This window comes from Fulmarus glacialis, unplaced genomic scaffold (assembly GCF_000690835.1).
Source record: "Fulmarus glacialis isolate BGI_N327 unplaced genomic scaffold, ASM69083v1 scaffold5930, whole genome shotgun sequence".
NCBI lineage: Eukaryota > Metazoa > Chordata > Aves > Procellariiformes > Procellariidae > Fulmarus > Fulmarus glacialis.
The window spans coordinates 6,451-73,974 of record NW_009186983.1 but is presented as its reverse complement, the minus strand read 5'-3'; the positions used below and the strand labels follow the sequence as shown (position 1 = coordinate 73,974).

At 39.3% G+C, this 67,524-nt stretch overlaps 2 protein-coding genes across 2 annotated transcripts in view; one reads left to right on the top strand and one right to left on the bottom strand.

Annotated features, from left to right (window-relative positions):
• Positions 1-6,942: 6,942 nt before the first annotated feature.
• SLC1A2 (solute carrier family 1 (glial high affinity glutamate transporter), member 2) lies at positions 6,943-35,928 on the top strand. Its single transcript, XM_009573302.1, has 10 exons — positions 6,943-7,072; positions 8,757-8,909; positions 9,551-9,801; positions 13,239-13,407; positions 16,419-16,545; positions 19,361-19,594; positions 23,294-23,488; positions 26,184-26,318; positions 32,384-32,615; positions 35,854-35,928. The coding sequence occupies exons 1-10, from the start codon at positions 6,943-6,945 to the stop codon at positions 35,926-35,928; spliced, it is 1,701 nt and encodes a 566-aa protein (XP_009571597.1).
• An 18,127-nt stretch (positions 35,929-54,055) lies between these two features.
• Positions 54,056-67,524, bottom strand: part of LOC104073503 (CD44 antigen-like) — an 18,252-nt gene continuing 4,783 nt past the window's right edge. The window contains exons 4-9 of the mRNA XM_009573312.1: positions 66,326-66,517; positions 64,342-64,602; positions 63,264-63,449; positions 59,886-60,008; positions 58,466-58,544; positions 54,056-54,525 (exon numbers count right to left, since the gene is read on the bottom strand). Of these exons, the coding sequence (XP_009571607.1) occupies positions 54,309-54,525; positions 58,466-58,544; positions 59,886-60,008; positions 63,264-63,449; positions 64,342-64,602; positions 66,326-66,517 (1,058 nt within the window). The 3' untranslated portion in view covers positions 54,056-54,308. The remainder of the gene's footprint in view (positions 54,526-58,465; positions 58,545-59,885; positions 60,009-63,263; positions 63,450-64,341; positions 64,603-66,325; positions 66,518-67,524) is intronic.

The window sequence follows — 67,524 nt, the reverse complement described above, 5'->3', positions numbered from 1 at the left end:
GTTTTTACCCAGTGAAGAGTGTACCTGTCCCAGCCACGAGCAGCCAGTTTCTGCAGGAGAATGCTGTGGGAAACGGTGTCAAAGGCTTTACTAAAGTCCAGGTAAACAACATCCACAGCCTTTTGCTCACCCACTAAGCGGGTCACCTTGTCATAGAAGGAGATCAGGTTAGTCAGGCAGGACCTGCCTTTCATAAACCCATGCTGACTAGGCCTGATCACCAGTTGTTCTGATCTGATTATGATTAAACTCACTCGTATGAATATGTTCAACTCACAGAATATATACTGAATGCTAACTCAGAGGAAACAATATGGTTGTAAAATGATCCAGGGAGAAAAGTTCTTCTCCCACTGCAAAAAGGCAGGTCATTGTTGCTTGTAATACCAGTCCCTAGGCCAAATCAGGCTCCATGGTAAATGACTAAATCTCCAGTCAGAATTCATTAATGTCTTATAAATAACATGAAAAAACCTACATAATGCAGTTAAAATTCAATAGAAGGGCTTAGTGGCAGCAAGAGGCTTAAAATAAACCCTTGGTTAATGCAGACTAAAGCATATGTTACTCTTGTTTGTAGTAGTTTTGTGTGTTCGTTTTTGCTTTTTTTTTGTTTTTGTGAAGAGGCTGAGACCTGACCAGAATATTTTATTGATGTCAAATAAAATGTTTAACTGGACATCACAGCAGAAGTGATGCCAAAGCTAATGTATACTTCGCACAATAAAAGTATTTTAGCTGTTTCCCCTGTATGGCCTGTCATATTGTGGCTGTATATGATGAGCTTTACCAGCTCTACTGTGGTTTGAAAAATATATCTAATCTAAGAAAGTAAACCCCCCCCCGCTACAGCCACGGTGGAACAATATAGTCCCAGATTGTCTCCCAAAAGAAGCTCAGCAGCTGTTGTCTTCATATAATTAATTTAAGCATCAGACAACTCTATTTCAACTCAAACTAGGAGTTTCTTGGTTAGCTGATGCTTGAGCCCTAATTTCACAAGAATTGTGGCAGACAGTCCAGACTCCTCACATCCAGCTAGTGAAATCCCTCTTGTCCTGGTGATGTTCCATAAGTTTTTCTAGTCACTCGTCTTTTATCTAGCAACCAGAGTAGACCCTTTCCTACATATGGGATAGGAGTAAGCTGATCGTGTGGGGTGGAGCAGATCCATACTCTCTCTCCCTGTCATGAACACAGCATGTGATCCTGAATCATCGGTGTTACACCGTCTCTCCAGGGAAAGGGGAAGAGATACAACCCTGATCCTTGGTGCTAACAAATATCCTTCAGGACAGATTAAGCTCTCATTTACTCCTATGCAATTCCACTGATTGCTAGGACAAGCTGTGTCAGTGAGGATTCACCACAATTACTGTGCACCAAACTTCATGATACCATTTTTGCCATGACTTTTCAGCTGTGACTACATTTGAACCACCTGAGTATTAGGTGGTTGGCAAGAAGACATTTGCAGCTTGTTCACTTTTTATTCTGAGGTCAAGAAAGCTAATTCAACTTTCTACTCCCCCCAACTTTTTTTTTTTTTCCTTAAGATGATCAGTCTTCCTAGGAACAACTAAACAAGTACTGACATTTATGCCTGCTGTTTACTCATTGCTTCAGAAGAGAGCAGTGTTCGGTTTGACAGCAAACATCTAGCTCAAGAGATGTTCTTAAACCCTGAACTGAAACTTAAGCCAGTCTGTCCAAAGTTGTTTTCTCAATAACTCTTGCTACCTAGATTGAAGTAATTGCTACAAAACATAAACTGGTGCTTTATTCATGGTATTCCAGGAAGAAAAGGGTTTCCCTAAATCCTTCCTAAATATTTTGCTGGAACCCTGAGTCTCTACTAAATAACCCTTAATAAACCTCCAAGAGCTATTTTGCCAGGTCCCAAAAATATGATTATCCTTATTCTGTTGTCCTACTCTAAAATATCCATTCACTATGCTAACAAGAACCTCTCCTTTAAACAGCTCACCATCCCCCAAAACTAAAGACCAAATTAATCTCCAGACAGTACTGACCAAAGCAGTCTTTTATACTGAGAATTACCTGCTTGATTAATTGACACAGCTGAAATACCTTATACAGATTAAACACAGTCTTTGCTAATTTACCCTGTCCTCTAGGTTTATGCCAAGCTGGGTAAGTATTTGGGAGATGCAGAGTTCTTGCCCTATAACTGACTAAAAATAAAAGGGCTTTGTCACTCAAGCACTGTGTAAATTGCTAACCCTTAACTTCTGTGAGGAAAAGAGTTATATTTGGTAACCAAGGAGAAGGAGCAGTTTCTCCAACCTTTTAGGCTTAGAAACTTCAGTGGGAATACGAGAAAGAAAGAAGCAGTTGAAAAGAAATACAACAGCAGACTTTCCCAGAGAGGCGTAAAATAAAACCTAAGAAAAATGCTTAGAGGAAATAGAAACAAAAAATTCCAGTGACCTTGGTGTTTTAATAAATTGTTTTCCTGCATTTTGACACCATTATACATAGCAACCAGCAAGAGAAACACACTACAGCTTAAAAATTGCAGCTAAATAGATTATCTCATATAGCACTGTATATCTCAAATGCAAAACTAAGTGTAAATATTTAGATAATCTAAAATCAAGTGCTTATGGACAGTTTTTTTTCTTGTACCTTGTGCATTCTGTAGGGATGAGGGATAGTGGAAAGAGCAAGTAGCTAACTTCTTGATTATTCAGGCAAGAGGTTGCTTCTTTGCTTAAAAGGCAGTAAAATTGCAGTTTAATTCTGATACTCATTTCTATTAATGCCCTTACATATCACCTTGTCAGAGTAGAGGGTGTTTGAAGTCGGGGAAAATAAAGATTGTGTTCACTTTGAGACACTTCTGTACTCTCTCAAGGTGAATAAAAATCAAATCTCCTGGGCTCAAAGGAGTTCCTCTCGTTTTCTAGGGATAAGTGCTGCCTCAAAAGGGAGAAGGATAGGTGACACTGGGCTAGGCAGAAGATCATACTCAATCATTCATACGTCTAGCTCTTGGTATGTGCTGTTTCATGTGACTACACATTTTCCAATATTTGGTTCATTTTTTTATAAGTCCTGTCAATGTTTTCAAGTGCCTGTAGTTGGCAGAAAATATTATCTTCTTTGGAGGTCTCAGTTCTTACAGTTCTCTGTAGGCCTATTTTGGAGCTTAGCTGTTTGGCTGCTTATCACTATGACATATGAAAATAATGAGCAGAATTAATCTATATTATCATGTTCTGGCTTCAGTGAAGTTAGACTAAAAGAGGTTTTGGTCTGTTGGGTTTCAGACGAGCATTCAGAATGCTCTGTTTGTTTGAATAGCCAATAGTTCAGTGCAGTGGAACAATGATTTATTTAATCAAGGTAATCATTTGCATGTTTGAAAGATCACAGCTGCTAAAATGCATTCTGCACTGTTTTGTGATACTTACCTATGTACGGAGGTACCATTAAAATAGAAATTATATTAGCGGTGTTCAGTTGCATAGGAGGGGCTCATGTTGTTAGTACACTTCTCGCTTTCCATTTGAGTCCCAGCACTGCCCAGGAGTTGGGGTGCAGTCAAGCTCCACTCTGTTATGCATTAATTTTTTCCTTCAGCAAGAAAATCTGAAGCACAAGAAAGCCTTATACATATTTAAGCCCCTTCCCTGCATGCTTTAACGTGGCACTGTAGCCTTCGTGGTATGGAGAAAGCTGTGCATGTGAGCATGCACTAATGTCAGTGACAGACAGCAGAGGAGTAGGACAGATCCAGGGGGATCCAGTCCGTAAGGGCCCAGATTCTGCCCTAACTTACATCTGTGCATCTTCCATTGACTTCAATAGGAACTTCTTGCAGTTATGTCATTATGTGACTGCAGGTTTCAGGTGCAAAAAGTTCTGCATTCTTCTGAAGCTAAATATCGTTTACAAGATGCAAATAGAGGCACAAAAACAGCACAAGGAGGATGACTCGGTCCATAAGATAAAAGTTCATTTCCATTATTCAGAGGTCAAACAGATTTTCATCTTCTAGTAATTGGATAGAAAATTTCTGGTGCAAAATACTGATTTTGTCATGTGCTGCATAAGAAGCTTCTCTTATCCTATAAAAACCTAGAAGGTTTTTATTTCATTATTGTTTCCCCTCCTCTCCCCGCCGCAACATACTCAAAAGCCTGGAACAATACTTTGTCTCTGGTCTGGTGATAAAAATCTCATTGCTAAGAGCAGTGCTAACAGTGCAAATGCTTAGATTATTATCCTTTGTGGTACCATTTTTCATGTGATGGTTTTCATCTGTCAACACTTTTTGTAACAGATCTGCATGGTTAGCATATTTTAGTATTGGGTCTTTTTCTTTAAAAAACCCATACCAATCAGAATTTCAGTCCATCTGAAGGCTCACTTACAATCTTGAAGAGCCAGAGAGTGTAAAATCCGTATTTTGCACTTGAGGGAAACATACAATACACTATTAAGTTTCTGGAAATTTAGGAATGTCCTTAAAGAGCTTTGTGTCCTTATTTTCTTCTCTTCTCAGCGGATATTTGGATATCTACATTTTACATGGCTGAACTTTTGAAGAAGATGGTTGCTGTCATGTAAAAGCTCTGTGTTGTTTGACCACCTCAAGCAGGACTGGCTTCGGTTCACTTGGGGTATAATCCTGAAGTAGTCACTGTAGCTGTGGGAGTAGGTCCACCATCCCCTCCCTTCATGAACCTTTGTATGCTGACCAGACTTGGAGTGGAAGGGGAATCTGGCCACCAAACACCATGCAGTCACTTAGAAATGGATGGGAATAGAAATACGGCTTGAATACAAGAGCAGGACCGGAGCAATGGTGTGAGAGGAATGATATGCTTCCATTGTCTGTGAATTAGAGAAGAGGCCCACAGCTGAGGAAGCAGATATTTGTGAGGTGGCTTTCCTTTGGATGGTATGAAGCTATAGGCATGGCATCAGGTGGAAAAGGGTCCAGGAAACCAGACTAAACCTAGCCCAAAGCAAAATCCTAGAAAGGCATATAACATCATCAAGTGCTTCTGTTTACTGATCCATTCCAGTTCTACCTAATTATTTGGTAATGGAAGAACCTCTAAGGTTTTCTTTTGAATTACTTTCAGCTGTCCATATTTCAAAGTTTCAAAGGAATATTTAATCAACCTGTAGTGAATAATAGGTCTAAACAAGTTATACATTCATGTTTAGAGTGCAAGTGAAACTAGATGTAATCCCCAGTTGCAAAGTTTGGATCCCAAGTTCCTTGCTTTTGTGACACACTTCCACCATTGATTCCATGGCTTTGAGGCCCGTGTGCATGAAAACTGCAGACACTGTCTCATCTTTCTCATAATTCCTCAAATAACTGCTATGCACATTATCCCCTGGCTAATCCTTATGTATCTCTGATACTTCCATTCATAATTCTTCAAGAAGTAGCCATGCCTCACTTTTAAGCTGTCAGAATGTGCACTGATATTCTTGTTTGTTATTCCACCATCAGCAGTGCGTTTCGTCGCAACCACCATTGTAAAATATTTTAAAAGGTACAAAATAAAAATTACAACACTTGGAGGGTTTTTTCCTCCTTAAAAAAAAGAGTATCCTCTAATGCATTTTCTGCTAGTGCTGCTTTTTTAACAAACAAATGTATTGGAAAGAAATGCCTTTTCACTTTAAAAGGGGAAATCATGGAACTATTTGCATCAAAATGACTGAATTCTTATTACGGGTCTAATTGTAACTTTCTGTTGAGAAACTTTTTGAAGACAACAAGCTATACTATATATAACAAAAAAAAGTTTTGTTTCCCTGGAAACGGTTTAGTACTGAGAACATCGAAACTTTATATATCTTTTCAGACCTGTTTTAGGTCTGTAGACCTCAGTCTACTGTTGTAGAGGAAGTTTTGGTTTCCTTTTTCTAAAGTCTTGTCCTAATCTGGCATAAGACCAGATCTCAAAATATATATTTTCTTGATAATAAAAAATTTGTTCTTTACCCATTTCTCATATTTAAGTAGAGCCTTAACTTCTAGGGAAACTTTAAGTAAAGCCTTAACTTTTAGGGAAACTGTGTGTTTTATTTGTAGTAGTATTTTTAGTATTTTTTTCAAGTACATTTTAATATTTCGTATATAAAAATTGAGTCTATTGCTAATGATTTCCCAAGCATTGAGAAAGTTGGAGGCATGGCTTTCGAAGTCCTGCACTCATGTGCATATCACATACTCAAATATAAACCAGAGGTAGTCAAAAAACTTTTTCCTCTAAACACTGCCAATTCAATGAAACCAAAGGTTTTCTTGGGGAATGCGTAGTTTTGTGACTAATTTTCAGTGGCAGTTGTTCAAGTCTCATTAGAACCACGTTGAAAAAGATTCTTTTGACCTCAGCATTCTGATTATATTACAATAAAATGTTAATGTTGAAATGAAATGTTTTGGGAAGATTAAGCAAAATATTGTGGAATGCTTTATTTTGCAAATAAATCCTCATTTTTAAAGTCTTTTCCTGAATTGGAATTAAATAAGTTACTAAAATCTGCATTTTCCTGCTAATAGAAACTTGTTCTTCAGCCATCTCTCCTACTTAAGTAGACAGCCATCTTTGGGAAACTGAATTTTCCCGCTCAAGACCAATAGTTTAGTCCATGAAACAGTTGGGATGATGTGTCCAGTGAATTAATTTTGTTTACATCTCCACCGCTTGAGAGATAACCACAAAAAATACCTTAAAGGCTGCACCTTTAGAGGGACAAACCATTGCCGTTTCAGAGAATTCTTCAGAGCACTAAATATACAGTGTTTGTGAAATGTGTGAAGCAATGGAAAATGCATCAGATTCCCCAGTTATATATGATGGAAGTAATCCAGACTTTCCTCTCACTTTTGGCATCTTGTGCTATAACTTTTACTTGATTTTAATTTTTTATTCTAGTGCCAACAATATGCCTAAGCAAGTAGAAGTGCGGATGCATGAAAGTCATTTAAGTCCAGTGGAGCACAGATCCAGGAACATATGTGTGCAGTTCTGCCAGTCGCTCCACAGGAATCTGCTCCTGACTCTTACTGTATTCGGTAAGCTACATCTGCCAGTCTGGACATTCTGTGTGTATCTGTATTTGTTCATGTAGTACCACAGACCCTGTCTATGGTCATCAGCTGTTCCAGCTGAACAGCCAGAGAGTAAATAGGACGCCCATAGGCATTGTTGCTTTAGTTCAGGTGTGCAGGGTATTACTGACACAACACGGGGCAAATCCACACCACTGAGATACATTCTATGTCTGGTTTTGAATGGAGTGTGATCCAAGTCCCAAGGCCAGTCAGGTCGATGTCATTCAGTAGAACTAAATGCACTACACATTTTTTCGCTCAGTTATTTGAAAAAAGACAAAAACTCTTCAAAATTTCCTTTCCTTCATCTTTTATCTCTCAGTTCATGCTCCACTGCTTTTAAGGTTTGTCCCCCTCTCTGTAGCTGTAAGCCAGTGCTCCGTGATCTCATCCTGAATATTGCCTCTGGCTTTAGCAGCTTCCAAATATGGAACAGTTTGACACTTTATTGTGGTTCACTGGCTCTTTGCCTGTTTCTTTTTCACTGAATGCCTAACAGCCAAACGCAGCAAATTCATAGGCGTACTCTATTTTGTTATTGTTTGAGCTGCAAATTTCACATCCATATTTTTCAGCCTCAAAACCCATACTGCTGAAGTGTTTAGACATTATTTGCTTTGAATCATCTTTAGAAGGTGCCTGATGCGGTTCCAGAAAAAATTTTAAATACACATATATTTTCCATTGTATCAAACTGATACTTCAAAGAGTCATAGTTGCTGCAAATCACAACTCAGGCTTTGCTGTCAAGTTTTATTACACTTGAGACTTGGGCTTGGAATCAGGAAAACAAAGGCATCCTGGATGTAAACATAAAATACCCATTCACAAAGACCACGTTATGAAAGTAAACATGGCCTTTTTTTCCCTAGACTATGCTTTAACAGCCTCAATCCTGAGAGAGGGGTTTAGGTGTTATCACTGTACAGATCTAAATAAGTGATGAAGCGATTGTTTGTGATTTGAGAACATTAGCACAAAGAAAAGAGAAGGATGCAGACCATCAAAGGGAAGGAGTAATAAATGAGTACTAAGAATCAAGTTTTCTTCAATGATATGTGCAGTATTCCAGATCAGGAACTCCCTTCCAAAACCCCCCAAATTAAACTTGAATCTGTTTTCCTCACAAGACTATTCTAGCTTTTCTGCAGGGTTTTTCTTAGGCTGTAAAATAGCTACTCATGCTGACCTTGTTTTCAAGTGGTACCATTCTTATGTTGAGAGCTAGATGTCATACTCCAAAGAGCTGGGTCCTAACCCTGGCTCTTCCGTCGGTTCCGTATGGCCTTATGAAAATCACTTCACCTCTTGGTGCCTCAATTTTGCTAGCTGTAGAACGATGATATGAATTATATTTGACTATCCTTCAATGTATTGCAAGGCCTACACAATATTAGTAAACGTCAATAACATTGTGGTTCGCAGCAAATTTGCATTTGCAGAAGCAGAATAGTACATTAGGTGTAAGCTCAGCTGGCAGAAGATTCTACATCAGGACCACTTCTCTTTATCATGAGAATTTGTCTCTGTACCAAAAATCAGCTGCCTTGTGTAACCATTTTTTTCTAGGCTGTTCTTCTGGTTAATCAATGCACATTCAGTTATATTTATGTTATCTGCCTGCTCTCTTTTATTCTTGGTCCAGGTGTCATCCTGGGTGCACTGTGTGGGGGTCTTCTTCGTCTAGCAACACCTATTGACCCTGACATCATCATGTTAATAGCCTTCCCAGGAGATATACTTATGAGGATGCTAAAAATGCTGATCCTCCCTTTAATTATCTCCAGTTTAATCACAGGTAAGATCTATTAGCCATAAATACTTTAAGATGCTTGCTACAGATATCACCTGGTTTGCTTTTTGTAATGTAGGGAGAATAATAGTGTGATCTGGTCAGGGATTTTGCAGTTGCAGTGTGTATTTCGGAGTTAATCTCCGATTAACTTCATTGGCTTTAATACATAGATGCTCCAGTGAATTTATTTGCCAACACATGCACACATACTACCTTCTTGAACATCAGAAATTTCTTAATATGCTGTTTCACCTAATTCCTGAATTGGACCTTGCAAATAAGATGGCACGACACTAGCAAACCTAGCCTTCTTAAAGCTGTGGTGTCAGCCAGACCATGGCCAGTTTGCAGCAATCAAGGGCAAAAGATGGTATGATATTTTCCCTATTTTTCAATGCCTCCTCTGTGATTAGATGGAATTTTAAATGGTTCTCTTCAAATGAGTAACAGCAGACATTATTCATATAAGAACTGGAGGGAGAAGCTTCAGTAATCTATCTAGTGAGAATTTCACAAGGACAAAAGTAGGCACCTGTAGGCAGTCATTAAACTTTGCAAATTATAAAGGATTTTATTTGATGATTATTGAACTGGATATTGAGTCTCAATATACTTGTTTGTTTCTTAAAATAAAACCCCTGCAGGACTGTCTGGTTTAGATGCTAAGGCAAGTGGCCGATTGGGTACAAGAGCCATGGTCTACTACATGTCCACCACTATTATTGCTGCTGTGCTGGGCGTGATTTTGGTTTTAGCCATCCATCCAGGGAATCCAAAACTCAAGAAACAGCTTGGTCAAGGGAAGAAGAATGATGAAGTATCTAGTCTGGATGCTTTCTTGGATCTGATCCGAAACTTGTTCCCTGAAAATCTAGTCCAAGCGTGCTTTCAGCAGGTAAATCCTTCTACTTCTTGGTAATATTTTTTACATCTTTTACTTACCAGGGATGTCTGTAGAGTTAATGTCATTGTTTAGGTGAATGACAGAAATTATGATGCAAAGAGAAATACAGGACTTAAGTCTTGAGCACGTAAATGAAAGAATATTATTTATAGCTGTTTTTTTATGTTGTAGTAATTATTTAAATTCATAGATTTTTTTAAAGAAGAATATTTTTAGTTTATTATTAAGTAAACTTAAATTTTTTCCTCACTTCTTATACAATATATATGTTCATGAATGCTGGCTTGAGGCTGAACAGCTGATGAATTATGGGGTCTTTCACCCAGGTTGAATTTGATCTTGGTTGCTAGTTGCAGAGCTGATGGTTCTGCAATGCCCTGTTTGTAATATATGGATGATCTTCATTCCAGCTGGTTACCAGTGGAAATGTACCCCAAAACCCAGCCTCTCATAAGTTCTGTTGCTGTATTAGAGTCCAGACTAGGTGGGGATAATACTGTCAAGGGGATAATACTGTAGGTGGCTCCATCAGGCCAGGTTTGAAGCATGATAGGTAATTTTGTCTAAAAGCTTCTCACCAATGCTTAATCAAACCAGCTTCACTTCGAGGGGTAAAATAAATGAAAAATGCATGCTTCCTAATTTCTGCTTAAGCATATTTCTTGTATGTAAGCTGCTTTTTCCTACAACTAAATTGTTTGGCAATAATGCAGACTTCTTTTCATGGAGCAGGGTTTGTTGCCAAACCTGTTCTTAAGTGTTCCTGTGTGAAATGGCATGATAGCTGGAGCTGTGGTTATGGCCAAAGAAAAAAGTGAAGAGGGGGAAGGGAGAAGAGGCCATGGGGGGTGGAAGAATGGAGGGCAGCCTAAGCTGCCAAAAGGGCTTGGATTGCTTCACTTCTTCCATGGACTTCCGCATAAAAACACATAGTCCTTGGGGGTTTAAAGAGAGAATATTCTCAGTATTTCCAAGTCATCATGGGAATGTCAGTCATGTGGTCAAACTGTGGGAGGCTAAACATCACATGTAATGTGAAATGTATTTTTGCAAAATTGAGTGAGGGGAGAAGAGGTGCTTATGGTTTTTTATTCCTTTCCCTCGTTTGAACTGTGGAAGAGAGGAGAATTAAATTTCTGGTCAGTTGAAAGTGGTCAAATATCTCAACAAAGGGACAAAAAGCAGGAGAAAGAAGAATTAAGCTACCTGTGTCAGATAGTTTTCTTGGAACCTTAATATTGCTTTTTCAGTGTGTGCAATATCAATTTTCAGGTCACTTCACTAGTTATGGATCACCAATTCCATAGATTGTTTTTTAAACTTAGTCAAAAAAGCTACTGAGCTTTTTGGCTTCCCAATGATTAATTTTATCAGGTTCCAAACTAATTGCCAGTGAAAGCCTCTGCCACAAAGCCACCTTTCATTTGCAAAGTAAGTCACACTCCTTTCCAGATGGAACTTGTGCCTTCTATTAGCCCTTAACTCCTCAGTAAGGAGTTAGGCTTTACTTGTCTCTCTCTTTATTTAGGAGGAAAATTAACTGCTTTTAATTGTGTCAGCATATATTTTCTCTTCCTACAGTTATACAGACTCTCTCCATAAGCATTCAGTGTTTCCAGGTTGCCTTAGGAGGAAGCAATTTTTTGCAGAAATCCTGCGAAGAAATGATTTTGAAGGGTGCACAGCAATGGTACTGTGTAGCCATGGTTTGTGGGGGAGTCTTACAAGCCTTCCCTTGCGACCAGGCAGAAAGCAATGAAGAGATTCACTTGCAATTTTGAGACAGTTCATTTGCAAACTGAACTCTGAACCATCTTGGGCACTCAATCTCTCTTGAATTTTTGTATGGTCCACAAGAAAGTCTTAATTTATAATGAAAACTGCTATTCCAGCAGAGACTTGAGATCTTATGTGCCATGAAAGAGAACGGGACTATCATCTATAAATATGACTGTGACATTTAAGTGGTTTTCTGGCCTCAGACGTTGTTGTCAGAATCTAAACTTGATGTTAGGCTCAGCATTTTTAGTGGCTGTGGCCTTGTGCAAAGAAGGGCTGAGGACCTTTGACTTAAGTGACTATAGTGGAATTTGTGAGTGTGTAGAGTCTAATGTTTTAAGTTTAATTTCTGCGACTCTATTCTTACATTCTGGATGCCTCACATAAAAAATGTTGTGTTGACAACATCCCTCAGATAAAATTTTACTCTGAAAAAGATGTAAACGTGCAGGAATGTTGGGTTGTTTCAGGACAACTGAAGAGTTTCTCATACAAAGCTATGTAGGTTTTCTGTCTACATCCCCCTCTCTAGTTTTAGACAGCAGGTTTTGAAAGGAGAGACGCAAGGTGTTTGAAAACCTTACGGTTTTAAAATATACGGATCTAATCTGGATCATTATCCATAGTACTACAATATCTGTCTCGACAGGAAAGAGGTGCAAATGTTCTTTGAAAGGCTAATGCACCGTTTCTGATGCCTTGCTCGAACATGTTTCTAGGAACAAGGAAAGTAGGGAGCAGATAGGAAACCATGGCAAACCGGTCATAGCTTCCTAACCATTTTGCCTGTCCCAGAGCCACGAAGAGGCAGGAAAGGCTCAAGGTGTGAAGTGGAAGGAAAATGTCCCTTCTAAAAGCAGCAAGTCACAGATCTCTTTCCACTCCCTCCTCCCATTTTTCCTAGCTGTAAACTCAAGCCCATTTCTCCCCCTACCATTCCTTTCCAGCTTTCCCTTCACCCTGCCTTTCATGTGCCAAGGGGTCCAGATCCATTCAGATGCTGATGTCTTCTTTTTTGAGGTGGTCAGGTTTGATTTCATAGGTATCTGACAGCTTTGATAATTCTTCTGTTATCTGTCACTCACAATATTTTAATTAGAGATCTGAGGGGACTGTGCGTATTCCATTTTGAGCTCTCACAGTCACCAAGTGAAGTGTTGGAAATGTCCTAAGTTTTTGATTCAAGGTAACCATCAAACTATGATAACTTGAGCTGGGCAGACCATCCTGGATAACAAGCCTTACTGCAGAGTTGCTGCTGTGACTGATCTTAGAGGTGCCTGCCTTTTGGTGCTAAATAAATGGTATCAACATGTAACATACAATCTGTGAAGCACCATTTGTGAACCATCTGGACAAAGGGGCTAACTATCTGTAAAATGTTACATCGTAGTGGTAAGGAACAAGTATTTGCCATACTTTTCACACTAGAGGAAGACATCCAGGACTTTGTGACAGTTGGAACTATTGAAAAACAAACTTATTTTTGGAAGAGGGGGTAAAAGGTTGTGGAATAAATGTCTAATCCTTTAAAAATATAGTTCCCTGGAATTTCAAATGAAGAGTCTTTTTATTATTATTTCCTGATCTCCCATATGGATTACATTCAGTCTGTTTCCATTCTCATCCTCCTTTTTTATTGCCTTCAGATCCAAACTGTCACCAAGAAAGTGCTGGTGCCACCACCCATTGAAGAACCACCTAATGTCACTGACTCTGCTTTTGCTATGATGAATGAGACAGTGCGCGAAACACCACCAGAAGCCCAGCTGGTCATTAAGAAGGGACTTGAATTTAAGGATGGCATGAATGTCCTGGGTAGGAAAACTTTTTGCCTGTTAAATATGTACATCATATGTATGACACAGCTTTTGGCTGTGACTGGGTAGCCAGTGTTGTCTGATCTGCTCTTCAGTGCAAGTTTAGTCTCCCCAAATAATGTTATGACCTACTGGCTGCCCATTGGTCTCTGAGATGAAAATCTAATGGTCTTACTAGAAATATGACTGTATCACAGAAGCAATCAAGTGAATTATTCTGGATTGGCAGCTTTGCAGGTATTAATTGGAGTACAGTGGGGAAGCATGTAGGAGATGATACCCAAAATATCCTTTCATCCTAGAAGTAGCCTGCCTAGACTAATACTAATGCATATTGGCAAAACAGTATGGGGGAAAGCTTCAAGAGCCAGTGCTTTACCCACCCCCCGATGAATTTGAGCTTAGTTGTTTCCAGTAGGTGTCTTGGGCACGCTGAACTAAAATTTGGCTTGAGGCAGAGCCTGAAGTGAGAGGTGGGGTGTGAACCGCACCACCCAAGAAAAATCCCAGAGAGGCTTGACACATCTCTGAGTCACAACTCCCTCCTTCTTTCATCTTGGCTGTTGACCTTTACCAGCTGCAAATTATGAACAACTGCGGTCGTGCCATCTTGTCTGGACAAGCCAGCAAGTGGGGTTGGTACGAAGGCTTTGCCTATCTCCCATTCTTTCCTGAAGCACCTGTTCGGTCTGGGGCGGGGGCACGGAGGAACGAAGAGCCACCACACCACTTCTATTTTCTCCTCTGTGCCTAGACTCACTGTTTTGTCAGCCCAGAGAGGAGTGCTCCTCCTTCACCTTCTTTCTTTCTGGATGTGGGTGAAGTCACTCACAAATTAGCCCTCAATTTGTAGCCTCATTGGCACGCTTACGCTTGAAGATACACATGCTCTGTGGCAGCATGTCCACAGGGCTGAGGCTGACACCTGTGTTTGTAGGTGTTGTCCTCAAAGTGGGACAGCATGTGGCAGTACCTAAACCACTGCTTTATCTCACTACTAGGCCATCACTTTTTAGGGGCAAATGGCCCCTTACAGACTCCTTACAGCTGATGAGCTGCTCCTGCTGACACAGTGGCTGCTGTGCCTGCAGAGCTTCTCCAGAGTTGGTTGGCAGTGGCTGCTTTGCTTAAACGTAGGGGAGATAGCATCAGTAAGCTGATCAGAGGTGATATGTTTCTCTGTAAAGCAGCCTGCTCTACAAGAGCCAGGAGCCACTGTATTCTGCCTGCCTCCAAGGCTCCTCCTTCCATTCAACATCTGTGGCAGAGGAGCCGCTTTCTTTCAAAGCTGCAAATTGGCATTTTGCACCCTGCGTGAGGCAGCAGCTCATTGCTCATGCTGTTACCCTCACCTGCTTCTTTCTTTCCTGGAGGTCTGCTTATGCATTAAAATGAAACAGTATTTCTAAAGTGAGATATGCATTACATTTAGTGCTGGACTTGCTTTGTGCAGGCTCTGTCACAGATAAGAAGAGAGATAGAAGGCTGAATACAATTCCTACAGAAAGGAAATACACACTTTAGGTGGGGGATTAGCTGTAGTATTTTGACCAATGACTTTCGAATGTTGCAGAATTTTTTGGTTTGGTGTGGTTTGGTTTGGTTTTGAATGAAGAAGTGAAAATGTTGGGGAATTGCCATCCAGGTTGAGTAAACTGAACAAGCCATGTAAATTCCTGCAAATATGAACCAACTTGACTCTTATGACTAATGTAGCAGCTCGTTTGGAATTAATGAACAAAACCACTGACTAACATTTTCTGATGCAGAGTCTGAATTCCAGGAAGTTACTTGGTCTTTGACTGAAAAGCTTTTCATCATTTCTCTATGCTCTGCAGCATACAAACATACGCTTCACTTCCCTATTCAAGTGACTCAACAAAGATAGCTTGGTGCTGAAGAATGACTTTACATCCAGGAGATTGGATTAAAAAAAAAAAAAAAGAAAAAAGTCTGGTTGCTAAACCCAGCGGGAGGATATGGGACAGCCTGTCTTTTCCCAGCGTACTGGTAGCTGAAATTCCCTTCTCTTGAAAGCTTTTGTGTCCTGATGGTTTTTTCCTTAGGAATTTTCCAGCTGAGTTCACACATTTGTTAAATACTGAACTCATATCACGAATGAAAGTTTAGCCTCAAAGGGTAGCTGAAGATTCCAACCATCTATCAGTATCAGTTAATAATCCCACTCTGGACACTGAAAATTGCTGGATGGTAAAGGTTAGCATTGGAGACACAACTCCAAAGTAATACATGACAGATGCACTCAGTTGGTTTTTCACACTGCAAGTCCAATACTCCAGACTTTCACACCTTAGCATTTAAATTTAGTAGCCAAATGTTACTTGTATTGAATTCTATGATTATGTATCCACTGATAGCTGGTTTTAGTGAGGTTAGTCTGTTTAATGGGAGTTCTGTGGTTTAGCTTAAAGTGCAATACGCACCTTCTCCTCCCACCTCCACCTTCTTCATTTAATTGGAATACTCCTGGCCTGCGAAAATTATGTTCTGGGGCTGCTTTTGCTTTTCCCTTTACTCCAGGACTGACTAGTCTGTAGGTTGAATCTGTCAAGGGACTTTTGTAAAGCTTGAGAAAAATGCTTTTGGTCTCTAGTGAGTGTTTTAGCAACAAAGAAGAGTCATGATATGACACTGTGTTGCCTCTCCCATTTGCCAGGGGCTATGAGGTTTCTGACAGTTGCATGGCACTGGGAAGATATGATCTATATATCATTTTTGATGATCGGATCAATTCAGGAAAAAAGAAGAAAACAGAGTTGGGCTGTGAAGTTGGAATTTAGTAAAATATTGAAGAATAAAAGGTGTTCTGAATATGATCATGAAAGTTGAGAACGAGTCCATATTAAAAAGTCCCAAGAGATGTGTAATACACTGTAGTTCTGAAAACTGGATTAGTAGGTAGTATCAAGACATTGACTAGGTGCAAAAACTTCCTAAAACCCATGGGTTTACTTGCTTTTTTTTTGTCTTGCAATTTTTTCCCAATAGGTTTGATAGGATTCTTTATTGCTTTTGGCATTGCTATGGGGAAAATGGGAGAACAGGCCAAGATGATGGTGGATTTCTTCAACATCCTGAATGAGATTGTAATGAAGTTAGTAACTATGATCATGTGGTAAGTTTGAAGTTCTAACTTCTAGAACAAAAAAAGATTAAAAAAAACCCTCATAAAACCCTATTATAACATATAGTGACCACAGTTTGTTAGTAAACAATGTAATTAAATAGTTCATTTTTTTAAAGCCTTGACAGGTACATTAGAACCATAGCATTATTTCTATCCAGTGAGGATTATTTAGGACCAAATTTGAAATATTTCTGAAGGTATTCTGTTCTTTGTTTACTGAAATCCAAGACATGCAGCTACCAGCAAAGGCCTTCAAGTGCCACATTGATTATGGAAGTTCATTACATAGAAGGACACCTAAGCAAGCAAGAATGCCGCACATAAGAACATCCAAATCTTCCCGGGAGGTTAGCATAATCCCAGGGCATAAGCTAGGAGGTATAATTACAAAGGAGCCTTGGAGACACACTTTATTCACTCTCTTCTGTAGTAAAAATACTTTACCACCAAATAAAATTCCAGTGGTTTTCAGTGATGTGCAGTCCCTCCACCAGTAGTTTCTTCAGAACCTGTGTCTTACAACCTCACTGCAATGGGGTCACTGGAAGGTATCCATCCTGTTTTTGAAGTATACCCATTTGTAATAATGGGGCCTGGCTTCCTTCAGGGGAGTGACTTTACCCAATTAAGACTGAGTCCTTGTTTACATTTCTGGAAGGGGATTCTCTCTTTTTTTTTTTGAAATGTTTCTTCCGAAGGCTTCCCCAAAGCTATTTGTACACAGTGCCAAGCATGGCCGTATCACACAAAACCATTTTTCAGAACATAAACCCACATTGCTACATTTGGCATTGCACTACTGTGTTTCATATCTCCTAGGTCTTTGAGAGCAGAGATAGCCACTCTAATACAACACACGTATCACGGCTCATTGCTCCCCGTGATTCCCTGGTACTCCTGGAAGTGATTTCCTGAGTTATAAGGCTGCAGTATGCCTTTTCTCTGAGGCTCTAGATGGACACAGTTTATAGAAAAGGGAGCGGGGTGCCTGAAGCTCTAGTCTTCAGCATCATCAGTGTTTCAAAGAGAGACTGTTACACAGGAGCGATGCAGATAGCAACAGTGATGTGGAAATGTGTAGAACAAAAGAAAGAACTTGGAGGAATGACTTTGCACTCCTGTTATGCTTCTATGTTTCTGTAGATGATCTTGCTGCATAAAAACACAGTTGTTTTTATTCACAAAGCCCTACTGCTTTCAACAGTTACTGTAACCTGCTGCTCTCAACTCTATAGAGAGATGGTAACTATACTCTCATAACACTCCAAGAGCTAGAATCTGCTCTTACTTCACTTAGCACCAGTTGGTACACCCAAGACATAATACCTTGCCTACAATATAAATTTTCTCTAGTAGTCAGTGTTGAAATGGCAGGAAATCATTCAAGTTGCAAGAAATTCACTCTAAATGTTTTTTTTTTACTGATGTGCTTTTTATTTCTCTTTTCGTGAGAAAGGAGATTGATGTTGGGAATTCCACTTGTTCATCTCTGTCTAGAATTTTTAAAGAATTTTTTGTGACCAGAACCAGTTTTTTTCATGTGTGTTTATAAAGACAAATACACTTATTTATGCAGAGTTACATTTTGTTTGGTTTATGATTTCTCTGCACAGAGAGGTGTAACTCCCATGGCAACTCCAGACTCTCAGGAGCGTGGCATTGCTACACAAACATAAACCAAATCAGACATCTGGCTCTGAGAGCATGTAATTCTTTATAAGAAATATGCTTCATCAAGTTCATTGAAACATGGCTTTTTATGATAACTGGTCTAACAGCTGGCCTTGCATTTCAAGTGTCTGAGGGCTTTCCAGGTTTTGGGCACATTGCTTGAGAAACCATGAGATGTTTCTTACAGAAAGCATGAAGCACTTTTATTCTGAAAGTCAGTTTCCTTTGTATTGTCTTTAATTAAGCATCCAAATCACTAATCACTTTTGAAAATATACATTACCATTTATTTTCAGAGAGGCATTTTGTTTACTGTTTCTCCACGTTACCCATATTACTTTCTCCCAGCTTAAGTTTTATAAAACAGATCGAGAAAGTGAATGTCACTTAAAATTGTATAATATAACCTTTACCAGTGCAGTTATAAATGTTGTCTTTTATCCATGCACCTTCAGGCATTTTTCACTATAGCTGATTATTACATTTTTAAAATAATATCCATCCATTTCAAATTTTTTTATTACCAAACTGTGCTACCATTATCATCCTATTTAAAAGTTCCATTTATGCCATCGGGCAATCACATGACCGAGGTGACAAAAACCCTACCCCAAGTAAGAAAAGCACATAATTAATGAAGAATCTATGAACTTAAAAGCATTTGTCCAAATTATTGAAAGAAATAATGGAAACATTTGCAGCCTTCAAGATAAAAGTAATTCATTTCAACAAATAGTTTAGCTGAAGAAAACAATGGAACTCCCTGAAACCAGATAAGCAATGGGTTGTAAAAGTTATGTATTAAGAACAAATACTACATCACTCTTCATAATGATCCAAGCCTGTGTAACATGATAGTATTCTTGTATGATGTTATTCCGGGATCAAAGACTATTCAGGAAATGCATATTCCATTCAGTGGAATGGAATAAAATGAAGTAGATGGGGAATTTGCTGGAGATGGCCATTATTTTTTTAAAAGATGTGAAAGCTGTCCATCAATTTCTGATCTGCATCTAAGTGTTGAACCTGAGACCCCCCTACTCTTTCTCCAGTCTATACTCTGTTGAGCACAATTTTTATGAGTACACTGCAAAGACTAGTTCTGTCTATGCTTGTTCTCTTTCTCCAGGTATTCCCCTTTGGGCATTGCTTGCCTCATCTGTGGAAAAATCATTGCAATCAAGGACTTAGAAGTAGTTGCTAGACAACTTGGCATGTACATGGTTACTGTGATTGTGGGTCTTCTCATCCATGGAGGGATCTTCCTGCCTCTGCTCTACTTTGTGATAACAAGGAAAAGCCCATTTTCGTTCCTTGCTGGGATTTTCCAGGCATGGATCACAGCGCTAGGCACAGCTTCCAGGTACACATGAGAAATAACAGCTTGCTTTGTTTTTTAGCAGATTATTAGCTGCTGTTTAGAGATAGTACATCTGCTGTTCTGATCTTCACTGCAAAATCATTTTATATCATTGAACAAAAACTGGTTTTAATTCAACCATGTTGAAATAAATAAAAATAACCACACACCTTTGGGGTTTTTAGAGAGGTTGTACAGCCAACTGCAGAGAGTTGGGAGACCCACTTTTTGTTTTCTTCTCTGGCATTGGCCAAGTAACTTGTGCAAATTGTGTTATCTCTGTACTTGTTTCCTCAACTAGGAAACAGTGATAATTCTATTTATTTTGAAAGCATGTTAAGATCAGTCTTATTGCATTGGGGGAAAAAATAAGCAGTACTAAGTTTCAAGAAAGAAATGAAAAAAACCTCTCATTTTATTCTTTCATCCATTTTGGCAGAGTAAGTCTTTCATCACTGAAGAGCTGAGCATTTTAGACTCGTTGTAAGGCACAGAACAGGCTCAACACAATGTATAGGCAACTCGTCTGTCAGTAGTAAATTGATGCTTTGCATTGGGGCAGTCAGTAGATCTTGTGTTGAAAATATTTTTCAGTTAAATACCATATTTTCAAGTGTTTTTCTTCAATAAATGTTTTATTTCTGAAGAAAACTTAATCTTCCATTTTAATTAAAAAGGTGAAAACAAAAAAGCCTAGTTCAAAACTGACCATCAGAAAACTGAGCAGTCTTGTGAATGCCTTGAAAGAACTGTAATTCATCTGCCTCTTTGGGTCAACCCAAACCACTCTGCTGAATGACTTCTCTCCTGATGAACAAGAGACTCTGGGGGAACCTTACTGATCCGCATAAATATCTCATGGGATAGTGCAGAGAAGATGAACAAGACTCTTCTCAGTGGTGCCCAGTGACAGGACGAGGGGCAGTGGGCACAAACTGAAACACAAGAAATCCCATCTGAACACAAGAAAAATCTTTTTACTGTGATTTACTGTGATGGTGGTTGAATGCCAGCAGAGATTGCCCAGAGGAGTTGTGGAGTCTCCATCCCTGGAGATACAAAAAACCTATCTGGGCATGGTCCTGGGCAACCTGCCCTAGCTGCCCCTGCCTTGAGCAAGGTGGTTGGAATAGGTGATGTCCAGAGGTGTTTCCCAACCTCAACAATTCTGTGGCTCTGTGATAAACAATGCAGGATTATAGGAGATACAGTCTGGCCAGGAGTTTCACTGAACCACAATTTTCCTAAGCCTTTTGTTCATTGAAATGGTTGAGTTTCCACTTACAATACAAAATTTACAATGTCCATACATAACATCTGTGGGGTTTTTTTAGCGTGAAATAATGTTTTTCTGCTAGAGTACCAAAGTGAAAAAATGTAGGGGATTCTAAGTGATTCCAGCATATGGATTTCTCTGGATACAAGCTTTACCACCTGACTGCTGTCCAGATCTGAATTACTGGCTAAACAGAAGTGGGCCAGTTCATAACACCACAGACAAATGACCACATGACAACAATCACCATCATATGGTCTAACCTGGTACCTCTGGAAGTTGCAAATGCTTTCTATTCAGGGACCTATTAAAGCTCTTTGGCCAGGCTGAGGAACCATGGAAGGCATCTACATATTGTGCTCTTCTAATAAAGAAACCTTGTCTCCATGGCCTGCCCACCTGTCCTTGGTCATGGTGGCAGAACTGAAGGGGAAAGATATTTGCATAGTCCCTGCCTGCTGAGCCTACCGGGGTTCATTACAACAATGGCTGGTACACATCTTGTGCTGATGATCTGATTTGTGACAGTAAAGGTAAGGTGGGACTTGTATTTCTGAAGAAAAAGCTCCTTATCTGACTGAGTTGCAATGTGTGTCAGTGAACTACATTTTCTGTTCTGATTTTCTTTTAATAAGATATAGGAATATCTTTGTTGTAGGAGGCAAAGTGATCTTGGAACTGACTTGAAAACTGACTAGTAGTTATTGGTTAATGACTCACTAGATATTTTCTACTATCTGCTATAAATATACCTGCTAGAGTAACTTATGAGAGAATATACTACGTTGTTTTTAGAAAGTGTGAATTCTCTCTGATTTGGTTAAACCCACAGAATATTAAGCGTTTGATTACCTTTGATTAAAAACACAGTAAAATAAATCATAATTACAAATATATTTGTAAAAATGCTAGAACACAAATGATCGGTACCATGTATCTGGCTTATCGACACCTGTTAAAAAAATCACCTCTGTAAGCAAAGAATGGTCCAGTCATTTGAGCACAAATGGGGTATCTAGAAGCTCATACCTTCTAACTTATGTTTCCATAGATGTGGGATAAGAGGTGTCATTTAGAGGTGACGCAGGCATCTGCCAAATCAGAAGGGTTTGGGTTTTGCATAGATCTCATGCGAGACAGGTCAGCCTCATGTGCTTGTTCCAGATAATCTAGGATGTTTATTATGACACTGCATTTTTATAGTTAGGTATCTCCATCATTCCTTAATCTCCCTTTTCCATGGTTTAATTATCTGTAAAATGGAAAGATTACATTTTTTGTACCGAATAGCATCTCTATGGTAGTGGATGAATGAATGAGTTAGAAAGACCTGAAGTTGCAAGGCACTAACAACAATATGCTGCGAGTATTTATCTGAGAAAATTTGGTGAGTCTAGTCCTTTGCTCTTCTATGAGCAGATTAATATTTTTGTAGGGGCAATGACACCAGAATTAGTGGGATACGATAGTGAAGACCTTTGAGAAATTCTGCCAACTCAGCTGAAGAAAAGCAAATAAAACACAACAGATGTGCTCCAGCTGCTTCTGTACGAAACACCAATTAAAATGAATTTCCCCAGGTCAGCTTTCTTTTCAGAACAGCTTCTCAGGCAACAACCAACTTCATTCAGTGGTGGACCTGACCTCAGAGATAACACAGAAAAGTAAGGAACCAAAACATGTTCCTGTGTTGCGTTTCATGCTTGTTGCAGTAAGTCCTTTGGCTGAGGCAGGCAGACCTGCTAGGGAAGGGAAGAAATAGAAGATATTTGCATCCACAGGGAAAAAGAGCATGTTCTGTTTTCAGCAGTATTTTTTGATGAAGGTGTTTTATTTTGAGCAAGTGAATGTAATAGCCTAAACTATTCCCACAAAAGCAAGACACTGTGAATCTGTGCAAGGAGCTGTTCCCCTCTTCCAACCATCTTTCGCATCTTTTCCTATCCTCCAGCTGTGTTTCATATCCTTTCCTGTCCTCCAGTGTCTGGGAACTCCATGGGTTGTATCTTTTTGCCTGGCTTTTTAATTCCTTAATGCAACACTGATTTCTCCATTCAGAGCAAATTCACAGTCAAAGAATTTTAGGATTTGTCCCTACGCTTATAGTTCTGTCCATCAGAAAACATCTGGAACTTGTCCTTTTGAACAAAATGCAAGAAATACTTCATAAATGAGACTGAAAAATTCATCTACACTCTCTCAAGTTCTCATCCCTACTTCAAGTCATGTTCATGTCTTGGCCTCAGTCCCAGCTCCAGCTAAATGTAGGCTTAATTTAAGAATTGGCTAAAAAAGGCTTGAATCACAGCAGAAAGCGGAAGTAGAAAATGTAAACAATGATAGCAGAATTTCTGACTTTGCTCCCTTATGTGTATATATTATATTGTAATTATGTCTTCTCTACTTCTTTGCTTTCTCTCCTTCAGTGCTGGAACATTACCTGTCACATTCCGGTGTCTTGAAGAAAATCTAGGCATTGATAAGCGTGTAACAAGGTTCGTTCTTCCTGTTGGAGCAACTATTAACATGGATGGAACTGCCCTTTATGAAGCTGTGGCTGCCATCTTCATAGCACAGATGAATGGAATTGAGCTGGATGGAGGCCAGATAGTTACTGTGAGGTCAGTTCAAAATACTTGTAGGCTTTGTCTCTACAGACTGTAAAATGTGAAGCTTTGGGTTGGATGTCTTCTCAGTAGCTGTGGGATTCACTGTGAAATCCATGGATTTCTAATAATGATATGCCAAGGAATGTCATATACATAGGTCCTGGTTCTCTGGTGACACGCGTTTTCTATCATTTGCAGCCTTGGTGCATGCTGGTGGTGTTTTACACAGTTTTGCAGTTGACAATACAATGTGAAATACAGCATTCTCTGCCCAATGCAATGCCTTTTTTAGTATAGAGTGATGCTACAAGTGATATATGGGACATTAACTTTCTAGAATGTGTCTGTTTATATACATTGGAAGAAAAAAGTGTACCTAAATAATGTATCCATGTATTTATGTTGCCTGTATTTTTTCTGTGACTTTAGTGAGCAGCAAACAAAATGGACTGAGAATAGCCCAGCTTAAGGGTGAGATTGCCTGCAGCATGGTGTGGATACTCCCAGACTTTTTATCTCTAACCCAGCAAATATTAGCTCTAGTCTTTTTGTATCAAATTGTCATATCTAGGACTAAGCTAAATATCTGGAAGGACAAACGGAAGTACCTATTAAAAAAGGATAAGAGTGATTGAAGACTCTTTACTGTAATGGAGTTTTAAGATCTATTAGGTAGGGTGACTAATAAAAAGCAGTGGCAAAGTTATGACTGCTGCAGCTAAAGTTAATTTATAATGGAAAATTTGATGAAGACACCAGGCCTAACATTTTGAATAGTTAAAATGGAAACCACAAGTGAAGGCTGCCAAGTTTGCCTCCTTCCTGTAGTTTTCACCCACCCACCTTTCTTTTATTAAACCCTTTTAACACTAAAGAAACTCCTGCAAAGGGATGTCTAATTTTATGTTTCTTGCCCAGCTATGCTAGTTCCACATTTTCCATTTCTTTACCTCCTGCCCCAACCCCTGAAATAGTAAAGCCAAGGTTTGTAAAAGGTTCAGGGCTGCTTCTAATGAAGGCAGGTGCTAGACCTGCATGATGCATATTTGTTGCTAAGACTGAAAACAGTGATTTCAGAGATGCCACATATTAAACTAAATTGAAACGAGGGAAATTTAAGCAGGAATCAGCTGTTGTCCAAGAGATTTGGTAGGCTTGATCCCAAATTACTCCTCTTCTCCTCCTCTGAGGGACTGACCCATTAGCTCTTCCTCATCTCACCATTTCAAGGCTGATGTAGCCATCTCTTGAGGTGGCAATACAAATGAATGAAAGGTATTAGGTTTTGTCTGTCAAATCCAGTTTGTGATACTGAGGGTATTCAAATGACCCAGACATAAACTCACCAAGACTTAATTAGCCTTTGACTAGCCCTAGTTACTTCATATTGGTCATGTAGATCCTCTGATTTCCTGTTTTCTCTGGGAGAGGGTGATCTTGGAAATGGTAGCTAAGCCAGACTCTGTTTAGACCTGAACAGTGCTAGATTCATTCCTCTTCAGCCCTGTAAGCGCTGCTGTGGGAAGGTTGGCAGGAGATTGGAAGCAATCCCTTACCAGTTCAGGCTGGAAGTGCCTGAGGAGCTGGCACCGCACGCAAAGCCTGACGGCAGAGCAGAGCATCCTGCCTGCATACCTGCTGGACCTATCTGGGTGTTTAGTAGGCCAGGTTGCACCCTAACCCAGACACCTCACAAACACACTGCAACCTGGATTGTCTGGGTCAGACCCAGCCATCTGCCAGCTCTAAATCAGGCTAACATCCTCACAGATTAGTTCTGTGGCTAATGGCCAAGGGTTTCCCCCACAGAGACCTTTTTCCCCTACTTCTGTGTGGGAAGCGCTTTCAGATTTGTTGGGTACACCCACGGAAGTACAACCATGTTACTCATCTCTGTGTTTAAAAAGACAGAGATAACTTTTTCTTTCCTTTTTCCTTGTTCCTTTTTCCTTTCCCTCCCTCCCTGTCCTCTCCTTCTCTTCCCTGTTTTTCCATTCTTCATAGGATTGCCCAATGATGTTGATATTTGTTATGGTCTGTGTTGTATTTTTACAAACATTTGGAGCACAGACATTCACTCTACTGTTCTTCATCAAAAAATAAGAGAAGCAAAAACAAAGACAGGTTTGGGTTTATGAAACAAGCAGATTAATTTTGCTTTTTCATCTAGGGTGATTTGTATCTAGGCATGGTACACCACTGGCTTGTACTGTGGGAGTTTTGGATACCAAGACTTTTAGTCTTCTGTACTTGATAATAACCACTTTCTCTCAGCCATTACCTCGTAATTCAGTCTTCAAGTACCATAAATAAATAGAAATGAACCACCCTGAAAATTCAACCTATAGCCATCAAACTTTAGCCAGTCTGGATGACCGAAACTCAGGATTCAACACTCTGGATGTGTTGGTAGAGCTCAGAAAACAACACCAGGCCAAAGATTTGAATGTCACAACCACCTTACAGAACTTAAAACTCTCAGACAACTCTCTTACAACTCTCAGAACAAATCCCATAGATCTGGCCTCCCCTAATAAATATTTTTGGAGAAACACAAGCATTAAAACTATGGCCTGAGCTTACCATGATTTATCATGTAGTTGTTAGTTTTCTGGGAAGAACTCATTAAAAATAAGACCTTCCTAATGATCACATGAATATGCAATGAAATTGTATGTTCCTCTTCCTGCTATTTTTGTTTTTGCAGTTTGACCGCCACCCTTGCAAGTGTTGGAGCTGCCAGTATTCCCAGCGCGGGACTTGTCACTATGCTTCTGATCCTTACTGCAGTGGGTCTCCCTACCCAGGACATCAGTTTGCTTGTTGCTGTTGACTGGCTTTTGTAAGTTGTGCAGACTCCACTGCTCAGTGCAGAAAAAGTAGTGAAGTAATGCTTGTCTGTAGTGCTTTTCAGCCATTGATCTTAAAGAACTGTAAGACTTTCCTCTACAGATGAGGCAAAGGGGGAAGTAGGCTGTTTGATGAAGTAGGAGACACTGAAAGCAGCTTCTCAGCTGGTACAAATTGTTATAGAGCTCCTGAAGTCAGTTTCTATGAGCCAAGGATGATCTTGTAAGACCCTTGGGCTCATGCTTATATATTTTCTTCTTCCTAATGATGCCTCTTGATCACAGACGTAGCTCTAGACCAGTTTTCTGATCTTTGCTTTCATATTTCTGTTTCTTACAGTCCTGGTCTAAAGTTAGGGATGAATGCTGAAAATGAAGGTTCCATCAGGATGTTGTCAGCAAGTTACAGGGTGATTTGGGCATTTGTAGTATCAAATGTTTTATGCTTATAATGGGGAAAGTCTATTTCTTTTTGTACATAAGAAAATAAAATACTTTCAAGAAAGAAACTGTTCTAGAGCAGGATATAAACCAAAGACAAATAAGAAAGCAAACTGAAAGAGAGAAGGTCATTCCCTAGTTTGAGTTTACTGACAGATCCCTCAAACTGTCTTTTTCAAGGACTTGAGATCAAAGTCCTTCGGTGCCATTGCAGGTCCTCCGACAAGAAACAGCTAACCCACAGATAGTTTTCCAAGGCTTTTGTTCTTCAGTGTTTGAATACAGAAGCCATAAATATAGACAGAGCATATGCCAAGCCACATGCTTTCTCGTGTTGTCATTTGACAATGTGGATATCTTTCTCTCACCTGCACAGAGCTGACAGGGACTCAGTAGTCCTCTAAGTTGTACTGGCGTCTAGAGGCTTTTATATTGTCCTGTACCGCTGCAGCACAGTATATTCTGGTCAACAGCCATCTCTCCTGTAATATTCTTTTACATAGTAAAGATGTATGTTTCTGTTGTGCCAGCCGTGGTGCCCAGAAGGGGAGATGTAAGTACTGCTCTGTACTATTTGTGCATTTCCTTCTACGCTAGCAGCCTCAGCTGCCCGCTTGTGGTAGCTTTCAGTCCCAGATACACTACTAAAATTATGCAAGAAGGAATAGCAAAGTTGAGAATGTGAAGATAAAATAGAAAATTAATTTTCTGTCATTATCTTTTGGCTTTTTGAGAAGAATTCAAGAACTTGGTCAATCCTCTGACATGTATTTTGGATCTACTGCTATACTCTATCTTTTATTACCTATCTTGTCACTAAGAGTTGCGAAGAATAGCATGCTGCTCCAATTTCTGCTTTAGGGAAAAATGAAAGAGGAATTTACAGCTTGGGAAGGCAAAGGGAAAAGATGACTTACATATTTTATATATAACTGAGTATCATGATATCATGACTCAGAATGTAGCAGTCAGAGTACAGCTGGTGTAAGGAAAAATGTGATATTCTGTGGCTTTATTGTATTTATGAGATCATGGTTGAAAACAGGAAAGCAGCATAGGAATCTGCAGCTGGGAGGAGGAGAGCAAAAGGGAGGTGCATACTCATTTTAAATATATGGTTTTGCTGGCTCTCAAAGTAAGGCAAATAGGTAGGTTTCTGCAGCTGGTAGGAGGATGTGCAAAAGAAGCCTGTGGTTTGTTTGTTTTTTTAGGGAAATGTCATTTAAAAATATTCCTGTGGACTGAGAAGCTCTCCCCACACTAGCAAACCTCAGAGCTGTAAGTTTACCAGAAGTTCTGATCCACTAGTAGGTGTTGCATTTCAGGCTTGGCTTCAGCAGCATTGTTTACTGCTGGCTCATCCAATGCTGCTTAGGAAATAAAAATGTCTGTACTGTGGAGCTGTAGCAGTGATGAATGTAAGTATAGGAAGGATAGTACTTCTGAAAGAAGTATTTCAAGGTATCTTTCCAAAATAAATGCCAGGCAAAAGAACCTTTCAGCGCAAACGGTTGGGTTTGGATCCTTCTGGCCTAATAATGGGTTTGGATCCTTCTGGCCTAATAATCAGCAGTGCAATTGCAGCGTGATTCAGAACTGAAAGGTAGAGGGAAAAGGGGTAAAAAAGGAGATGAAAAGTTCTATGTCATGCCACTAGTGCTGCGAAGTTAAGACAAAGTTTGTTGGTGGAAGTGTTGTGCTAATTAACATATGTCAACAGCTAATAGCTTTATTTTCCAGCTTCCAGTGGTTGTGTTGTGGTAGCCACGATGATCTAATGAGATATGGAAAATAATGCTGCTGACATTGTTGATGTTAAGAAAAGGCAAACAAGCCAACTTTTGAGCAAGCTTTTGGGCACACAAACCAGACCTGAAGAATATCTGAAACAAAAGGTCATAAAAAGATATTTTCTTTACTTAGGAATATTGTCTTCTTCCATTTCTTTAGATCATCAAATAACGTTACAGCAGTATTTCTAACAGAATGTAGAAGAGAAAGTTAATAAAATATTTAAGACCCAATTCCAGCCACTTTTCTGGAACCAGTGTGTAAATGCAACCAGCCATGTAGAAATATTTGGGATAGCTCTTTTATAACATTTCAATTCCAGATATTGAAAGCTTTAAAAATTGTCCTACTCTATGAGTTTTTCAATATTTCTGATGAAAGAAAATATCAGAATATCAATTGATTTTACAATACTACCATCATCTGAAACTCTGGTCTTACCAAAACCAGTTTTGCACGATTTGGTCATGGTGTAACACAAAGTTGACTTTTGATTATCCTTAAACTTGGCATTCTCTCCTTCAAATTGGAGCCAAAAGGTCTCTGTATCAATTTCTTCTCAAGCCTCTCCAATATCTAGACATTAGGTTGCTCAACCTTTCCCCCTCCCACGCATACATATGCAGCGTGAGCTCTTTCACCAGGCAAGTTTCCCAAGATTTCACAACTCTCATAGTTTCTCAGTTTAAAACGAAGCGCAACACAGCAGTGACATTTAATAAGACAGTAATTATATGCCAACAGCTGAAATAAAACCAGTTTCTTTTGCTCTAGCCAGAAGCTGGCTACTTTCCAGATGTGAGACTGACAAGCTTAGCAAATATCATAGCACAACCTCAAATACAGTGGTATTTTGCAGTGAAGAGAGAGGAATTAGAGAAAATGGGCTTGGATGGCTGATCCGGTATTTAACCTTCATTCCGTAACTCAGAAAAAGATTGCTTGAGTTCTGACTCGATTCCTTGGCTTAGATCTAAATTCAGAATATTCAGACCCAGTTGATGTCTGGATGTTATGAACAGCGCCTTATATAAATCTAATTAAACTACAGAAAACAGGAGCTTTTTCCAATATGACAAAGAGGTAAGGCAAGTTAAACATGTCGCCTGGTCTTTGACTTAGCAGGTGTGCTAAGACTTTAATCTCCTTTCTAAAATCTAGTAAGGTTGATATACTGGGTTTTCAAGCTTTCAGAGAACAGGAGTAACTTTATTGCATACTAGCATGCTATATAGGTACTATGACATTAATAATAAGAGGGCTTGATTCGGTTCTTCTCATTTCTATTCCTTTCATCTACATTGTTGAGCTTCCAGTTCTTCTGATTTATGCCAGTTTGAGGAAATTAGGCATTAACCCTTATCAGGATTTAAAGAATTACTTCCTAATTATTCCAAAGCCCATTCTGACCAGATGTTGAGTTGGCTTTTGAGAGGGAACTTTGACTTTCAGTCCCATTATTCCTCTCAGAAGCTGTTATGGACAATGCAGAAGTATCTGTGTTGGGGCAAGTCATTTACTAAACTGCAACTTTCCTATATTGGTTTTGTTTACATCGTTCCAGGATAGCTGGAATTAATTGATTGGTTGTTTTTAACAAAAGAGTAAGCACAGTTGTCTTTGTTCTTCTTAGGGTGTTCTTTGGCCCAAAAGAGGTCAGTGGCACTTTGCTGTTGATTCCTGACAGCCGAGACTTTGTCCTTTCTGTTGTAAGGAACTTACTTGCTAACTTCGGTTCACGCAGTATAGCATGTTCTGCAGCAGTGTGCAGTTTGTATCGCTGAATCTTTTGGCTAGTAGTACATGAATATGGGCTGGAGCACCTCCTCAAATGACCTTTTCAGAATTTGAATTGTGCCTCAATTATATTTATTATACATGTTATATTATATGTATTATATGTATTCTCTCCACCTTGGTTATTTGGCATCCTATACTATTCCTCCGTTTGTCTGGCATCAATGAATCCTTTCAAAATTTAATACCGCTCATACAAAAAAAATTAAGCAGGTGTTCTTTTTGTGGAGCTATATTGCCGGGTTCAGTATATTTGATGGTCTTAATTAAAAATTACACTCAGAAAGTCTTATTTTCCTATTCTGCCACTCTGATTAGGTTTAAAACACTCTTCACAGGCATGGGATGAAAACTGTATAAAGCATTTCATTTGTGTGAAGCAAAACTGGAAGGATGGTTTCCTCCTATGGGTTGTTGGTTTGTTTGTTTTTCGGGGGGATTTTTCCTTCTGGGTATTCTTTTGTTGACAAAAAAAAAAAACACCAAAGTGCTTCAACTAAGATATTACACAATAAACTCCAAGTATGAAAGCATGATAATGTAGAGAGGGAGAGGAGAACCTTGAAAGGGAATACAATTCCACAGCTGGGAAAGGCAGATTTACAGATATTTAGAGCAAAGATGTTAAAAGAGGCTCAAAAGTTTGTATGGCCATGAATAAGGATGTGTAATGAATGTTTATCAGTTTGGGGTTTATATATTTAGGGGTTTTTTTTTTTCGGTGTTCTACAGGAAAAGGAGGTGTCACACAAATCTAGTACCAGAAATACTAGAAAGGGTGTTTTCAAATTAATCACTGTCATGGGGAATGAGGTCTTACATGCTGGCTTTTCTGTCACTTGGCAAATGTCCACACTGTTCAACCTGCCTATTTTGTGTGAATGAGTCTTCGTGGATATACCTCTGAGAATTAATCAGTGTAATCACTTTTCTGACCTATTTGACAAAGCTAGACTCAGTTGCTGCAGTAGCTTTAAATTGCAACCCTCAGTCAGAAGGTTTTTAGGAGTCTTATGTTTAGTTCAGATATGAAGAGGCAAATTAGATTGCAAATGATTTCAACATGTGTAATACAGCCTACCTGCAGTAGGAAAGATAGCAGGAGCCCATACTCCTGCGGTGTTCTGTAAGACCATCTCCCATTTTTGCAGAATTTTGGGCAGGTTTGGGGCAGAATTCTGAAATCAGGGAAAATCCACAACCATGAGTTCACTGCTGACAGATAGAGCCACACTCTAAAAACAAGACAGGAGAAAGGTGGTGTGTCTGTCCAATGGCATCCTGTCCAGGAAGTGCCAACAAACACGCTTCTTTGTAATGAAGCATGTGAGTCTCTGTTGGCACCCTCCTACAACGAGGGTCACTCGTTACTGAAATGCTGTCACAGGCTCATCATTTTGTAGGCCATGACCTATATTTGGTTGGCTCATATGCCGAGCTTTGGCATACAGTAGTGTAGTGGGCATGCTGCCATGCTAACAGATGACCACCTGTAAGATGGTGCCAGAAGAGGAGCTGAGCCTTATGGAGGTATTTCAGGCCCTTTTTTCTCCATACTTTGCTCACTGAGAATGAACGGAGAGGCCATTTGTTAATCTGTCCCAGAAGTGAGAACACTTCATCAAATCCAAAATCCTTTTCTCTGGCTGCAGTGCTCTGATAAATTCAGATTAAACAAAGGGCAATGATGTGAGCCTGGCACCCTGACATTGAAACCTCCAGCTCCAGAAACAGGCGCTGGGGAGATCTCAGTCAAGCACAGTTCTGCAGTTTGGCTGTGTCTCTAGCGCAAGTTCTTTGCCAAAATCCATGAGTATGAGCAGCTGGGACATAGGAGTTTGCACATCCTCTCTGTCTGAACAAGTCCCCTGGGAAAGCAAGATTTTTCAATATTTCACTTGAAAGCTCCCATCTTTCTGTTCTAAAGATGCCTTAAACTTTCTGAAATAAATGCAGTAACTGTAACTGCCATGCCCTACTTTTTCTTCCTGTCATGCCATTCAGCCTCTGCCTTTTGCTTCTTTTGTAGGGACCGGATGAGAACGTCAGTCAATGTAGTGGGGGATTCTTTTGGTGCTGGCATTGTCTACCACCTTTCCAAGGCAGAACTTGACACCATTGATTCCCATCATAAAGGGCACGAAGACATTGAAATGACCAAGACTCAGTCAATCTATGACGACATGAAAAATCATAGGGAAAACAACTCAAACCAATGTGTTTTTGCAGCTCACAACTCAGTCATAGTAGATGAGTGCAAGGTACCTTTCACATTTATGGATATTGAGACATGTATATAGCACTGCATGCTTTATTTTATCTTATTTTTAACCTGCATGTATTTTTCAAATCGTTCTTCAAATAACAATGTGACAACAAGATCCATGAACCCCCGACATTTTGAATGAGTTTGAGCAGTTCAAAAGATTTTTTTTGCACTCTTCTTAAAAGTTGTCATTTGAGGGGAAAAAATCATGTACATTGTTTACATATCAAAAGGCAAGATGCAGCGTATTATGGAATATGCCAAGACGCAGAGAATATGGCATCACCTTCTATGGACATTTACTTCATTTTCTATGGCAACAGAGAACTTAATTGCCAACCCAAATGAAGGATAGCTGCAATTCAGATACAGGTGTTGTCATTTGCTGACTGCCTTCCATGATATGCTGTTCAGAGATGGACATGTTGAATGCACTTTAGCATCAGAATGCTCCTGCACTCATACAGCATGCTTACGCTTTGCTTCCGTCATCGTTCCTGAGTCATTAAGACACAAACATCGTATTCTCTTTCTGATCCTTGCTGTAACTAACATGGATTATTAATAGTCATAATAACATCTTGATCAGAGCAAAGTGAGCTTGAGAAACCCCACCAGCTGAATGAGAAAACAGTTGGGGAGGTTAGTGTTAAAAGTTTACTAAGCACCCACTACTAGGACAGGGCAGTTTAAAATCAAGAGAGAGTTTTTGAAAAGGAGGAGAAAGAGAGTGAAACAAGCTGGAACTTTTCACTTCATACTCTTTTTTTAATTTATAAATACTCTGATCTGATCCTGTACACTGTCTTTGACACAGTGAATTTGCCAGTGAGCCTACCTTAGCCATTTATCCAAACAGATTCTCCTGCATCTTCCAGTTGCCACAACTGAGCCAGTATCTAACTGTGAATTCCTAGGCTAAGTCCATTAGCAGATCACCACATATATTGGAAATATCTATCACTTTCACCTGTCTCCAGCCTGCCTGGAAATGTTCTTTAGAATATATTTTTTTCTAATGCTTACTTCTAGATAATGTCAGGCCAAACCTGAACTTTCAAGGGAAAAAGTAATACTGAATTCAGGAAAGAAAAAGCTTTCATCTTATCCTCAATTTTTCCCTGAATCTTCCAAGTTTTTAATAAAATGATTTTTTAAAATGGAAACATTTTGTTCTGACATGGCTCTCCCTTTCCTCTTCTGACCCACTCTTTTTCCATGAGAAAAATTAAAGAAAAAAAATTTTGAAATGGGAAGGGAATACATGCTTACACAAATTTAAAAATTGTCATTAGTTTGTATTTCTCAAAAAAGGAAAGGACACAGAAGAGACAAAAATTTGAAGGAAAAAAAACCTCCCTGAAAAGAAAGACCTCATTAATAAAAGATTTTCTTTCATTAAAAATAAGAACGTGTGTGCGCATGCACACACACACTCTTTTTGGTTAACTTCTTTTGGAACTTTTGGAAAACTGTTTTACAGTGAAATAGACTATGCTAATTTCAGTGGGTTTAAGACAAATTCAGCTACCATATATCAGTCTGAATCAGGTTCATGCAACTTAATACTGATAATTTTATCTCCTTCCAGTCTCTCAGATTTGCACAGAGATCCAAATCAAGCTAGAAAGTAGTATCCCGTTGATGCAATACTTGCTGCACTTTCTTTTCTCCTTCAGTTTCTCTTATCATTTCCCTCAGTTGAGGCATTAGCACAGATTAATGGTGTGGTTTGTCACCCTAAGCACACCCTTTAATTAAAATTTGGGACCAGTGATTTATGAGCTAGAAGTGTTTGTCCTTTTTCATTGTTTTAGGTTTGCTCTGCTTGCTATCTCATTTTGCACTTTTAAACTCATGAAAAGAGCCAGGGTTTACTGGATTGAGCACAAGACTGACTTTGAGCAGGTCACTTGTCTTGTCTGTGTGTCTGTCTGCAAGCTGCCAAAAGTATGTGATGTTACGGCCTACTTTATAAGCTATGAATACATGCTGACATTTGCAAGGCATTTGGATCATGTTGAAGTAGTCTACAGCTCCTAAGTGTTAGAGTAGCAAAAGCAACAGAGTGTAGGATTTGGGGCTTCAAAACAGCCAGCTGTTAAATCTGAAGAGGCATCTCTTCATCCTGTCAAATGCACTGGTGGGTTGAAAAGCTCACTGCAACTCTGGTCAGAATTTGGAAAAGCTAATCTACTAGCACGTCCTTTCTCTTTACTTTCTGTAATATATTCCATGTATAATACTAGTAGTTTATAATTTTGCATGGTCAATATATATTTTTAATAAGTAGTTTACCTTTGTATGGGGGTAGAGTGGTTGTTATTGCATGATATTTTTGTATTTTTTTATTATCATATTTCACATGACTTTGTGTGATTTTAATTTCTGAATAAGCTGTTCATTCCTGTATTTGCATGTTTCCCCCTTTCAATTATCTAAGAAAAAGCTCGACTTTGTTTCAAAAATCAGTGCATTTTGTCATGTTTCCATGTCTCAATGCTTCCATGCATCCAGTTTATCCAGCATGGGGAATTTCAGCTCTGTCTTTAAGTTTTCATTTGAAGCTGAGAATGTTAACTTACAAAGTAAGTTATTGAGCCATCCATTTAGAATTAAATAAAAGGTTCTCTCACAATTATGAAGATCTAGATCACTTTTGTAAAGTTAAATTGACGCTTTACCTTTTTTAAATTTTTTAAGTCATTTGGCTGGAACTATCTTTCCTGAAGCATGGGTTTATTTATAGTGATTTCTGGGATACAACATACTGGCCAGTGTTTACTGTGAGTTGGTAGAACACTATAGGTCTTCTACCATACTTAAAACCTAAAAATACCATTGGCTATCCTGCTTTGCTAAGGAATTTCACTGAAAAAATATGACTTTCTACACTAATAGAAAAAGTAATCTGTTTTTTAAATAATCCAGAGGAATCTGTAGGAGATAGAAAGGAGTAGAATCTGAAATATTTATTAAAAAAAAGCTACAGCAAAGGCTAAGAAAATATGGAACCTTTTTTCTACTGCTAATGTTTTCTAGTCAGTATAATAAATGAACAGGAGTCTTACTATTTGGGAGTATTGTGAATTCTGAATAAATACATTTTACATATATAATAAGGCATGGTGTATGTAATATGTAAGTATCATGATCTTCCATATAAAACTCGTGACTTTTCTTGTCAAAGTGCCTTGGCCTTTAAGTCGGTTGTTGATGATAATTACTTGCAGGTAACACTGGCAACCAATGGCAAATCTGCAGACTTCAGTGTTGTTGAAGAAGAGCCTTGGAAATGTGAAAACTAAGGGAAGAGATTCCTAGCTCCATCTTTAATAAGCCCTGAAGCTATCTTCTGGCAAAAGATATCACGATTAAAGAAGATTTCTCTTTTTTCTATTTAACATCTACAGTTTCGGCTTACTTAATCTCTTAACTGAAACTTAGCAAAGATCTCATCAAGTCATTGTAGAGTCTTTGCCAAGCAATGATCCATTACCATCTGTCTCCCTTGTGTTACTGTTTGGATGATGCAGCTGGAGAATACTCCATGCAGTGCAATGTGCTCTCACCCGCCTCCCCTTTCATTCAAGACACAGAGAATGTAAATGCTGCAAAATGGGAAGATCAAAGTGCCAGTTCGGTTCACTACCAGGGACTCAGGGTCACAAATACAAGAGAAACATAGCATCACATAAACCTTCAAGTGTTTTGGTGACTCTTGTGGCATACCTGATCTATTTAGCACTGTATGGCTCAAATATCTTTTGAAAATGTCCATAAAGATTTCTATTTGTTTTAATAATAACAAGCACTGTATTTTTGTGCCTAGTTGTACTTTAAACTGAACGTAGATCCAGGGGCAAGATTAATGTATAGAAGTCAATAAACTGTCCCAGACATTTTGTTAGATCAGTACAACTAATACTTAGCATCAAGACAAGACCTTAGATTTATATGTGCATGTGATGTGTTTTTATCAGCTGTCCCAGGGCAGGTGCAGCCTTTATTTTATGATGGGGCTGTGCTGCTTTGTGACCACAATGCATCATATAATACAAGGCAGTATTATTGCAGGGGTGGTAGTTCCTTCACTAAAACTATGCCTGATGTACAAAATACAGAATACCGTGGGCGCAGTTATGCCATTCTTAATCAAAGTAGATAGCACCTTACTATTCATCCTGCTCCACTGATGTCAGAGGGATTCCTCATGTGGACGGGACTACTCAAGTAAGGTACTACTAAGATTGAGCATGGATGTCATGATTGGGTACTTGTTAATGAGTTATAAACAAATTCTGAATCCATTACTCTAAGAAACTGAGAGGTTTTGAATGTAATCATCAGTTGAATTTGGCATGAAGTGAAAGCCATCTTTCAAGTATATGTCATATTTCAGAGAATGGCTAAATCCTGAACTCATTGCTGAGCCAAATTCCGTATAAGGTTAATAGAATTTTGCCAGGGTTAGGACTGACTGAAGAATAAATCAGAATTTCAGGATTTAGACCAGTACATTGAATATACATCTCTCTCTCTGTCTCTCTCTTTTGCAGAGTAACAATTCATAACTCTCTAATGTCAGAGAAATGTTTCTTAGAGCACATGGCATCTGAATTAATGAGATGGTGTTTTGTGAAGATAGTATAGCTGACTCATCCTTTCAGAAGAAATTACAGTCACAATAATCACCTTGTGAAGTGTTTTTAAAGGTGCTTGTTAATACTCAGCAATTTTAAGACACTGGTGAATGCCATTATACTATTAGCAATGTTCTATAGCAAAGCTGAGCCATGTGGCCTTGGGAGGCTCTACCCACAGAAGAAGCTTTGTGCAATTTTTGGGGGAGCTCTCAGAGCTTCTCAGAATGAATCAGAATATAAGCATACAGTGAACTTAAAAATGGCAGAAAACAGAGTTGAAACATTTATGGAAATAAGCCATTCAGTGTCCGTGCTCAGACCTGTCATGGTTTTAAACAAGAATAATGTGTTTAGCTGTAGAGTGGTATTTGGCTCTGTAGGAGCTATTAAAATATAATCTGCTTTTGCTCATCTGCATTCATATAAATATGTCCGAAAATGCACACGGACCTGAGCCAGCCAAGGCTACTTGCATGATTAATGATGTGCAAAATCAAGTCCATTGTCAGAGTATCCCTCATTTAAGCATTTGTTGTCATGGAATATTTTTCTTGCCATTGTATTTTTGTCCTCACTTGCATGCCGTGGCTACAATCCTAAGCAAAATGGCGTATATGATTTAACAAATATTGAACCACTGTGAATTCTGTAGGCCTCTAATATGCATTAGAGGTGGAGACCTTTTCCAGAGGCCTCCTGAAGCATCTTAAGGATTTTTTTTTGTGAGGGATGGAATTGTAGGATATTCAGAGAAGTGGTAGGCAGGTTGTCTTCTCTTTTCTTGAGTCATTGGTATTACCATATCCAGAGTTAACCTATAGCTAGCTGCTGCTTCTCCCAGTGTGCATTCAAAGACATTTTTACCGCTGGGTTATGTGCCAGAAATGTACCTGGGACAGTGTGTAGGTACTCTAAAATGTTCCCTACTCTGAGGGTGCTGGCTCACATCAAGTGAAATTTGCAGTGACTTGGGTGGTAGTTATATCCAAGAATAACATGCAGTGTTTACCCTGGTTTATATCCAGCATTCTCAAGCTGTTTCATGGCACAGCTCGCCCATTAATAGATGACTTTCCATATTCTTCACTGTAGCAGTTTCTTAGGAGCAGCCACACTGATTGCTTGTCTTGAAAGTAGCTTTAGAAAACTGGTCCATACACTTTTAGCTGTCATTTGAAACTGTTTAGCAGTTGGAAACAAATAGGAATGCCAGCAACATGTGACTAGGCAGCTCCACAAAATTACATGTTGAGAAACACTTAGAATATGCTTACACTTACCCACTTGGGACGTATCGTCCTTTGAAGAGTGCTTCTTTGGATGGAGACTAGGGGAGGAAGGAATGAGATGCTAGAGAAACCCCACCCACATAAGGGAGAATAAATTTGGGTCTTTTGATAGGACTAGAATAGCAGACTGTGATTTTAAAATAGTAATTCTGTAGATACAGTAACTCAGGGACGTTTCAAAAGATAATTACGATGGTATTTCTCTATTTAAATGTGGACGTGGGAGAAGGAGAAATGTTGGTTTTGGTATACTCCTCTGCTTCTAGCCTGACTGAATATTTAATATAGTGTTACTCCAGCGTAGCACTGTATTTAACCATCAAGAAGCTTTCCATTTCTCTGGGAAAACGTAACTCACTCTTGGCTTGCATTTCTCGATTTGCTCATTCCACATGAGACTCGGTTGCTACTTAACTAAATAAACAGAAAATAACCCAGGGACCGGACACTTCAGCTAATACAAAGTTCACGTTTCAGCAGGCAGTGCTGGTTACTGGCCAGTCTCTTTTTAGATTCACTAGGAGTGTTGATACATTAATTTGCATCTGGCAAATCTTTTGTATTTGTCTGCAGTGCCAGGGTGGCAAAGTTAAAGGAAAAGTACAGTGGAAAGTGATTTTTTTCTGTGTAGTTCTTAAACAAATTGACTTTTTTTTCTACGTTCATCTTGTTTGCTGCTCTGTCAGTTCCCTCCACCCTTGTCTGTGCAACTGTGATATCCTTTGCCCTTTGGATTGCTGACAGCACACTGGCACATGGAAAAGTTTAGACAAGACAAAGACTCGGTTAATTGCATACTTAATTAAGTAAATGCTTATGCATTTGCTTTATGCCTTTACTGCTGAAGCTAGGTTGGCATTCTCTTAATATCTGTTCATTAAAACTGAAGCACACTGTATGTTAAAACTACAGAAGAGGTGGAGCACTTTGCTGCTGAATTTGATTCTTCATTGCTTCCCTTTCAAGACAAAGGCAGCACCAGCACTGTAAGAAACATGTCTTATACACGAAGGTGCTTCAAATAGGTAGGGGATAAGTCATTTGAACCATGTTATGGGATGTGCTCCTTCCATATGAATCAGTGAGAAACTCATTATGTCTTTGAAAAACTGTGTTTGCTGTAGTAAAACCTGTGCCTGCAATGCTCTGACTACATGAAAGCCCCACTTGAAATCTATGGGAGTCACAGGCTTCCAGGAAAGGTCAAGTCCCCTCCTGTCTCTGTTAAGTTATATGACATTTCACAATCCTGTCCTAGGGAATAGTCTTTGTCTGCTATTTATAATGACGTTGATTCTCACATCCAAAAGATTTCTGCCAAGATGCTTCTTTTTTGCCGAATTGTTTCTAAGCTACAAGTCCGGCAATGAATTTAAAACTCAGCACAAAAATAAGGATCACTGTCATTATGGTTTTTTCCATTTCTTTCCTGAGATCTCGATTTCTTTCTCAAAGCACATGGAATTCCAAACTTTGTGCCACTTTAAAATGTATGAGTAATACAGATTTCTGATTTGTTTTCCATCACTCCCAGGGTCATTATTTTTCCAGCAGTAGATACTCAGAAGAGCAGACTCTTCATCTGAGAAGCTGCAGCAACAGTGTTTGAACAAATTTATTCTGGCAACTGCCTGGATTTTCTTTGCTTCCTTGCCTTCACTTGTGTTGTTGCAGCCTTGTTGTAGCAACACAGCAGCAATCATGCAAATCCCCAAAACCATAGGCAGTATTCAACCTCACCTCTGACATTCACTGCGGTAATTATCTTTAAAAAGGCTCTGAGCTTTAGTACCAGGCTCAGAAGAATTCTTTTTTGGAGATGTAAAGGTATAACTGTTTCTCATTTCATTAAGTTCCATTCATCTGTTTTTATTGCTGCATTTGAATTAATTTACAGAAGGATAAATAAGGGCACTTTATAAAAATGTACTGTAATATTATTCTGTTATGAGCCAGAAAACTATCCTTGATTTTATTACTGTGACTTCTAAGGCCACGATCAAGATATTTTTCATATTAGTTATTATGATAGGTGTCTAGACCATTGGGACAATTCATCTCGGCTATAATTCACCGTATAAGAGTATGTAGAAGCTCCTGTTCCCAGCAGAAAGCACTCTTGGGAAGATGAGTTATTTTCTTCTCTCCAATCATATTAATGACTTTGAAGGAAAAATATTTACCCGATTTCCTTTGTCTGAATAATGTTATATAGAGTGTAGCTTCAAGTATTGCAAAAAAAAAAAAAAAAAGGAATTGCAATACTGAAGTGTCAAAGAAGGCAGTCCAGCTGTAAAAAAATTGTTCAGCTTCGCCATGTTATTTTTGGAAGTGTTATGTTCTTGCTCACAATTTACCTGAAACAATGTATTTAATGCATATTCTTTCGAAAGTCATTGATCTTTCTTCCCACATAGACATCAAGGCTGTGTCTCTCCGTGGTCCTCAGGCAAAGCACAGATTCTGCAGTTCTGCACACCTAAGGCAGGACTCCCGATAAAGACCCCAGCAACAGTGCCTGGGTACAGACTGTACAATGGTGCCTCCCTCATTTTTTCCTCCTGATCATGTTTGATGTTAAACTGAAACCTGCTGCTATGAATGAGTCAAACTGCTGCTGATGCCCAGGTGCTAGTAATTCTTTTACTTCTTGTTGAGTGGGCTCCCTGGCACAAGGCTCTGAGGAACCATCCCTCGCATGTGCCCACCATCCCAGAGACATCTCCCCCTGCTCGGGGGAAAATCGGTGACTTCCCACTACTGGGCTGATACAAATCCTAACGGATAAGGTGGTTGCGCAGTTGCAACTATGAGTCTTATGGAAAACCCAGGCTCCAAACACTGAAAAAACCTAGAGCATATGACTGAGCCACTGAGTAGGTCTCTACTAGTCCAGGATGGAAATAACCAACAGGCTAATGCAGGATTTGGGGAGGCAAGAAGACTTGTGAGATTTCTCACTTCACCCAACCTTTGATCCCCTTCCAGTTCTAACTACATTCTGCCGCAGAGCCAATGCTGATAGATGCCAGAGAGTCCAATCCTTCTCGTCTGGTTTTTCAAAATTCAGGAGTCCTGCAATTGTTTTTAATGATGCTCTGTGGCGCACACCATTACATGAAGGGAAACTGTCATAGGCAGCATCACACAACCTGGATTGTCTGGTACCTGTATATTGCTTTGTACATAAGTAGTATAGTTTGCAGGGATTTTTGTATCATTATTTTCTATTTTTTTTCTACAGTTTTTCAAAGACTGTATGCAAACTGTGTTTACAAATTGGTTTTGCAGTCAGTATTGTAGATTGTAGCATTTCCATTTTGGTGTTTTGTATGGGCTTGTGAGTTCTTGTGTGCTACAGGTTGTCCTTCCTTCTTAAAGATAATTGCATACACTTCCATCCAACATACCCTGCTCCTTTCTTAAATATATCCCATTTCCTATGATCTGGTGTGAACCCTAGGTTGTAGAATGCATGAGAAAAAGCTGCATATGTATTTATATTGTTAAATATTATATGCTCAATACTGATTTAGTTAATACAGGTTTTAGGGGTTTGTACTTGTTCTCTGGAAACTACAGTGTAGACTGAATTAAATTACCCAGTATCTGTAATTTACAGACACACTAATATTTTCTTATAATGTTTTCTATATGACCGTATAAGGTAGGGGAATAATCCTTTCAAGGTGATCTGTACCTTAGAACAAAACCAGTTTTCTTATAACATTTAGGATCGATTAAATATTTTTGTGTTATGTTTAGTGATGAATTATAAACAAAGCACAAAATGCAAGAAGCAAATAGGAATTTCAAGATGTCCTTAAATGCTGCAGTTCATTATGGAACAATGTTACAATAATCTGAACAATCTTCTAGGTTGACTGTCTTGGGCAATAGTCCCTCATTTTTGACATTTTTCCTGGTGTTACCTTTGCCAAATCCTGCAGTTCTTTCCTAGGATCTGATCATGTATAATTGACTGACTCAGAATACAGTTTATAGAGAACTGGAGATCTGGGTAGGCAAAAAATATGTTATCAGGTACCCAGTCCATCTTGCTGCAGTACAGTGTATATGAGTTCAGCCTGTGGAAAAAGTTCATGATTTGGCCACCTACATTTGCCTTCTTGTAAAGGGACCAACGGAACCACTATGGGACCAATGTAATTGGGTTGCATCCGTACAAATACCTCCTGCTTTCTTATGTATTTTAAAGAGAACAACCATTATATTTTTTGACCAGCACAAGTGAGAGTTGCTTCTCTATTATGGTCATCTGTTCCCATTAGGCAAATACCTGTTGGCATTAAGGCCGTGGCTATAATAATTTCTATTTAATTAACAAGGAATTGTTTGTAGAGGAATAAAAATAAATTAATATAAATATTCATAACAATTATATCACAAAAAATCTTTTATGGCCTACTAGCTCTTTGACTGTGATTCAAAACAAATAAAGCATTGAATAGCAAGTGCTGCTATCCCATTGTGACTGATACTGGGTATCTCTTCAACTCTTCAGAAATCTATGGGGCCATGTTATTCTGCTGAGGTTTTGGAGACTAAATTTCTAGTAGATATACATGTAGGAAGTGTGTTGATATACCCTTGTATTTTAATATCTTTCTTGTATTTTAAATCGGATGTACCAGGTATTATCTTAATAGGAACCGCAGGTAGAATAGTGCTGAGTTACTAATAGCTATAAAACCTTATTGATACCAGTTTTGACATTTTGTTGAAGCATGATGTCCAGTGCCTCTCTGCACTTAGTGTAGATAATGTAGCTATCAACATGTAATTTCAGTGAAATGGTGTATACAGTACGCGTAGCAGTGCTTTAATTTAATTTAAATGGTTTCTGTGTATTGAGTCGTAGTAGAAAATTAGACTGTCTTTTAAAATTTTGTCCTACTTTCTGTTTTTCATTTGTATCTGGGTTTGTTTCCTTCTGGCCATTCAACTGATTAGGTTCCGCAGCTTAGTAACTGCTTTATCTGTCTATTATGGAGTATCCTGTTCTGATAACATTCAGAATCATGTATACAGCCAACTTATTGTAAATACATTATTTTTAGTTTTCAGCTATCTAACCAGAGTGGCATGTGTTAGTACCTGCATGTGTGTAATTCCCTGGCAGTGAGTGAAAGTGATCCCAGCATAGATTTGCTGCCTTGTGAATGCAGTTGTTATGACATTAAGAATTAATGTTCACCTAGAATGATTAGTTTCTGTTTTGTTTTCTTCTTGTTTGCTTGAAATGTCGGGACTCTTTATCACCAGAAGTTTTGTAAGTCACTGTTTAAATTGGCACAATGAATAAAGGGAAATCCATCTAACTGCATTCCCACTGGATGCCCTGGCTGCTTTTGACTCTTTGTGCACTGCGCATCATTCAGCCCTTAGTCATGTCACAGCGTCGCAGGATCCCTCTGAGTCACTTCCAGTTCCTCCTTGACCACAGACGCCAGCAAAGCAAGTGCAGTCACCGGGCTGTGACTGGGCAAGGCTGCAGGCAGCAGGGGCTGCCGCTTCTCTCCAGAGTGCCCGAGAAGTCAAAGTAAGAACCTCTGCTTCATGCCCTTGGCAGGAACAGTCTCTGAGAAAGACGAATACACTCAATGGGTGAAGGTGCACTGTTTCTTTCATAGTTAAAAAAGGATATTAACAGTTACTGAAAATTAAATGCAAAGCTAAATGCTTCTCGAGCTACTGTGGTTGTTATTCAGGCCTGTTATTTACAAAAAGTATGTCCGATCATAAAACAGACATACGAACTATATAGTTAGTGGCAAAAATCTTCTGAAATGAGGGCTACAGTTCAGATCTGTGAGAAAATAAGACCTTTCTGGGGCAATATCTGAAGGTGGTTCTGAAAGAGCTTGGGACAGTAAGAAGCTGGTTTGTTCCTAGATATCCTGGGCCTGCATCTCATAAATATAATCATCCCCTGTAAGCGGAAAGAGATCAAAATCAGGCCCCAAAGCACAGGAAGTATCCTGCTTGGTGAGTCCCATTACGATGCTTCAGTATGAATTGCACGCTACAGTACTGTGGGCTGCCTATTCATCATCCCTTGCCCCCTCTTAAAAGTGACCAGGCACAAGCTGGAATGTTTTGAGATGTTTCATGTAAAAAGGATAAAAAGGAAGCGCGATAAGGTTGGTCTTTTCCTTACACTAAAAAGTTCCCCAGATTTTTAAATCACATACATATAGTATCTGTAGCACAGTTTGTTTAAAAACTAATGAATGCAGATGATAAAATTTCTCCCAACACTGGGCTCTGTTCTTGTATATTTTAGTTGGAATGCCTTGTAGCCTGAGTCTATTTTTGTAGTTCAGATCCTTTCCTCCTTACAATGATCGGTAGTCATTTGCTTTTAATGCTTTCATATAGTGTGAACTGATTTCTGTAACTTCCATGTATAAAACAAACTAGACATTCTTTCTATACTGGAAATAGTCGTGAATATAATATTTCACTAAGTGTTGTACCTCTTATGTACATATCATCAATAAATGTTGGTTCATAATTTTCATAGCTTTTATCTGTGAGTTTTAATGTCAGCCTGGGCTCAATATGGGGAGGCTTTGGGTAGGAGTTTAGATAAAGTAGTCCGATGTGAGAGGCTGCCTGTTCTGAAAACTGCAGGCAGGGTAGACGATGGCCCCAAAGTGTTAGAAATCTCACCCCGCACTGTATCCTCCAAATATTCCAGGGTGCTGGCTGCAACTGAGTTCGTTTGCCACAAAGGCCAGGATGCAATAAATATAGTTCTTGGCAATGAAGTCTAGATAAGTGGGAAGAGATGTGAGAAGAGCAGGAAGATACAAAGCAATGGTTGCAGTTGCTTTAGAAACCTACTTCCCTCCCCTGGCTGCTGAAAAACAAATCTCTTCCTCATAGCCTTTCTAAAAAAATAATAAATAAAGTCTGTAGCTGAACCCCTGCAGAAAATAAACTCTATTTAATACATGAATTAAGAGATGCTCATGGAGTGAACCATGGCCCAGAGGACTGGCAGTTGCTGAGTATGGAGAGAAAGCTCTGACATTATGCTCAGAGTAGCACACATTACGGAAATAGTGTAACTACCGTTGTGTGATCAAGACACATAACCAAAACCCAGGTTGTGAGGTTTAACAGTCTGCACAACCCTGGGCTTAACTTCTTGCTAATCTAACCAAGGCCAGCATCCACTTGAGAAGTTTCCAAAGAAAATCCAGGCACGGCAGGAAGTGGCTTTGGCAGCGCTTCAGATGGCAATCTGCCCTCTGAGTCAGTAACGAACCAAGTCCTAATGCGGCGCTAGGAAGATCTTTGGGCAAAAGATAAATCTGAGGCCCCGGCTATCTGCTGTCATTTCTATACCATGTTGCCGCTTTTTGCCAGAGGCAGAAACGTCCTGATCCGGTCTCATCAACAAGCGTTGTTAATGAATGGCATGTTGCTGACATAAAATTCCCCCCTGAAGTTTGTGCAGTCAGGATTCCCCATCACTCACGTATTTTATGTGCACTGTGTACGTTCAAATTCCTTCCATAAAAGGTGGTTATTCTTTTGTTACACATCATGCCAAAAAGTTTGAAATGAAAGGCTCGACACTGTGACCTATGTTTGTTGCTTTTTTTCAAAGCAATGTTTCTGCGAGAATGACCTAAAAAAAGAAACCAAGCAGGAGCCAATTCTGCAGTCACATGAAGTTGTCCCTTTTGAAAATACATACCCCAAAGGCTGATTCTCTAAGCCCTTGCAAGCCCCTTGAGTGCTCCTCTTTCTCCATGTTCTCAGCCTTAGAGAAAAAGATTACTTCAGGAGTAATCTTTGTATCTGGAATGTGTCCCTCTTTACAGGAAAACATCTGCTATAAGGTGCTATAAAGGACAGTGAGTCACGAATCATTGACCCATATTAAGAGATATTTCTATATCCCCTCTCAGGCATGAAAGAAAAACCAAGAGAACACTTCAGGGCTAAACCTTAACCAGTCTCCTCCTTTGTATTAGTACATGTAAACAGGACAAGGATATGAAAGAAACAGGTGGCCCCAACTTACAGTGCTTTAGGAGGAAAACAGCATTGAAAAAGACACTCAGTTGGACTCGCAACAGTTATCTGCAGTGAGCACTTACACTGCAAGAACGTACAAATACCCCAGCAGGGTTTAGTGCCACTGCGCTGTTGAAGCTCCCCCGAGTTGTGCAGAGACCTGTGCAGGTGCACAAAGCTGAGGCGGCTTCACAGCCTCGGCAGGCAGCTGTTTGCTGTGTAGCATGGGCAGCAAGCACTCTTCTGCTACAGAAGGCACAGGAAGGAAACTAGATTGCATACAAGATCAGGTCTTGCGGTCGTGGCAGCGTTAGCAAGGCAGGCAGGTTCTGCGGCGATAAGCAAAACGTGTCTGCGTAGACAGATAAATTACAAAGCTATCCACCAAAACTTGCACGGATGGGATCTGGAGGAAAGAGGCCTCACACTGTTTATGGTGCTTCTGTAGTACAAGGACAAGTATTTAGAAAAGCAACCTAGAGTCTCTCTTTCACAGTGTTGTGCTATTCATTCTCACTTGTGACTGAACTGAAAATATGTTGTCTGTAAGACTGTTCTACTTCATCTGGCTCTTTTCTTAATGGGTGCCTGAAGGTGCTCCATGGATCGCTCTCCTGTGGTCCACGGGCACCACTTGAGAAATGCTGCTGTGGAGATGTGCAAGCGAGAAAAGACAGCTGACTCCCAACTCTGTGAAGAGGAAAGAAGAGAGGCCAGGCTGGGAAATTCACTCAAAATTCATTCCACTGTTTCACCTAGGTTACCAGTATTACCTAAATTGCCAGGATCAAATAAGCTTTGTTAGCTTACTTTTTAGCAATGATTTTTGAAGGCACTACTGCATATGAATGAAGATTGGTCTACAAAAGGCTCCCTGAGGAAGACCCGCACCTTTGCAATTCATCAGCAGCAGGCTGACCCTCTGAGCTGTCTCTGAACCCAGTTTCTCCCATTTTTGACTGGCATGTAACCGACATGTAGGCTTTGTACCTGTCCTCTGCACATGGCGGGGAAGTCACCCTTCTTGAACAAAGGGTAAGTTTGGTTTTTAAATCACTAGCTGAACAAACAAGCATCGTTACCTAGAGTTCATTTCAGACTTTCTCTTGATGAATGAAAGAATTATTAACTAGAAAATGAACCACAAAAGAACTGCAGGGAAGTACCCGTTAACTATAAACTTGTCTCCACGGGTGAATCTGATGACCTCCTGCTGCAAAACAAAACATGCTTCATTGAGTGGATGATTGCAAAACAGTTTTACAGTAAAACAAACCCCGTGTACTTGCACACTAGGGTTCAGCTAGACAGGCAGCATTTAGACATACATTGCCAGTGCTCGAACAAAGCCAAAACAGTGAATCATTTGTAGATCCAAAAAGTAAAATGAACCCAACATACTTTTTCTAGAGCTTTGCTGTGAGGCTTGTATCATTGACGGTTGTAGTCCAGAGCACTCGCAGGAAGACTTTTCTCTCCCTTGTTGTGCTGTTGTCCGCTGGGATCACTGTGTCTTGGATACAGGGGTCAGCTATGGTGGGCTCATCCTAGAAAAACTCATCCTACAGGCTCAGGCTGAAAGCTGCTGAAAACTGTCTCTCTGAGCTAGCTATAGTAAGGGTGCTGCTAGCAACCTGCAGCACCAGCCCTGAACCAGATGCTTGTTATTAAAAAGGCCGATAAAAAGTGGTGAATATAAACTCAGACTTAACATCCAAATATGAGGCAAAACATACCCAGTTTATTACTGTTTGTTCTGGGTAAAATGAAAGTGTGGAGTCTCGATTCATGTGAGGAAAATGTGGTCACTGAAAATGATCTAAGCTTTTTTTTTCAGATTAAGCGAGGAAAAAAAAAAGCCTTTTGAGTATGTGGTGCTAGATGTACACCAATGACTGCAAGTAAATTTAGATTTAAAGATAAAACTCTGCTGTAACCAAACTGTTTATACACTGCAACATAGGACTAGCCTATGGGCGTTAAAGCTGACCGCACTGTAACACGATTGCCTGAGGTGAGGCTTTCAGATGCCAGGTACAAAACTCACAGCTTCTGGAGAAGAGGTGGAGAATGCCTTGTTGCATCCTCCTCTGTCCTGGGTTGCTCTGCGAGTTTGAAGGACTTCAGGACTAACTCAGCAGATCTGGAACCTGTTTAGTGTACAGAGCCTCCACTGCCTATGAGCCGTATGCTGATTTCCCACTGCCAGCCTACATGCCCCTAACTTCAGCTATGCCTTTGGCATTGCTTACAAGGCAGCCTCTTGCCTCAGCTTCAGCACCATAAGAAAGCTGCTGTTGAGCTAACGTCTGAGTTAGGTGGGTGTTTCAGAGCGAGACTTTTCCCTAATATTCTAAAAAATGCTTGAGGGTTTTCTGATAGATGCACTTGAATTTATGTCAGGTCCTATTTGACTTGACAAATCCTATTTACACAGACATTTTTTCCAATGGGAAATAAATTACTTGTAAGAATTTCATTTTAGTACAAAGGTAAAGCTGTATTATGTATTAGGCATTGTGAACCTTCCAAAAAAGAAAAAAAAAGTAATTTTGCACAGCTAGATCTTCTATCTGGGACATTAAAACTAGCTAAAACTATGTCTATTTCTGAAAACAAGTAATAGTAATTTTCTCATTTGACAGTCTTTGTGGACTTGTTTTTATCCAAAACTTCATCATTTTAATATTTTTCTTTTTTTCTGAAAGAAAACACAAAACTAATGACATTCGCATCAGTGTTCATAGCACAGATTTGTGTGGCAGAGAATGTATGAAAATGGGTTTCATCCATCCCTTTTGCCTTTCATCCAAACCCTTTTGCCTGGAGGGTAAGAAGTTTTAATAAAATGTTTGAGACTCCTTGAAGCTGTCGCTCAGGCAAAACCTTTCTAATGCTTGCTGGAACCATCCAGATGCAATTGAAAGAAGGCTGTGTTTAAAGCGTACGTAAAGCTTTCACTGCCTCTGCTTTACTTGCACTTTAACAATAATCAGCTCCCTTGAGGTCAGGAGGGCTTCTTTGATGATGATGGATTCACTTCTTCAGTTTCAACTTCTCAAAAAACTGTGCAGCAGCACATTTGACCTATGTGAAGATCCGTGTAAGTCTGGTACTTTAAAAACAGGAAGGTGAGCAAGAAGAGAAATGTTCTCGAAATCTTGCTGTTGCTAACCTTACTCCAAATGGGTGTGACAGGGAAGACAAAAAGTACAGTCTCTGTGCTGTACAAAAGACACTGTTACTCATCTTTGCTAAATTTGAGCTTTGTCTCTCATTTCGCATCGTCACAGCTGCTTGCTCTCAGCATGGTGTTAGTGGATGCCACATGCAGCATGTCATAGTAATAATGAGAAATAAGCTACCAGGGAAAAATTATTCAAAATCAATTTGCAGATGAGGTGGTGAATGTAGAGGGTGACTTGGAGGTGGGGGGTTCACCAGGAAAGGCCAAGTCTTTTTTCCTTCTCGGAACTGTGAAACATTCAAGTTCCAAAGTCCTGGGGGTGTTGAAGGGACTTTCCCAGTAGTAGCACAGAAATTTCACTCTCCCTTTACTTCCTCTCCCAGCGACTGCGTCCTCCCTTCATCCCTAATCCCCCAGACCCTCCCCCAAAACACCTTTAGCATAATAATCTCCCACCCCCAAAACACCTTTAGCATAATTCTTGCCCCCCATAAGGAATGAGAGCTTTGTAACCCACTCCCACCCAGCTGGAACTGCACCCCAAGGAACAGCCCAGCGCAGTGCTTTTCCTGCCACCTTTTTGTCCTTTTCCTCTCCACAGAGGAAAACTAGTCAGTACTTGTGGTTACCCAAAGGGTTTGTATTTGACCAATCAAATCTCTTGCAACCAGAGGAGTCAGAACCTTGAATTGTTTAATAAGACTAAGAAGTAATTATTGGCTAATGGCCTAATATAGCATAAAATAAACCCATTAACTGCTGGTTTACAAAATATCCTGGTGTCTGTGTATGCTGAGGGAGAACAGAGTTGTCAGAGGATTTAATTTCTTTCCTTCATCTACAGAAAGAGTGATTAAGACCAGCCCTAACCAGGATGATATACTGACCTCTGTCCCTGCCCAGCGTTGTTTCTATGTGCTAAAGAGACACTTGGTAATTGCCTCCTAATAATATCCCAGGCAACATGCTAAAAATACTTAGAGGTTGTTGCTGTTGTTGACAAAGGACACACAAAAGACATAGCTATCACATGAAAAACATTGTGCAGAAACATAATTTTGGAACTGATGTTATGGAAAGGGTTTAACACATCCATGAAGGTAGACATGATGGCCACATATACTTTCTCTGCTTTAATCAAACGTTCCTCGTAAGATCTTCAATAAAATATAGGTGAAACAATTACCCCGGACTGTTTGATGAAAATACTATATTCTCATAAAACATACAATCCCTCTCTTAAATATGCTTACTGCTTTAGACAGTATTTCCATGAGAGAGGTGGTGTGGATTACATTTATTTTAAACTATTCAAGACAAAGGAATAACACAAGCTGATCACAGGGTCTGTTCTAGGTCCAGCCTGGTCTCCTCAGTGTTTTTAGGAGCAATCCTCATTCTTCCCAGGCACCAAGGGTAGACCAAGACCCAACTTGTCTGGCAGCACCCTGAAGGAAGGGCTGCATCTTGCTGGGCACTGCGCTCTCCCAAATGCTGTTGGTTCAGTAAGCCAGGAATAGTCGTCAAGGTCTTACTGGGTTGATCTTAAATTGGACCAAGTTGTCTGCTTCTCGGGGGAAGCTGAGTTAATTGCTAACTCCCAGAGCATCTGGGGAGCCTACGGGAGGCTGGCAGAGCAGACAAGGTCACACAGCATTCAGCTGAGCCTGGCTTAGAGTTTGCAAGCAGAAAAAATGACCCCTGGCTCACCAGTACTACATACAACTATTTTTGCTGAATACTTCTCTCCCACTAATAATACTGGTCTTACTTTTTATCCTCAATGTGGAATCAAGTTTATTTTTGGAAGCTTATTTTACAGTTCAATGTGTTTTTAGCAATAGTATTTCTAGTTACAATTTAGAGAAGATATTTTCTTTCATTCTGATTAATCTGTTAAATAAATATGCAAATATATCAAGTGCTCTATATAAAAAATACATAACACACAACAAACAACCCCTCAAATAATAAAGCCAAGATTAATAAAAATATGTACTATATTACACATATGAAATAGCCGTCTAGTTTTGAAACTATAATGAAACTTAATTACACATGAATCATATGACATAATCTAAAAAGACACAAAACAATGGCATTGCCTCTGTAAAGAGAACTTGAGCATCTCCTTATTTAAAAATATAAAAAGAAGCCAACCAGTGTTGTCCATGCATTTATAGCTACTGAACATTAGATAAATCAGGAAGGAGTTTGTGGATTTCTCCATTAAGGATCTGAATAGGGAGATGAATAACATGCCACAGTCTTTTTCTTTTTTTAAAGAAAAATTTAGCCTTCAAGACAATGAAATATCTGCTTTTGATTGAGACCTATATTCAATTAGGATTTAAAGAGAGGAATAATTCTTACTCTGGATCTCCATACTTAGTGAAGTACATAACACCAGTTTAAACACAGCTTTCAACAGATCATTTTGATTTATAATGACAAATAGAAAAGCTTGCTTAAAACATTACAGGAATTAAACAAAAATCAATGCAGTCAACAGACTTCCCACTACACAGTTCAGTATTAAAATACATGAAAGGACTGACAAGTTTGACAGTGGACCACAAGTACTGATAGTGTAAATCACCTTGACCCCATTAGCTTCACCTTGTTTGAACAACTTTGGACCACGAGCTGTGTGACTGTTCATAGATGAAACATGCTGACCTACATAAAGTCAGAAAACATCCTATGTGTACTTTAAAATCACACCTCACCTTGGGACCTTTTGCCCAAGGCGTAAATTGCCCCTGAGGAGATCTGCCTGCAGATACCAGGGCACTGAGTAACTCGGTGAAACACATGGGAAACTGCTGGAGTGCTGTGACTAAGAAATATAATCAACAGTCTTGTGCTTTATGTTCCAGTAAAGATCAGTGCTAGCTAATGTTAGTATTAGCCCGCTGAATACTCATCCTCCAAATTGCTTCAGATGGAGAACGTAAAATAACGTGCTTTAGCAGAACAGTTTCAAAGACAGGTACTATGGTCAGTGAACAGGAACATTTGAATAACCCTGCAACAGGACATTCCCCATCCCACAACTGACACAGACCACTGGTTGCAATTGCCTTAGATTGTTTTTACTTGCATTTTTTTGAGGCAGCCCAATTAGAAGTTACCGTTCTCCCTCCTTTCTAATACACCCTCTTAAAAATGGCACAGACCACTGGTAGTAAATAATTTTCTTTCTGACAATTCATATCGATATAATGCACAGCATCATAGCTTAATACAAATACTTTACATAACAGACACATAAGGACAAAACAAAAGCATATAACAATGCAGCTGCAGCTACTTTACTATATTACATGGCTAGGAGAGTTTCCTTTAACTTTCTTTGATCTTTTCTGTGGAATCTGAACTTCTGGTACCAATAAGCAAGCAAAATTTCTTCTGGTATTTTTAAAAAGCAGAGGGAAAAACATGGATGAAATAGAATTCAAAGGAAGTGAGCGAGATCATAGAAAGGCAACTTTTAAAATATCAGCAAACTGGTGTAACATAATAGTTATAGGGGAAACAAGTTTTACTAGGCTCAGCATCTCCTAAGTAAAATGGAGCAGAAGAAGATAGTGACCTAGTCTTCAGGAATAAAATACTGTCATCTTCCCTAATGATCTCCAATTGCTTGATTTGTGCATGTGTGATAGAGCTGGGGTCATTCTGTTTTATTCATTATCCTAACTAACAGACTCATTAAAAACATGCACACACTGTGACCAATAAAGGAGGGAGGGGGAAGAGCAATGAACACCTCAAAAACTCAAGGATAACTGTACAGATTGTTAGGATAATAATGTATAGAAGTTTGTTATGTATCAGCTCGTGTTTTCATCTCTTTATTCCCCCTCCCAAGAAGACTTGCTGAATGCCCATAGACATTTAAAAATAGAGATAAATAAATTTTGTCCTTCTGGGTTTCCCTCATTGCAAACCAAGCCATAAATCATCATAAAATGTCACTTTTTGTTTATACTGGCAGACTCTGAATACACCTACTGCTCTTCCTGGCTGGAAAGCATTTCTGAAGGATTCTGATGTTTTAGACATTGTATAGGAGGCTTTTTTGGTTTAAACTTGATTTTTGCTCTTGACATTTGTTCCTTACTTACCCTTGTACCATGGCAATTTTAGTACCTTAAATGCCTGTAAGATGGAGTGACTGCATACTTCTGTAGCTCCGCACAGCGAAGACCCTCCATCTGGGGAACAATGATGTAAACTTGTATCTGAACTAACACCCACGACACAGTGAGTGTCCTCTGTGCAGGAACTGGGAAATGAAAACATTGTGAAACTCTTGGGGGCTTATTTCAGAAAGCAAATGTCAATTCTGTAACTCAGACATCATTTTGAAGTGATTAAAAACGAATAAAACTTAAGTTTAATTATGTTCAAAAGACATCAGTAGCACAGTGCATCTGTGAATTCCTGTCCAAGTTCCATGTGATTTTGATTTCCCCAGCTCTGATCTACTTGGCAACTTGGTACCATTACACTCCACTCTTCATGTCAAGCTCCTGATGATTTTGTGTTTCATTAACGGTCAGAAGTTCGTCACATGCTCCTGTTCGGTCATTTGACTGTTCTTTATGAACCAAGTGCACCATTTCTTGTGATTTGCTGGCATCTCCATTTAATCCACTTGTCTTCCTGTCCTCCACTGCCCCTTTGCCATTGTTAATCACTAGCTTTTTCTTCTGCCCACATCTAGAAAGAAATAAAAAGAAAATAAGTACTATAAATGGAGATCTAACAGAAATAAGAAAAAAAATTGAAAGTCAATATTTAGGAAAATGTGCTTGGAAACGAAACTTGTGTCTGCCAGTGCAGACTTATACAATGCAAAGTGTAAAGTTTCTCCATATTGCATATTTTATTTTTGAAAGCATCCACCATTATATGCATAAAATTTGGCAGGAGCTCACTTATTTGATTTTTAGCTATCTTTATTACAGATAGGAATAACATTCGTTACTGAAAGCTAGAAAAGATTTTCTAACATTTGGATATATCCACATTTATGAACTTTATATATATCCCACTATAAGGACAGGATCATTCTAAACCCAGACTTGGGACCACAACTTTGAAAATGCTCAAGTTCTTGAGATAGCAGAAAATCTGGATCAAGCTCTCACCTCATTATTCAAGGTAACTTTTTCCTTCTTTGTATTAGCATGTGTGAGAAAATAACGGAAGACTGGTGAGGAGGGTTGTAAATATGTTCAAGTGACTTGTAGCTGGGGTGTCGAAAAACACATATATCATACTGATTGTTGTTTGGCCTTGTGTGTTGGATAAGTAGAACATCTGTGTTTAGATAACACAGGTCTGTAATACAGGCATCCTATCGAACATGCTTGAGGTTCCTGCCCTGCTGTGGGAAGGACAGTGGTAAACTATGCCTGCGCGAATCCCTGAAATATAGGTGAGAACAGCAGGTTCAGTGATCCTCTAGCAAGGACCGAGCTCCGCGGTGCCTGCGTCCCTGCTCGTGTGCCTTTGCCCGGGTGCTGCTTCGGGGATCGCCCGGTTGGAGAGGTAACAAAAATAAATTTACTCTTTGCATTTCATCCGTGGTTTTGTGGTTGTTCCTGCGTCCTGCCTGTACTGGTTCACAAAGCATGTCAGGCCTAGAAGCCCACCAACAGCAAGGAAATATGGAGAACTACTCTTGCTACTATCAACAGCACAGCTCCTTATGATATTAAGGTAGGAAATAGCTACTGTGCTTTTAAAGTTATACTCACTGCAGTGCTTCCCAATAAACTCTATATGTAGCTCTGAATGAACACGTGCGCGCGCGCACACACACACTCTTTTAAAAAGTCCAAAACTGATGCGTGCTGGTCAACATGGGCTGGGTATTCTTCAGGGTAGTAAAAAAGTACTAGTTACACAGCTGTCAGATTTCCCCCAGACTGTTAAGATGGTTTTCTGGCTACACAGCGCTGAACATCCTACTTGTCCTCGAACAGCCTTTTGTAAACTGAATATACAAAGCACAGCTCTCTTAAGAGGGGCAACGTCTCTGTGAAGTTGTACTTTACAGTGCTTTCTTCTTAAATGAAGCATATTTTGCCTGAATGACTAATGTGGCAGTTTAATTATATTGTTATCCTTCTGAAATATTACTTTTTTCATGCTTATTGACCGATAGATGAGGGTTGTTTTATCTGAAGTAGCTCAGTCCACTGTGCTAATGTTACACACACCCTTGGGAATGATTCCTGCTCTGCAGCCATGAAATGCCGAAAGAGGCCAGCAAGGAGCTGTGGAGCTCCACAGCCTCTTGAAAGAGCAGCTCAGAGTGCCTTTCCTGACGTGATGGTCAGGCTGGGCAGCATCTTCTTGGACCCTGGAAGGAGATCCTAACCCTTTTTACAACAGGCACCAGACAGAGGCAGTCTTCTTTGCAACAAGAGGAATATCTAACTAAGTGACTAAATAGGACCACACTGAACCTTGGCCGTTTTGGTTTTTGGTTAAGATAACTTATGATAACACCAATTTAAAAAAAAAAAAAAAAAAGAAATACTATAGCCAAGCAATTTGCTATTTACTGAGAAGGCCCAATTGCTTGTTTGAAATCTCTGCCATACTGACCTCCTAACTAGAAAGGCTAAATCTATTGATTTCTGAATCAGGAAGTTAACTACCTTGAAACTAAGGCCTCTGCCTCACTGGACTTTTTCAGACAACCCAAATGAGGCTGAAACTGGAGATGCTGCAGTTAGCATTCATTTAGAAAAATGGTGTAACTGACAGCATTACACAAATAAAAACACAGGTAGTTCTCACTTTTTAAATAAATCAATGCTTGAAACATTCTCAACTTACTGCTCAGCTAACACTGAAATGCTCAATCCTCCTTTCTCAGCTATCCAGTTTTCTCATAGCGCTGCTGCAGTGTTCGTTTCGGATTAGTTGGCATTCATGTGCAGTATGCTGACCGCACAGCAACTACCTCTCTATGAATTTTGAGCATAATAGCACTTATCAGAATAGATGAAGAAAGGATTCTTGACTTACTCATGTTATCATTTGGATCATGCTAAAGTGAAAGAAAAAATTCCACTTGTTTCAAGCATACCAGAGTACTTCCCTGCTTCAAAAAGTTTTCCTCACAGTGATTAACACATATTACTAGGGCTTAATCCATGCATTCGTACACATACGTGCACCCACAGGCACATTCTCTCTTTGCAACTCACTCCCAGCTGCATGGAAGCTCTAAGTAAAAGATACGGTTTCCATTAACGGTATCTAGGGCATAATTTACAGCCCTGAGATTGTTTCATTTCTTGTCAGATGCAATCTATAATTAGCCATAGTGGCCTTGTTTGTCTGTTCCTATGGTGACTCTGAGCTAAGAGGGAGGAAACAATGGCAGTTGCTACTTTCAAAGGCATAATATAGTAACACATAAATCAATAAGACAAGCCATTTAGGCTGTGTAACTCAGAGGCTGAGTTGTAGAGTTTTCTGTCTCACCATATGCTTCTTAATTCAACAGGTCTCTAATAATAGTGTTAGAGAAGCACTGATATGGTGGATACAGTCATAGGGCAAACATACCAGGTGGCATCTCACTACTGACTTCAGCAAAACTGTATCAGTTTACTCTGACAATTTGGCATTTAGTTTGCACTGTTTTGTCTCCTAGAAGCCTTCTGCATTATGGGCAGGGACTGCCTGGGTTGTTCCCTCACCATGGTGGCTTTATTCTAGCACCCACACCATGCTTTGGAGGACCTTGACACTATTTCACAGAAGAATTAACATGTGCTTTCCTGCAACCAGCAGACTAGCAATAAATTTGCTCGCTGTTTCCTGAACAAAAATCTCCACATATTATATAAAAAAGTTCAAATTCAACATTCAAGTAGAAAATAGTTACTCTGTTAAAGCATTCAACTTTAACATTCAAGTAGCAAAAAGCTGTTTAAGACAATTGAGAAGTAACCTCAGAACAACCCCCAGAGAAAAGAAAGTTAAGAACATTATAGCCTATCCTTTAGGCTAGAGTTTTTTCAGATTTCCTGGCTAACTTTGCACAGATCACTGCAACTTTCTATTCCTCAGCTGCTTCATCTGTAAAGTAGAGTAAATAAAGCTATTGAGTGCTCTGATAGCAATGTTAGATTATACCCCTGTGACTGCCAGCTATGATACTGATATTATTTGGAAGGAACAGATTAATCCTGTGAGAGCAATTGTCTAACACAGCCCTTCACACTGTACACAGACAACTCTGTTAATGGTGGAGGATTACACTCAGCTCACCCTGTGGTTGCTACTGCCTATGTCCATCTCACATAGTTTTCACTCTCAGTGGACAGGATTTTCCTATTAATAAGTAATGGGTAGAGAATAATTAATTCTCTGTGATCTATATACAGTTAGTTTCCATCTACAAGTAAAGACCAAACGGTTTATACAGATACTGACTTCACATCCTTCCACGTGAGTGTGAAGGCTGATGTGTGACCTGTGCAGGACACGGTGACCTGGGCCCTCACGCCCCAAGTCACAGAGCTTCGCAGAGGAAGCTCCTTCCTGTGTTATGCTACTTGAAGCTTTGAAGCCTCTCGATGAAGAAAATAGCAAGGCAGTGTGTTTTGAAAAAGTAAAGCAGCTACCTTACCTTCTCCGACTATTAACAGCAATGCACACTGCAAGAATCAACGCAAGTGCCAGAAGAGCTGCAACTATCATCAGCCATTCTGTGGGGAGAGTTGAGGGAGGGGAAGAAAGCGTGTTAACATATCTCATGTAGTTTTGCCGTTTCACAGATCTGCGAGAACAGAAGCTCTTTTACATTCTTTAAACTGCCTGACTTTTTTCCTAGCTTGCATGAACGTTTGTTTGTTTTACAAAGTGCTTCTGTGCAAATTGAATACATTTTCATCATTCAGCTATACACAGGCCAACTCAGATGAAATACCCCACCACTGTTAGCACCTATAAGCACTGTACTTTGGCAGGCATAGGTGAAGAGGAGTTGTATCACTGATTTACTCCAAGAGCAAAAGAAAAGGCTTAGCAATGATACACCTGCAGTCCCAGGCACAAAAGCAGGATGACTTTCAGGTAGAGTGAAATGTTCATTTTTTCATTTAAAATCTTACTTTAAGGGGTATTTTTGGGCCAAACTCTAAAAAAAAAGGAACTACAAAACTGGAAGGAACCCTAAGAGGTCATATCAGCTACATTTCACTCCAGCGAAACAGGGTCAATAAGAAGATGGCTGAGGAATATTCCATTCACTCTTAACCTTTTTAGTAAAGGAGATCTCACAACCTTCCCAGTAGCCTATTCTTCATGCTGTACTACCATTACAGACAGAGATCCTTTCCTAAGAGCTAACTTCTTTATTTTGTTTGTTTGAAACAAGTCTCCTACGTTTCATTTGAAACAAATTACTACTTCTAATTAGTTAATTATTATTACTCCATATCTCCCTTCAGTCTTCTCTGAAAATGATGAGTTCTTCAAAAGGTGTTTCAAAGGTTACCTTTCCAAAATTTTCTTTGTGCTCTTCTCCATTTTTTTTTCTATGTGATTAATGCAATGCTTGAACTGAACACAGAGCTTCACCTCTGGACTTGCTAGGCCTACATAGAGTGCGATAATTACTTTCTCTGTTTTAAAAACTACTTTACTGTTAATATGTCCCAAAATGTATCTGCATTCTTTTGCAATTGTATCATGGTGTTGGCTTCTTTCTATTCCGTTTTGATCTGCAAGCCTTACTCTGTCTCAGCTATTATTTTCACTGAACATTCTCATGGATATGATACTTTGCATATAACTTTACTGATTTCATATCAATTTATAAAGGTTATTTGGATATTAATCCCATTCTCTCATCTTGATATTGCTGGAAAATTGCTGGAGTACAATATGCTCCATTTTTCAGACTACTAGTGAAAATGCTGAATATTATCTGATTCAGAACAAAGCCTGAACAACTGTACTTGACCTACATTTTCATCTCTTACTTCAGTTGATACTAATACAATTCTGTGCTTAAATTGTTAAAACATATGTCTTCAAAAACCTACCTGGTACCTGGGCCGACCTTTGTTGTGAAACTGTTGTTGTTGTTGTGGTCGCTCCAGGGAAAGTAGTGGATTCATAATGTCCCTTGTGTGGTCCTTGATTACCATATATACTGGAGGTAGATCCTAAAGAACAAAACTATCCATTAGGCCAAATATCTTAGTGAATATTAAACAGCGAGGTGCAAAGACTATGACTTTCACAATTAAAAAAACATACTCTAGAAAGTTCATGCTGAGGTCATTAAAAAGAATTTATACTGAAAACTATTACATAGTAGTAATCATCATACTCATTTGAACTATGGCTAGTTTTAGTATTTTGTATAACAAAACTCATGGTTTTCCCCTCTTGTCTCTCTCATATGTTTCAGTTTTGATTATGCTGTACTTCATGAACCGAAATGCAATTATAATTGCCTAGAAATTTTCTGGAGAAAAATGTAAAGATATGTAAATGCTGGCAACTTTTTTAAGAGGTTTTTGTCACACAAGTCAAACATCTTGTCCGTTCCATGGGGAAAAGAGAGTGAGAAAAGAAGAGAGAGAGACCTAAAATGACCAATCTGGAGAAATTTTGAAACTTTTAATTTTATTCCTACACAGGATAAAACTTAATTTCTAGAACTCTAATGCTTTCATAACATAGAAGGATAATTCTCTGAATGGTTTTAAATTTGATAGCTATGTATAGAGTGGGACTTTAAAAATTCAAAATATTTTTCCTAATAGAAAAAATGCTCTCTGTAAACTTAGAAGTGGATTCTCTTGCCCTTTTTAATAAGTTCTGTAATTTGGTTCTAAGACAGTATTAGATCTGAAATCAAAATGCATACTTCCAGTCTCAAGTATTTGCTATACTGGCCATACCGCTTGAACGTTTACACAATTACATTTCTGTTGCCATGTGGGTATCCCAAGTCTACAATTATCAGCAGACTATAGATATAGTGATTTCATTTGGGACTACTACTGCATTATCACTACAAAAAAGGTATTACTGTTCTCCACCTCTGTGAATTCTTCCGGACTCTAAGAGCAAATTAAGGACTTACTCTAATCAGCTGTAAAGTTCTTTTTCTTTAACACACGTTGCAACTCATTTCTAGCCAGCATTTCTGATCTCATTTCCTAATAGCAGCTGGCAAACACAAAACTGAGAAGCACGTTTTTTCCCTCTGTTAAGCTTAGCTAGCAAGTAGCTCATGAATCTTCCAGATGTTTTCATTATTTTTATTAACAAGAAACTTATTGACTGGTGAGTTGTTCCGTGCTATCTCACCACAACGGACAGAGCACTAATTCAGCAACTAAGAGTCCTGATCTAGCCTCCAGGAAAGCTGACCAAGAGGAACATAACCACTTGTCTACCCCACCATCTCAGCAGATTGTTTTTGAGGTGCTTTATATAATCCTTGAGAAATGCCAGAGCTTTTCCACCGCAAAGCCCCTTAGAAAGGCATGCAGACATTTATTAAAATTTGTGTGCTTATAGAACTGCTACATTCGCCTCTCCCCTTCCCTGAGCACTGAGAAGCAGCAGGATTCAGTCATGTCCCCTGCTGTTCTGACTCTGGGGAAGTGCTTGCAAGTAGCAGGGAGGGATCCTCAAAAGCTCTCTACATTTCATTTTGATGACATACTGGATTTTTTCTTTTTGACAGGTATTTTTTGGGTTCCTTCAGTGGACTGATTTGTTACTCCATGGACACTTGGACAACAGATCAGTCATTAGTGTGATGTCGGACCATAACTTAAACATTGCTGTAGAGAAAAAGCAAATGAAAGAAAAGTAGTATAGTACATCAAGCCATTCATTTGTTCAGAGAAAGCCTTTAACTATAGTCTGCCAATATATTCATGAATTTTTCCATTCCATTACAGCTACATGGGGCAATGTTACAAATGAATGAACCCTTCAATAAATAAACTTTTTTATGATGATGGTAGTGTCCTAGTAATTCCCTTGTATTGTGTTTTTAAAAAGCACCAAGAGAAGATAAATGAAAAAAGAAAGAGTTTTGGGAATATGGCCTTATGAGCCTTTGCCAGGGCATTGACAATGCAAAGATTCGACGCAGACATTCACCTTGAAAATTATCTTCAGCCAGTTCTTACAGGTTTTATGTGCTCAAAACAGAAAGGTAGCAAACATTTTTTCATAGTGTGTAATGTCTGCACATAAAATTAAGGAGGCAGCTTGGATTAATTAAGTGAATAGGGCAGTGAAAGTCAAGAAATGAGTTTGTTGTAGTAGGAAACCATTATTAAAAACAGATTTATCTTTCCAATAAAATTCTATCAAATACACATTTTGCATTTACATTGTTGTGCCTATGTCAAAATACTATAACTCAGGCAATTTTGATAGGGTTGATTTTGCTGGGTTTATATAAAATTCTGAAAAAAAAAAAAGTAGGCCCAATTCTACCTGATAATGTATGAATTAACATTAATTAATTAATTAATAACAGAATTATCTTTAAAGTGTTTGCTGTATAATGCTATAAAAATATAGGTACATATGCTTATGTGCAAAGAATGTCCACAGAGTATTGGCCAAAATCTACCCTGGGATGGTCCCACTAACTTCCAAAAAGGCGCATGAAAATAGTATTTGGATTAGTGTGCGTGAGAAGTAGCATTTGGGAAAAACCTTACTGTTAGGATGATTATTTGTACAGAAACTGCATTTGGGAATAAGGAAAAGTCCCTTCATTTCCCGTACTATCGGCATGCGACCACACACACACAAAAAAAGAAAGGCTATATGTAGTGTAATAAGTAAACACTCTTACTGTTATCTGCACTACCTCTAGCAGAAGAATAACCCTTTAAAAAAAAAGTTGTTGACAAATGAAATGTCAGTTACAGCCCAGTAACATAGCTATAATTAATTACTGGCAAGATACGAACAGCAAATACACTTAGAAAAAAAGGTTTCACAGAGAATTACCTTTCTTTTGATATATATTCAACTAATGTAGACCAAATACGGATGAGGGAAAAAGTGACAGACAGTTAAGTGTTACATAGCTATCATTTGAGCCCAGCAAAAAAGAAAGACAAAATGCTATCACATATGTATGGGCATGAGGAGAAAGTTTACACTTGTTCACTTTAATAGTTGTGTTACCACATACAAATAAGAGAATATAAGAAAAGGTTATTTGCAAAACACTATTTTCAGCCTTTTAGCAAACGTCCTCTGCTTTGCACAGGAAGAGATTCCCTTTAACAACATCCTATAAGCAGGTCATTAACAATAATAAAAACCAAATAGGAAATCATGATTAGTACACGTTTTTGGACAATCGCCATTGTCCAAAACAACAACTGACTGATGGATAAATGAAAATGCTCGTAATTTGTAGTTCTTACTAGTAGGAAGAGGGGTCTGCAATTGGTTAAGATGATCTTCAATGTCTGGAAAAACTCCAGGTATCCAACTGACATGGGAACCATCTGTGGTGTTTGCTTGTTCACTTTCACTTCCAGGTGGAGTGCCAGGTGCCAGTGGCTCCTTGGTTGCTTTCTCTTGGTTAACATCATCCACAGACTCTGTGACTGCCATGACGATGGCATGATCAGCTTTAAAAGTGAGTGCTCACAAAACCACCACCCACATTATTTCCCTCTTTCCTGAACCACACCAAACCAGAAAGCACATCCATCTTCATTATTCAAAGCACAGAAGGAGAGAAGACATGAAGGCCTCCCCTTCCTCTTCCACACTGTCACTGGCTTCTGAGAGACCCTTAAGCACCACATACATGCTCACCATGTTGGAGGGAGACATTGGCAACATATACAGATCCCAGTGACAGATGGAGAGGGAAGACCTTCAGAAGAAGAGACCACAGCAGCAACAACCTGACCCTGTAACTCAGGAGTGAGCAGCCATACTGCAGCCAGATCTGTGGTGGTCTTGCCTGGCAATCCACCTTTGAGGGAGAGTAAGGAATTGAAGGCAGAATTTATGGGATGTAATTCTTCTATGATTGCCCTGCCCTCACTACCGGGACAGCACTCCCCGGTGATGGTGCTGCTGCTGAGTCACAGGAGCAAGCCATCTGATTAACCCACCAGAGCACCTCCACCACACCAATCATGGTGCCAAGGCATGTCAAGCCTGATCCCCCTGATGCACAAGAAAGGAACGTGGGGCTGGGGATTCAGAATCACCAAAGTGCGTGTCTTGCAGAACAGTCAGGAGGCCACCCAGAAACATGCTTCAGCAAAGGACAGAAACCGCCAAGTGTACCAGCAAAGAGTCCCTTATACCTTGTCCAGAAGGTAATTCTATCAACAGCACAGATCCCACCACAGGGCACTGCAAGTCCACACCAAGAATGTAGACCCCCAGGATGAGAAAGATAGGGAAAGGAGTCAATTTCAGAAGAAATAATGTCTCATTTCGCACCAGGCATGAGAAATGAGTATGATCCATTATCCTTACTGGTACCCGTCAGAGGAGAGTCATCACCAGCTTTGTTCATACTAGCTGTGGTCCTGTGGAAGACCTCAGCCCCAGGGGTGTCTGTGGGATGCGTGGTGCCGTCAGAGCCCTGTCCTGGTTCATCATCTGAAGGCGGAGGTGCCTGAGGTGGGTCTTTGTGGTGGGCACCGTCAGGAGAGGCAACAGCTGTTACCATGATGTGAGATGCCCACGCTTCCTGGGTTATATCTTCTGGTTTCAGAACATCAGTGGAGGCTGTGACTGTTGTGATGATGGCTAAGTTAACTTCAAAGATGTTTACAAAACCCCACCTTATGTATTTGTCCCTCTTTATTTTATTTAACAAGCTCTACCTTTTTCTTTTTTAGCCTATGTAGAATATACAGTGAAAAAAAAAACACAAGCAAGCAAGATCTGTATATGTCACATTATTTTTGGTTTGTCTGTTCCTTCATTAACACTCTATTGATCACTTCAATAGTTGCTTATTCATTTCCTAAATTTCAGTGTGGATTAAAGCACATAAAAACTTTCCAAAGAGTAGGTAGCAGCCACTTAGACCTGATTATTTGAGATCGACAATACCATCATATTAAAAAATGTCTTTTTAAGTCTATTTAGGCATCTCTCCTTTTCGATGAGATGATCATAAGAATGTGTGTTGGTCTCCCAAGAGAAGAATTTAAAACTAAATCATATGGAAAATTAAGGAATGAAATTATTTAATGAACACCCTTCACACATCATTCTGGCAGTGCTAAGACTGCTGCTGATGCAACAGAGTAAGGATGTCACAAAAGCATGCTGAGAAAAAGGCATAGCTTAACTAAATGCACTTCCAGAATTTTCAAGTCCTCCAAAATATTAACTGAATATTAAAGGTTAATATTCACTCAAAATTACACCACTGAAAGGAAATATCACTAAGCAAAATGAGAAACCAAAAGATGCATTTCCAAACAGTAGCCTAAAGTGTTAGTTTTGAAAATACCTAGTAATCACTATTTAGAAGGGAGAATAAAAATACTATTTTCAGAATAAAATGAGTATAAGAATTCCTGTCATTACATAAGAAAAAGATTAGAATGACTTGATTGAAAACATTGAATAAATTGCGAAATTGTACTTGGGTTTTCCTATTTGCAATTGATCTGTCAAACCACATAAAGCTTAACACACTGATGACAATGAACTGTGAAGCTTTACAGGATCTCTTCCATATTTAGAAAACAGGAGTAGGGAGCAGGGAAAAGAACTGTATTTTAATCCACACAATCTTTGGTTTTCATAGCTCTTTGGCAAATCCTAAGTGTTGCGGATTAAATAATCCTGATGAAAATGGATTTTGAAGAAGAAAAGGGAAAGCATAAATGTTAATTTTTCCTTAGAATTTTTTTTTTAGAAAATGCAAGAAAGATGCAAGAAGTTCCAAAGCACTACGATGTCAAAAAAATCCATTATTAAACAATAAAAATATTAGAATAAAAAAGCAATATTTTGATTGGGGATAATTTTAATTGGATAACATGTAGAGCTCAGGAATTGAAGTTAGAACCTTGCAGAACTACATGAACAAACTGCAGTAAGTTATTTCAAAGTTTACAGTATTAAGAGAATCTGTGGCAACGCCAAGACCAGGAATGATCAGACATGAAAAACTGTTTTTAAGTCTATGATTCATTTACACCACCCGCCACCCCCACAAAGCAATTGCTTTCTCAGTATCACCTTCTACTAAAAATAAACGTGAGAAAAGCTGGGAGACATAAGAAACAGGGGACCCAGGGAAAAATATCCTTAACAGATAGCAATTCTTCTTGGGAGGTTCACATGCAACAAAATCATAAAAATGTTTGCACTGCAAGTTCACAACTAGAATGTAGACCCCCAAGATGAGAAAGATAGGGAAAGGAGTCAATTTCAGAAGAAATAATGTCTCATTTCACACCAGGCATGAGAAATGAGCATGATCCATTATTCTTACTGGTACCTGTCAGAGGAGAGTCATCACCAGCTTTGTTCATACTAGCTGTGGTCCTGTGGAAGACCTCATCCCCAGGGGCGTCTGTGGGATGCGTGGTGCCTTCAGAGCCCTGTCCTGGTTCATTATCTGAAGGCAGAGGTGGCTGAGTTGGGTCTTTGTGGTGGGCACCGTCAGGAGAGGCAACAGGTGTTGCTACGATGATTTAATCAGCTGTGAATTCCATGTGTGTGCTGCCTTGCCCCTCCCATTCCCACCACATTCCAGTCTCCTGTTCACTTTAAACCACTGCTACCATTTTCTCACCACAAAAGGGGAAGCGAAGGGAGACCTCCTGTCCTCCTGTACATCATCACTGCTCTCTCAATGTATTGATCAGATATTTTCATTTTATATTCTCATCCACTTTTTTACTTAATCAAATATTCCGAAGGACAGTGGACACAAGGAAAGGACATAGAGAGAATTCCCTGACCTACGCCTCAGGCTGACCTGATCCTCAGCTTCAGGGACACTGTCAAGTGCTGCTACAGTGTGTTTTACATTACAGATATAAGTATTGACAGTAAAGAACCCTTTCTACAGGCATTGATTCTCCTTTGTTGCTCAAGACTCTGAGAGTGGCGACAAGTTACAGAAAATGGTTATAATTCGTTGTTCTGTTTATGGTAGTCGTTAAGACTAAATTTGCTCCCAGAATCAGCTTCAAATTTTGGCATTACTGAAGGCTTTTACCTATTAGAATTACTTCGTGGTGTGGTGTTTACTGAACCCACCACCCACACTGTTCTTCTCTTCCTTATATGCAGAGTAGTCTTTATGGTTTTTATTCTAATTGGACCATATAGAAGAAAAGGAAACAGGCTTTTCTACTTATTTTCATTGTCATCAGCTTTCCAGCTTCGTAACTTAAGCTGTCCTGCTTTTTCAGAATAGCTGGCTAATGCTGTATAATGGCAGGAGCAATGAGACAGAAGAGATACCATCAGAGGAACACACAGCAACCATAAAAGAAATCTAACTAGTTGTCACAAAATCAAAAATAGGTTCTGAGCATTGTCTGTTTAAGAAAGGATTAAAGTTACCTTTCCTCTTATTTCAGGAATAAGTCCTGTGTTTCTCATATCCCATTTTTAGAACATTATTTTGATAGTATAAATGGTATGTGTTATATGAGACAGCATCATGATGTTGTGTCATGC

Coding starts and splice junctions, on each gene's coding strand:
- SLC1A2 (XM_009573302.1), top strand. CDS start 6,943: ATGCCTAAGCAAGTAGAAGTGCGGATGCATGAAAGTCATTTAAGTCCA. Junction 19,595..23,293: donor GCGCTAGGCACAGCTTCCAG/GTACACATGAGA, acceptor TCTCTCCTTCAG/TGCTGGAACATTACCTGTCA. Junction 26,319..32,383: donor GTTGCTGTTGACTGGCTTTT/GTAAGTTGTGCA, acceptor CTTCTTTTGTAG/GGACCGGATGAGAACGTCAG.